The 65136-nt window shown below is 39.2% G+C and overlaps 2 protein-coding genes across 2 annotated transcripts; both read right to left on the bottom strand.

Moving 5' to 3' along the window:
• Positions 1-5697: 5697 nt before the first annotated feature.
• On the bottom strand, positions 5698-40770 carry srla (sarcalumenin a). The gene is made up of 8 exons (XM_084711317.1): positions 40642-40770; positions 22953-24212; positions 18385-18486; positions 15566-15661; positions 13863-13979; positions 12615-12848; positions 10181-10530; positions 5698-6749 (listed from the first exon to the last, which is right to left on the bottom strand). Exons 1-8 carry the CDS (start codon positions 40724-40726, stop codon positions 6249-6251), a joined length of 2745 nt encoding a protein of 914 aa, XP_084567443.1. The 5' UTR covers positions 40727-40770; the 3' UTR covers positions 5698-6248.
• A 4239-nt stretch (positions 40771-45009) lies between these two features.
• LOC146330958 (transcription factor AP-4-like) lies at positions 45010-61868 on the bottom strand. Its single transcript, XM_084711306.1, has 7 exons — positions 61469-61868; positions 55611-55776; positions 55340-55438; positions 54070-54240; positions 51585-51731; positions 51105-51275; positions 45010-45366 (listed from the first exon to the last, which is right to left on the bottom strand). The coding sequence occupies exons 1-7, from the start codon at positions 61699-61701 to the stop codon at positions 45211-45213; spliced, it is 1143 nt and encodes a 380-aa protein (XP_084567432.1). The 5' UTR covers positions 61702-61868; the 3' UTR covers positions 45010-45210.
• Between the last annotated feature and the right edge of the window lie 3268 nt (positions 61869-65136).

Genomic DNA, 65136 nt, shown 5'->3' with positions numbered 1-65136 from the left:
TGGGCGGGGTTTGGGGTGTGTATGGTGCGTGAAGAGGGCGGGGATTATTTGCATATTCATGAAATCCTTGAATAGTAAATGAAGGCAAGGTATAGAGCTGTATGTAAGCCATTTTATGGTACTTAAAAAACACCAGACACAATTTATTACTTCTTGCTGAGCATTTTATAGAGTTTAAAACATGTGTGGAGGTGGATTTTAAATGCGCTCCACACTTGAAAGTTTAGGTGGAATATTTTTTTGCCATGCTAGCATCAAGACTTTGGGTGTCCAGGTGACCAGGGGCGTCAAGCTCAATTTCATCCCAGGCTTCATCAGCATTATGGCTGTCCTCAAAAGGCCTGTTGTGAATGCAAAACTATATAAATGTACCTTCTTGTTCTCATATCGCACAACTCCTCTATATACAACTATTATACAAGTTATTTTAAAAAATGGAATTAACAAAGTTACATAAAATTGCTTGAGTTTGACTCATGTGGTCTAGATTGAAAAATCTCCACAACTACAAGATGGATTTCCATGAAATTTTGCACAGACATTCATGGTGCCAAGAGGATAAATCATAATTCCTTTGGTGATCCCTTAACTTTTCCTCTAGCACCACCTGCAGCTTTTTTTCACAAGTTTTGTAGACAACACAGGTTCTCCTTCATGCTTGGAAGGGGAGGGTGATGCAAAGTGTTTGCAATCTGCAAGCTCATCACAAGATGCCACTAAATCCTACACACTGGTCCTTTATTGTCAGTATGTCAGCGTTGTTGTCCTCAGCATGTTAGCATGGTGATCTTAGCATTTAGCTCAAAGCACAGCTATGCTTTCACTAAATGCACACACAGGCCCCTAAGAATGACTGTAGACCTGATGTTTCACATTGTCTGTTGCAGATTCTGGTGGTATGACTCAACTACAGACTGTAGACCCAATCAAAAATCTAAACTGAAAATGTAAAAAGGGCGATGATCCATCCAACCATCCATTATCTACACCCACGAGTGGAAAATTAATAAACAGAGACAGAATGTAAATATTTAGATATTTATTTTATGGTACCATACACTACAGACAGGGTTTCCATGTGACACTGACTATTGTAAGAGCCTTGAGAACAAAATGTTTTCATCAGAATTTAGCTGTTCCAGAACATATTCATAATGCATATTTTTAAAAGCAAAGTTAGTTTGAATCACTGTTTCATTATAGATGTTAATTATTATTTGTTTTTGTTTTTTAAAGCAGTGAGAGACTTGGCCATTATATTCTGTATAAAAGCTTGAAGATCAGACTGAATTCAATCACTGAACAAATCTTATATGTGGTGGGCAGTGATTTAGAGGTCTGGAACCAAACTAACTACAGCATATACCACTCAGCTGTCATCCCCATGTGATCACACATGGTTTTACATCATCTAGAAAAAGCTGTTTTAATTGCAAATGGCTGAAATAAAACAGGCACTGGAATTAATTGAGCACACTTCATTAAGGTTACATGCATCAACACATGAGCACAGTTGCATTTAAAAAAGATGTAATCAACACTGGGAGTGATATTCTGGTCAACAATAACATGATCTGTAATGGTGATGTGTCAAATGCTGTTATCTTTATGAATGTTTATGACATCTGTCATTACGTGTCATTAGGCCAATTATGTAATTTTTAATGAAAAGTTGACATTGTCTGAGCTGTATTTGTTATGACATAAACCAGTTAAAAACATGCCATAACAGGCCTAATTTAATGAACAAATAGACACTGTTATAAAAGCATTTTTACAGTGTAATTAGCACATAATGACATCCTTATGACAACTGTATTCATGACACAATTATAATGGTCTCATAACAGTCAATGTCAACACCAATCACATATGATGTAATGTAATGTTCACACATAAAGCTAAATATTTTCTTTTGATAATTTGCTTTGGCTTTTTTTTGAGAGGTTATGTTGTCTTAGTTAATGTCAAGTTGTCATAACAAAGACAATTCAAATCAGTTAACCTCACATTAAAAATGTCATAACTGACTGAATTAAACTAAATGACAAGAATCATAAAGATTCATAACAACTCATTTGTGTTTACAACAGGTGTCATGTTATGGTTATGATGGTGTCATGTCAGTTTTATGCACACCCCATTAAAGTGTGTGTTACCCAATATGATTTACATTTATTTGTCTCAGTTTGATTCTGTAATCATGTAACCAAGACAAATCCTATATATTCACTTTGTCTGATACCTCAAAGTAAACCTAAGTGAGTTTTTGTCACAGCTGAGTTGGCTCTGCCACATTGACATTGAGTAATGTTTATGTTGACAATATCAAGCTAATTTCAGACAGACCACAGCTGTCAAATACTCTACAATTTACTCAACAAACAAAAATAATTAACTGCTTTGAATGAACTTAAAAGGACAGATCACCCCCAAATTAAAATGACATATTTTCCTCTTACCTGTAGTGATATTAATCAATCCAGATAGTTGTGGTGTGAGCTGCAGAGTTTTGGAGATACTGCATCATTCATAGAGATGTCTGCCTTCTCTCTAATATAATGGGACAGAATGACACTGGGTTTGTGGTGCTCAAAGCACCAATAAGCAGATTTGAAAAACTCAACACCAGTCAAAATAATCCACAGACCTTGTTGTAAGCAGTTTTATCATTAACTACTTTCTTTCTATTAGAAAGAAAGTAGTTCTGGTGATTTCTACTGCAGAGAGAAAGTAGTTCCTACATGAAACTGCTCCCAACACGGTCTGTGGATTGTCTTGAGTAACTAGGTCATGTTTTCTAGAAAGAGACACTGGTTTTGAATTTTTCAAATGTATTTTTTGGTGCTTTGAGCACCACAAGCAGAGTGCAAACTAGTCCCATTATACTGGAGAGAAGGCATCTCTACAGCTGATATCTCTAAAACTCTGCAACTCACACCAAAAAAAATCTAGATGGATAAACAGCACTAAAAGCCAGAGGAACAATTTTTATTTCTGATTTGGGGGTGAACTATCCCTGTGATAATACAGAAACAATAAAAAGATTTAATTACGACAAACTACCTCCAGAGAAAAGTGTAGGATTATTTATATGCTATGTTATGCAATATGATACCTAAATGTGAACCACCAATTATATTCAAGATTGAATCTGTACTTTTTAACAGTAGTAGATTTTTTAAAGGATAAATGTAATATATGGCACTGGTTCCCAACATGGGGTCCCACAGGGGATCTCCAAGGCTTTGTCTGCTCTAAGGTTCACAAAATTAATTTTGCACATGAACTAAAATCACAATCAATTCAAAAGCATGTCTACAAAACAATTTAAAATGATAGATTTTGTCCTCACTCAAAAATAGCAGGTTTTCTTTCAATGAGGATCAGAGTGTATAAGCCAGCTCTGTTGGGTTGTTGAAATAAAAAAAATGCTAAGTTTATGAAAGAAAATAGTACCAAAGGTATAGGTTTAAAGAAAGATAAAGAATCATGCTCTTTTTTTGACAATAGAATCTTGGAATTAATCACTAATTCTTTTGGTGTGCTTGCATGTATGCAGCCTGTCTTCTTCATGTTTTCCATTTTTCTAGCACAGAAGGTTCCTGTTTTTTTCCTGTTCCATGTATGAAAAGTGAAATGTTAGCAGCTGATAGAAAGAAATAAGGCTTCTTTCTACCATGCACTCTTGTTATGTAGTCAGACTGATTAACACATTGAATGGAGGCGCCTCCTGGTGGTGGTTTGTAATCACTGCAGGGGATAATTAACCAACAGCTTAAAAAAACTGCATTTTTATAATGTTACTGTTAATGGTGGTTTCTGTTCGTTCTATACATGCTCACTCAGCTATTATTCATTTAATCATATTTCTATTTCATACAAAGTTATATGAACAAATGAGTATTTGAGTCTGAAGGTGCTGTCTGTGTGTTGAGAGGATGAGAGCTGGCGCTTTCAGCTTGAATGTGTCCCATATTTCCCTGCATTTTGCAGCTAAACAACCAAATGATATGAATTATGTATTGTTTCAGTGGAAGAGATTTCATCTGGTAATGTCTTTGCAGCCTCACAAAGGAAACAAAGCCAGACTTTCTTTTTGTTGTTTACTCAAAAGAAATCACTCAAAAGAATGACAATTACAAACAGACCTAAAAGAACAAGGAAAAGATTACATTTTTAAAGGAAATGCCCATGTGGTATGCAGCCGTGTTGAGGTAAAGCTAGCAACAGTTCAGAGGGCTGAAAAAGCCACGATGGCATTAAGCTTACATGAACAGAAAGCTACTATTAACACCGTGATTGTATTTAGTCAATTCAGTCCCAGTGCAGTGTTGACAAATGTTAAAATAAAACTTGAATACAGTACAGTATACAGTTGTGCACAAGGTTGAATTGCTTATAAAATAAAGCACTACAAGAGCACCCTTCTTTCTATTTTATTGACCCACCATTGAAAATATGCACTTGTTATATATAATGATGACATCTGTAAACACACAGCACAGCAGTCTGACTGAATATTCAGACTTTGCAAACAACACAGAAGACAAAAGAGTGGCGGCATTCACTGCATCACAGGAGTACAATCACTGCCAACATGTTTCTCTGAAGAAAAGAGGGTACCACTTTATAATAAGACTGCCCTTATGGATGATTTATAAATGGCTCATTATTAGGTTTTAAAGACTATAAATCACTGATATACAAGCTCAAAGGGGTAAAGCAGTGTTTCCCAACCCTAGTCCTCAGGGCACACTGCCCTGCATGTTTTAGATGTGTCCCTGCTCCAACACACCTGATTCAAGTGATCAGCTCATCATCAAGCCTCTGCAGAAGCCTGATAACAACGTGATCATTTGAATCAAGTGTGTTGGAACAGGGAAACATCTAAAACATGCAGGGCAGTGTGCCTTGAGGACCAGGGTTGGGAAAGACTGGGGTAAAGTATAATGCACATGTTTAATGCACAGATTATTAATGATTAAGAGTGTTAGAACCTAATTAATAACAGTTATAAACCATTTCTAAATCATTTATAGGGGTAGTCTTATTGTAATGTACTACCAAAAATAATGTACAAACTTGAAAACTGCAAGAAACAAGAGAATAATCTCAGATTTCATTAACATCAAGGCAAGAGATAGATGACTTTGAATTTTTTCTGATATAATATTTTGAAGGTCTGTTTCTCCTGCAGTCATTCATGACATCTTACAGACAATTTTGCAGTTGTTGACTTTGAGCATCTTTTTTTTTTTTATAAATGTTACTTTCTACCAAACTGTTGTCAAAAATGTTCACTTTTCATTGCTTGTTTTGACCTCTGATAACAGATGGGTGTCATGTATGTACCAGAGGGTTGTTATATAGTCATATAACTATAAGGGAAGAAATCTTTGTCTCTAGGTCTATGGATGTAATTCACTAATCTCAGTTTATCTGATATCATGCTGGAAAAAAGTTTCTGTTTCAGACTTTAATATTCTAAATAGTTTTGCTGGCCCTCAAAGCTCGCTAAAATGCTGTGGGCGGGGCTCATATTACAAAAAATATTATATCTCCTACACACTTTGCAACCACATTAAGTGGACATACGTAGATATGATGTTTGGGTGACTGTGGAAACATTGGTGCTATCTGGCCAGTAGGTGGCACTGTAACAGCATCATCTAACTATAACTGAGGGAATCTCTGATTATATGTGTGAATGTATGTGTGTATGACTGTCCTTCAAATATCTGGAGAATCGTACATCCGATCGACTTCACACTTGACGGGTGTATTGCTGAGGACCCAAGGGAGTGCATTATCGAGTATTAAAGTGATCAGACAAGTGGTTCTCAACAACACTGCAAGCAGGACTTCTGGGGGCCAAGCAATTGGTCTGCTCTGAATGGGTCCGCTCTCTGAACTGCTCACCTGAATGGGCACTGCACTGGTAGAGAAGAATTTAAAAAAAATTAGTTGCATATACTTTTCAGTCTTCTACAACTTATCTGAACTGCCCCAGTGTAATAAAAGCCATCCATTTGGTTCTGCATATAGGTAAAAACAAGCACTGATTAGTATTCTGACGCAGGTCTGCTTAGTACATCGCATTTTCTATTCTTTCTATTTCTTTCCTTCTGCTCAGTCTCCCCATAGCCAGTCCTGAAAATCACAGCAGTGGGGATTATTTCAAGAAACCCTCTGGCTGTTGCTGCTGTTGCCACCATCTGCCTCCTCTGTTCCTCCTCTCCTCCATCTCACTGTCTCCTCCAGCGATTCTTGGGTTTCTCTTCACACCTGGGGCCCTCACAGGTGCCAGGGAGTGGAGGCGGAGGTGCTGGGGCAGCCTTCGGTGGGGAAGGCATGTCCGCGGCCTTGTTGACACTGCTGAGCAGAGCCGGGAGCTCGTGTGAGATGGCTCTCTCTATCTTCTCCAGCAGGCAGCTGCCGGTCCAGCTGCAGTGGGAGGAGAGCTGCTTGAAGCTTGAAACTGGGTTCACGCCGAAGAAGTCCTGGTAGGCCTCCTTGTTGGGCAGGTCAAACTTGCTGACGTTGGTTTTGGCCAGAATGGATTTGAAGATGTAATACTTGTCCGGGTCGTTGACGATGTCTTGGAGGACCTCGTAGGGGTCGCTAAACCAGCCCAGCTTGTCATAGTAAGTCTGGAGGTAGCGGTCCACCAGCAGGGCGTGGATGCGCACACGGATGCCGTGCTGACGGATGAAAGCGATCTTGTTCTCTATCTGATTCTCAATCACCTGCAGGGGAGAACAAACGGAGGGAGAGAGAAAATACACAAACAGAGGAGGGAAACACAATTATGAGGCAGTTCACATCAAGTGCTACTACAAAGATAAATCACAGAGTAGATAGGTGCTAAAAATATTTTTGTGAGTTTTAGACACAATCTGGCTTCTCAATTTTCCATTTTTGTGTATCTGAAGTCAAGGAATCATATTATCAACAGGGGCATTACACTGGGGGGGAAAGTGAGACTCACTAGTCACTACCTACTCTACTCTCAAACATAAAAAACAACTGGAAAAATAACCATAAAATGCCTCCATACTGCTCATCTGGCATAATCCAAGTCTCCTAAAGTCCCGACATGCCGTTTGCACATCATCACACCACACACACACAGTTCAGACGGTGTGCATGTGCACATGAACGTGGCTCCAAGCTGAGGATCACAGCAGTTTTGCCCAACCCTGGTCCTAAGGGACCCCTGTCCTGCATGATCAGCTCATCATCAAGCCTCTGCAGAAGCCTGACAACAACCTGGGCCCCGTTTCCCAGAGCCTTCGTAGCGCTACGTGCGTCGTAAGTTGTATCTTAAGGTCTCCCTTAAGCTTACGGGCTGTTTCCCAGAGTCTCCTTAGCTAAGATATATCTTCTGAAGGTATATATTTTAAGAAGGGCGGTCTGAACCACTCGTAAGATGTCTCTTAGCGATGCGCTCCGTTCATCCTAACAGAGTTGTAGTTTTATTAGGCCAAAATTATGCTTTTTAAATGGACAGTTGCAGTATAATTCACATCTAGACTCCTTGCGCAAATTACATAATTAGTTTAAAATTAACCTCATGAAAAATAATAATGAATAATGAATATTATGAAAAAAATGTTTATTTATTCATGTATTTATTTATTCATTCATTTATTCATTTAATGGAGCTAACTAACTGACGATATGTTTTTTCTGACTAGGCTACAGCCTGTTCCCCACCACTTTATACTGGATATCTGACAGATACTTGACAAATTGATTCGTCTAATGAGGCCAGCTGGAAACTAATCAAGCGGGCATCACCAGCTATATAAGCGCCTCTGCTTGCTTCATTGTGGACTACATTATGGCTGTAATACAGCGTATCGTTGCGCTCAATCAAATGAACCAAAGGCATCGCCGTCCGCGTAGCCATTTGGTTCATATCAACCATTTTATAAGGACAAACTTCAGTCCGCTTGATGTCCTCTCAGACAGTGCAATCCTGTCCCAAGTACCGACTGCCACGTGAGGAGATCCTGAATCTGCTTGCACTTGTGTCCCCGTACATTTAGAGCTACCAAGTGCAACTTCGCTCTCAGCCCAGAGGTACAGCTTCTTTGCGTTTTTACGCAGTGGGTAGTTTCTTGGAGGTGGTGGGAGTCAGATTCGGGCTGAGCAAGGCATCGGTTTCATGAAGTGTGGAGGCTGTGACCAGGGTCCTTGTGCGTCATGCACAAGGGGACATCAAGATGCCTGCGAGGAGAGAGGACATCATAGAGCCACACCAGAGCTTCCACGTTATGGCTGGCATTCCCCAGGTGATTGGACTGTTGAATGGGACCCTTATCCTCATGTCCAACCCGTCCATGGACGGCCAGGCCTATATTTTCATCCTGCGTAAGGAATATTCCGCCATCAACACCCAAGTGGTGGTGGACCACAGAGGGCTCTTTGGGGATGTTGTTGCCAAGTGGCCCGGCAGCACGCACGACAGTTAAATCTGGGCCGACTCGGCTGTGGGACAAGATGCTGCTGTTTTTTCCTCGGGGATAGTGGCTACCCGCTCCGAAGCTACCTGTTGTCATCGTTGTCACACAGCGTTGCTGTTCGTGCACGAGCTCCCCACAATAAGCCCACTATCATAAAGTGTGGCACCCAAATTCATTTTTAAAAACAATTAGCCAATAAATAGGCCAAGATAGCCAAAACTTGCTGTGTGAGAGACCTTTACTTATATGGACATGAGTGAATCTCTTGAGCGCACTTGGTGCTCAGCTTTGTCTCTGGGAGACTGCAGAAGCGCCCTCAAGAGACCCCCCATATCCCTTTGTTCCCAATCTCTAAAGTTAAGTTTTAAATAAATGAAAAGTTGCAAAGATGTAATCACATATCAAGTGTTTCCCTTCATTTTAACAATGAAAAGCAACAACTTCAAAATGTTTAAACTACACAAGCAACCTCATTTCTCCCCACAACAAGCCCACCGTTATCAGTTTTACCACATATATATAGAGAGAGGACAACATGATGTAGAACATAAGTAGGACGGGGATTTTGCATGAAACGGTGGTTTTAAAACGCTGTTTTTTTTTTAAAAAATACCTGTGTATGTGTGGACTAGGTTTCAAATAGTTTAGCAGATGATCTCTGAGAGGCAGAGCATTTATGATATAATATTTGATGGAGGTAAAATTATTGTGGCAAGGCTTGTAATATTACAACATCATTTATTTACCTTTATAAGTGATCAATCGATGCGTGCAGCATCGATTAATACACTTTCAGCACCGTCGGCGAAGGAAAGCTCCAACTTACGATGTACCTTAACAGCTCCTCGTAAGAGCACCCGCTAAGGGACAGTTTGGGAAACACTCGTGGGAAAAGAAGTTCCTTTGCTAAGGTATATCTTAGAGACCTTCGTAGAGCGCTAAGATACATCGAAACTGGGAAACGCGGCCCTGATCATTTGAATCAGGTGTGTTGGAGCAGGGAAACATCTAAAACAGGACAGGGGTCCCTGAGGACCAGGGTTGGGCAACACTGATCTACAGTGAAGACTCAGGCTAAAAACATGGTGTAAATAACATTTTTAAAGTCAACTTTGCATTTTCGGGCTTTAAGAGGCCTGGATTACCACAGATGAGCAGCATGGACGCATTTAATGTTTTTATTCTGTTGTTTTTTTATATTTGAAAACTGGTCACCATTCTCTTCCACTGTTTGGCAGATTCTCAAACTAATCCCGACCTTTAGAGTAGATAATGACTGAATTTTCAGTTTTGGGTGAACTATCCCTTTAATGCCAGATGATCTACTATCATTTTCAGAGTATATGCCGAATAAACCAAGAACTGAGGAGGAGAATAACTCCAATTTTAAGCTCACGGTGATCAGTGAGGCAGAGTCTAATTAAAGGAGAAATCCGTAATATATTTACTGTATTAAATCATGAAATGATGATGACATGTCATCAGAGATCAAGGAAACGTTGAATTGAAATACTCGCTACTTTCTACAAAACAAGGAGTTCTGGAAAAAAGAGGGGTGTCTCATAATCAAGGTCATATGGTATAATATAAGCAGGTTAAGAGGTTAAGAGGGACAAAAGAGGAAAATTGGGGCCCACTGTTCACGTGGAGGGCCCAGAATTCTGTGGGACATCAATGACTGTCAAATCCACAGAGTGAAAAAGCCACACCTGGTTGAGGTCCTCCAGCAGAGAGGTCTCCTCCTTCATGAAGAGCTCTCGGCTGGTGTCCACAGTATATTCCTGCTGCCAGAAGGAGCTGACATACACCCGAGGAGGCTCTGTGACATTGATCAGGGGCGCCATGCTCCAGAACAGGGCCCCGTAGACCCTCATCAGGTCTTGGGTGGTGAGACTGTCGGCCTTGTTGAGGATGAGGCGAATCTGGGACTCGCGGCCCTTCATCTGCTTGAAGAGCATCTCCAGTTCCCCACCCACATCCAGCTTGGTGGGGTCGAACACCAGGAAGATCAGATCAGCTCGATCAATGAACCACTGGCACACCTCGTTGTAGGGGTAACCTGTGAGAGTGGAGGGAGGAGACACAATACATGAGAAGATCATCAGCTTTTTTTAAAAAAAAAATTTGTTAACAGAAAAGGTTGAACTAATGTTGTTAAAACTACAGTATGCAACATTTCTGCATTAAAATATCTAAAAACATCCTCTGTTAGACAGTCAGACCCAGAAATATTTGGACAGTGACACAGTCTTCATGATTTGGGCTCTGCATGCCACCACATTGGATTTGAAATGAAACAACTGAGATGCAACTGAAGTACAGACTTTCAGGTTTAATTCAAGGGGTTGAACAAAAATATCCTATAAAACATTTAGGAATTGCAACCATTTTTATACAAAGTTTCTTAATTTCAGGGGCTCAAAAGTAATTGGACAAATTTACATTACCATAAATAAAATGTTCATTTTTAATACTTTGTTGAGAATCCTTTGCAGGCAATGACTGCCTCAAGTCTGGCCCCATAGACATCACCAAACGCTGTGTTTCCTTATTTGTGATGCTTTTCCAAGCTTTTACTGCAGCTGTCTTCAGTTGTTGCTTGTTTGTGGGTCCTTCTGTCTTAAGTTTTGTCTTTAACCAGTGAAATGCATGCTTGATCGGGTTGAGATCTGGTGATTGACTCGGCCATGGCAGAATATTCCACTTCTTTGCCTTAAAAAACTCCTGGGTTGTTTTTGCAGTATGTTTTGGGTCACTGTCCATCTGTACTGTGAAGCACCGTCCAACCAACTTTGCTGCATTTGGCTGAATCTGAGCAGAAATTATATCCCTATAGACTTCAGAATTCATCTGGCTGCTTCTGTCTTCTGTCACATCATTAATAAACACTAATGACTCAATGCCACTGGAAGTCATGCATGCCCATACCATCACACTGCCTCCACCATGTTTTACAGAAGATATGGTGTGCTTTGGATCTTGAGCTGTTCCAACCCTTCTCCATACTTTCTTCTTCCCATCATTCTGGTACTGGTTGATCTTAGTTTCATCTGTCCAAAGAACACAGTTCCAGAACTGGGCTGGCTTCTTTAGAAATCTGGCATTTCTGTTTTTGAGGCTGATTAATGGTTTATGCCTTGTGCTGAACCCTCTGTATTTGCTCTCATGAAGTCTTCTCTTTATGGTAGACTTAGATACCGATACACCTACTTCCTGGAGAGTGTTCTCCACTTGGGTGGATATTGTGAAGGGTTTTTCTTCACCATTGGAAAGGATCCTGCAATCATCCACCACTATTGTCTTCTGTACATGTCCAGGCCATTTTGAGTTCCTAAGCTTACCAGTGCGCTCTCTCTTTTTTTTTTAGAATGTACCAAACTGTTGATTTGGCCACTCCTAACATTTCCACCATCTCTCTGATGGATTTCTTCTTTTTTTCAGCCTAAAGATGGTCTGTTTCACTTCCATTGAGAGCTCCTTTGATCGCATGTTGTGGGTTCACAGCAACACCTTCCAAATGCAAATGCCACACCTGGAATCAACTCCAGACCTTTTAACTGCTTAAGCGATGATGGATTAATGAGGGAATAGCCCATGCAGGACATGAAATAGCTTTTGAGTCAATTGTCCAATTACCTTTGGTCCCTTGAAAAAGAGGCAGCTACATATTAAAGAGCTGTAATTCCTGAACCCTTCGTCCAATTTGGATGTAAATGCCCTCAAATTACAGCTGAGAGTCTGCACTTTAGGCCCATATTGATTATATAACTGTAGCTTGAATATGTTTTGGTAAACAGCTAAAATAACAAAACTTGTGTCAGTGTCCAAATATATATGGGCCTAACAGTATATGTTGTTATCCAGAGGACCACTACCAAAACTTTTTGTAGCATACCTATTCAACATTTAGACCCAAAAATGTGCAAAAAAAAAAAAAAAAGAATAAATAAAAATAGGGCACAGGTTAAATATTCCAGAATTATCCTCAAAGGTAGGATGCACTAAACCTCTCATAGTTTAGTATATGCAGTGGTTCAGACCACTGAGCAAGATGGGAGTGGGCAAAAACAAACCTCCCCACCCCCTCCAGGATCTGCACCCAAGCAGCTTTGCAATGAAAGTATTTCCTTTCGCAATGGTCACCTCTCTCTTGCTGCTTGCGGTTTTCAATGATGCCGGGCGTGTCCACGAAGGTGACCCTCTCCAGCAGCTTGTGGGGCATCTCAATGCCCACCAGCCGCTCCAGGAAGCCCTGGCCGAACTTCTCCAGGGGCGAGAAGGACCGAGAGCTGTCTGCTGCCATAATGATGCCCTCTATGGTCCGAAACTTCTCACCGTGCATTATGACTGTGTACTCTGAGGTGGTGGGCTCAGCACCTGATGCACAGATGAGGAGGGATTGATTTAACACAATTTGTAGTGGTGGGTTTATTAGTTGGTTTAATTAATTTAGATGATAGGAAAAAGAAAAGCATCAGGGAAATAGAAATGCAAATTCCCTTTTAAATGTCTAATTAAACTTTGTATTCTTAATTCAATCTATGAATAGTTTCTTTATTTAATTGCATTGTCAAATACATTTTTAAATTCCATTATTCATTCATGAATTCATGAATGATTTTTTAAATGATATATGAAATATGCTCATTCATATTATTTACATAAAATATAATAAACAAATAAACTCTCATGTAGTGCCATAAATTAAGCTACCCAGCAGTCAAAATGGGCTCCACTTTTACTTGCTACATTAATATGATGCTTACACATGAATGCATCAATAACAATAAAACAATAATCAGTCCTTGCAGGCATTTTTTTTAATTGCAGGGACCTTCATAGCAGCTCTTCTAAAAAAAAAAAAAAAAAAAAAAAAAAAAAAGTGAGACATGCTGCAATCTTTTTAGCAAGAAAAACCTTTTTGTTTATTTTCTTGGGGGGGGATTTTTTATAATTCATTCAAAATCATTTACGCCAACTTGTTCCACAAAGTAAAAAGAGCAGAGCATTAATAATGGCAATAACAACGACAAAACTCTTTTCAGTGCAAAATAAAAAAATATAACTATACAAAAAACAACAACAAAAAAAAAAAACCTGAGTCAGTTCACCGATAAGCTGAGAGCTGCTTTGATTGGTGGGAAGCTACGATGATTGGTCAAATTTGTGGAAAAGTTGTGGTAACTGAACAAAATTGCAAGGTTGTGCAGAATTCACAGGGATTGGCTAAATTTGTGTTAACTGTTGTGATTATTCAGAAATAGAAAATTTCTATGACAATGAGTATGCTTTTGCTACTTTAGTTAATACTTTTGTAATTTTACTAAATATGATTTTTTTTTGCTCTTACTGAGAAGTTGTATCAGAAACTTTAGTTTTATCAGTGTGCACCTGTGTAGAGTCCCTGTGAGGTGCCGTGAAGACCCAGCAGGTAGTTGATCATGGAGGACTTGCCAACACTCCATGGTCCCAGGAACAAAACCATGGGCTTGGAGGTGATCTCACCATCTGCACAGTTTGTGACAAAGACAGACACAGAAAGAGAAGGTTTACGAAAAAAACAACACTATAAATCTGCTTTAGGAAAACAAATGTGCAAAACTACAGAACCTTTTACACTATGGATTATGGAAGCGGCGGAGACTGTCTGCTATCTCACCCTCTTACTTTTATCCCGCAAGTTAGCATTGTTGTAAATGACCCAAAAAGAACATATTTGGAGTCTTAAAGTTATTTAAAATTTGCTTCTGTAATAACAAAGTGGGAAAATCATATCATAGACAATTTCTATCTTAACTTAAGACTTAAGGAAGTGTCTGTAATGTGGCTCCAGAAGAACTAAAAGTTCCTGACAGTGTGCATGTCTTTCCATTCTGCACCACAAGGAGTCCCAGAGTCACATAGCACAGTCTGAGGTCTTCATTCTGCTCCTTAGCACATAAATAATACTCCCTGCCCTCAAGCGCGATGGAACAAAGTTGTAGGGAGTCTGGCCCACGCAACGTTCCCTTTAATTTTCAGCAGACAGAGTCCTTATTGTGCCTCTCAGTGTGCCTGGTTTGAATAATGCCAGGTTCTGGCTCTATTTCCTCTTAATTATGACTTTGTTTGTACTTTGTTGTTTTTGTGTGCGACTCCAGTTTATTAAGCTGTGTACTGCATGTGCTGGATGCTGTGGTGACCTGATAAATGCGGGTAAGAGCTGTGAAGGGACGTGTTTTTGCTTGATTTTCTGTTGAGTATTAAAGGAACAATTCACCCCCAAATCAAAAATACGTATTTTTCCTCTTACCAGTAGTGCTATTTATCCATCTACATTGTTTTATGTGAGCTGCAGAGTTTTTGAGATATCGACTGTAGCGATGTCTCCCTTCTCTCCAATATAAAGGAACTAGATGTCACTCAGCTACATTTTAAAAGTGTCTCCTTCCAGAAATAATGACCCAGTTACTCAAGATAATCCGCACACCTTGTTAAGAACTATTCTGTCTGTCTACCAGATTACACCTGCCAAACTTATCGCAGAAGGGTACGTCTACTCATGGAGGAGAGGCTTGTGCTTGTGACAGCACAGGCTGTAAACATTAATGGTGTCCTCCTTGGCTAAGCTGTTAAATTAGCATCACTAAGTAAGTTATTCAGAAAATGCACTGTATATTTTGTTTGCTGTTTGTTATATGACTCAATACAGACAAGTGAAGGCGAGAGCTGTGTGTGGTTGTCTTCCTTCATCCTTCGTCCTTACTATGCTCCTTTATTTGAGGCCATGAGACTCACAACCAAGTCTGTGGATTATCAAGAGTAACCAGGTCATGATTTCTGGGTACCTGCGGGTATTCGACCTGGTGCAGTACTCTACCATCTAACTCCACTTACACCAAACAATCTAGATGGATAAATAGCCCCAGAGGCACATATAAAATTTTGATCTGGGGGTGAGCTGTCCCTTTAAAGAAATAAATACACATAAAACTGTTGCTGATGTGGGCTTGTAAAGGCTTTTGAAACGTGATATTTGCCTACACAAACTACTGTTAATGCTTGTGCGCATGCTGCTAAATCCAGGTGTAATCTCCAATAGGATGCTGATTTACCTGTGACCTCATGCTGCCTGAGCTCGTTGTACTTGAAGGCCTGCTCCATTGGCTTGATGGCTGTGTGGTAGATGTTCAACAGCTTCTTCATAGCAGCTAGTCAGAGAGAAAGAGAAATAATTGGGATGTAATGGTGAATAGACAATCTGGACAAGAGTATTATTAATGTTCTTGCTACCATTACTGATTACGACAATTGCTTTGGCAGTGCATGATGAATCGCCCTCATAAATTTTATTGAATCGAGCCGAGGTGATTAAGAGACCGGCACCACTGCAGCACTTTGGCCTCTCTGAAAATCTTACAAACCTGCTTTGAGAGAACAGTGGTGCTTTCATGCTGAGGACAGGGTTACACTTTGGCTCTGATTAATCACCTGCTTCGAGACTTGTCTGCACGTTCACACACATACACAAAAGCACATGCGCATACAGTACACACACACACACACACACGCACACACACATCAGCCGCAGGACCTAGACATCATGAAGCAATTTTCAGAATAGTTTCAGCAAAAAAAAAACCCAGAAAGTGTCTCAAACTTCCTTTCATTCACATGCAAACACGTCTGTTTTTCTTTGCCATTCACAAAGTAGCTGTAAACATTCTGCCGCATTCTCATTTCAGTCGGCTTGAGGCATTCCTGCCGCAAAGGTCTGAAAGACATTTGAAACAGTGGGCAGCACAGCAATGTGCAAATATCATAGAACATACAATTTTTCATCAGTAGGATGTGGCTTTTATTGTGCTGTGTGAGTGTATGTATGCATGCATGCATTTGACTGTACATGTCAGTCGTTCCGAGCCTTTTTTTCCTGAGGGGCCCCTTTTCTATCATCGAGCAAACTGACTAAGTCACATATTTTATATATATTCAGTACAATAACAGTGTAAAACAAATGTTAATTTGCACAAATAGTGACTGCAGTAACTGAGCAATTTAGTAGCAGTTTATTTTTTCAGAGATCAGTTTTCTTGATATTTTTGAGGACCTTTTATACAATTCTCTGTCTGTATTATATGCTTTTTAATTTTCAATATTCCATACATACTTAATGAACCTTTTTTTGACACTCTCTGACACCACTGCTCTATCATCTCTTTGGTTGTGTTAACTGTGTACTTTTCTAATGCAGGACAAAGCTGTTGAAGCAGAAGCAGAGAGTGAGGGCTCTGTGAAATATAGGCTTTCGGGTCATAATAGTGCCCTTTTTAAAAAGCTTGTATCTTCAAAGAGCAAAATGTAGCAATTGTGAGTGTAAAAATCAGTAGAGCAGTCTAAATAGCAAGTTGGAGCCATAAGTAAGTTGAAATCCTGTTTATTAGACAATTTATGGTTGAGGCTGGTCATTTCCCTTGCTCCCTCTTCCCCAGGCTTGGGGAAGCTCTGATTGACAGCAGTAGCACTGGAGGACCACAAGATGCACGCAACATTGTAAGGCTGGGGATACAGTTGCTTTTGACTGTGCGTTCGCCTAAGCACCCCTACACATCCACACACATTATGGCTGCCTTGCATATCTTGCACCCCTTTGGAGCAATGATTGTGCACGTCCTCAGAAATCTTGTCCTCCACTGTAAGTTGATCAGTTGTTCACAACTGTCAGTTGTCTGTCAATGTTAAATGAAGTCTGTTATCCTGAAAATGAAAGTCCACTGCTCTGAAAATACATAATCTGGACTTTTTAGTTAAATGACTGCCTGACTCATTGTCTGCCAGACTCCATTAACATTTTGCTCAGTTTAACCTTTATAAACATCTTCTCCTTTTACAAGATTATTAATGATTTCTTACAACTCATATAAATATTTTACAGATTTTTCCTCTAAATAATATTTCCAAAATTTAAAAATAAGTTTCATTTAGTTTTCTTCACAAACTGCATATTTAAAAAAAAAAGTAAAAAATCGAGAATGCCTCGTAACCTCCCATGATGCTTTGAAGACCCCTTGTGGGTGTCTGGACCCCAGATTGGAAACCAGTGCTATACGTGATGGTGGGAGTGAGACTAGTCAGTAACACTTGATTTCAATGGGTGTGCATAAGACTGTCATGACACTGTCATAACCATGTCATGACACCTGTGATGAACATGAAGAAGTCTTTTTGAATGTTTATGACTTTTGTCACTAACTGTTATTTGGTCAATAATGTCATTTTTTCTTTGTCATAACAACTTGAAATAATGAAACTTTTAACAAACTTGACATTATATTAAACAAATATGACATTACATTGTCATATGTGGTTGGTTTCGACAAGCTCAGTGGAGTAATTCATAACACTGTTATAAAAGCATTTGACAGTGTAATAAAACTTGATGACATCTTTATGACAAATCCAAACTGTACGACTTGAGGAAAATATTCATGACACACTTATAATGGTTTCATGACAGGCAGTGTCAAAGCCAACCACGTTTGACAGTAAAATGTAATGAACACGAAGCTAAACAGTTTCTTTAAGTTTGCTAATATGAAGCTGTCATAACAAAGGCATTGACAAGTTATGTGGTCATAGTTAATGTCAAGCAGTCATGAAGACATTTGTGTCTCAGCTTATGCCAAGTTGTCATAACAAAGACGATGTCAACTTTGTATTAAAAAGACCAAATAACACTCAATGACAACAGTCATAAACATTCCTAATGACATGGTTATGATAGTGTCATGACAGTCTTATGCACACTGCTTTAAATAAAGTCCTACCATCTAGTCTTTCACACACTTCATGCCCCTTTGTTGAATTTGAAGTAGAGACTTTCTGAGCCATGTACTGTTCGTGGTCAGTCACTCTGAGATATGTCCTTCCTCACCTGAGAACTCGGCAGAGGGTTCAGCAGCAGCCAATCGCAGTGTGTCCTCAATGTGGGAGCGATCCCTCAGTGCCGGGCCTGCTGACACATCTTCCTCATGTTCTGATTGGAGGATCAGACTGTTAGCCAACTGTTCAGGTCAAAAGCCCTGACATGCATTTAGAATCAGTGGTAGAATGTAACTAAGTACATTTACTTAAGTACTTAAGTAAAAATACAACATACTTATACTTTGCTATAGTACTGCTATTTTACACAGCTTTATAGTTGTACTCTGCTACAACACAGAGGCAGATATTGTACTTTTTAATCCACTACATTTGTCTGACAGCTTTATCTACTAGCTGCTTTTCAGATTACAATTTTTCATACCCTTCCTGTCCAGTGAAAACCATTTATCTCAAGATGTGCTGATTTTCAATGTTTGTGATAAAGAAATGAATGAATTTAGTTTTACTTTAGTCAAGTAAACTATTTAAAACTGTCTTGGATCAGCTGAAAAAATGCATCATCACAAAGATGAAAAAGAGTCCTGCTTTTCTGAGCTCCTGGTTCTCACAGGACAGCAACACTACAAACACGATAATGTTGATAATCATGATGATGTATCCAACAGTACATAAAGTAGTTAAAATTAGCTCAACCTTAAAGCGACAGTTAAGACTCAAATCAAAAAACAAATATTTTTCCCCTGGCCTCTGTTCTATGTATGCATCTATGTTTTTGTGTGTAAGTAAGAGTCTTGGAGATTGTGGCTGTAGAGATGTCTTCCTTCTCTCCAATATAATGGAACTAAATCAAAGTACCAAAGAAAATATGCATTCACAAAATTTAAAAACTCTTTCCTCTTTCCAAAAATCATGTGGTAGTTACTCAAGATAATCCACACACCTTGTTGTGAGCAGTTTCATGTAGGAACTAGATGGATAAATAGCACCACAGGCTGGGAGAAAAAAATATGTATTTTTGATTCTGGGGTGAACTGTCCCTTTAAAAATCTACAATAAAGTCAAATACAACATACACATTAATGCACCAGTAACATTAATTTAAAATCATTGTTTAGCACTGGTTATGGAGCATTTTACTTCACAGTGAGTACTTTTGCTGAAAAATACTGTGTTGTCTTAGTATTTTTACCTAAACAAAGGATTTGAATACTTCTTCTGCCACTGAAAAGTGGTAATGCTTGAGGCCTGGAAGTCAATTTTGCAGTTTTCTATAATTAATGACAATTCAATATCTGTAAAATGAACTTCATCCTCTTATCCACTAAAGCTGTCAAAGACAGTTAGTAAAAACTCAGCTAAATGGTTTCCAGAGTTGTGAGTGACCAGACCATCTAAGCTGAGTACGGGCCCAACTGTTATATCATGCTGTTGTCCATCCATCTGTCTATTCCTTTCCTCTGCTATTTTGGTTTGTTTATTTCTGTACCAGAGGTTGTTGCTAATTCCCCTTTAGCTACACACAGTGTCATATTCTGGGGGTTAGGCATGTCCAGGAGAGACAGAGAAGAACAGAAGGAACGACAGAAGGAATGACCTTTGCTGTCATTTTTTTTGAGTCATTAAAGATAAGTGTCCAGTGAGTGAGACAAGAATTGTACTTAAAAATAGAATTTTGGTACCACTTTATAATAAGGCACACTTTTTATATCCAGCTTTATAAGTGGTTAGTAAATGACGTATGATTATTTACAGCCCAGTGCACAGTAACAATAAACCAGGCTTTTTGTTTTAACTTCAAAAAGTTAAGTGTCTGGGCTGCCTTAAAATTTTAAGCTGACTGAATTTGAAAAAACAAGTGGAGGTAATTTTGGAATGGTTAAAAAAACAAACAACCAAACAAACAAAAAAATGTTTTAAGTCAAACTTATATTCATTCAGCTATACATGAGAAGACATGCTCAATTGGCTTAAGTTAGTAAATTTAACCAACTTATTTTAAAGTGTATTAGTGACACGGTAAGATTCCATCATATATGTTTTCTTCAAGCTTTTACTTGCTACATTAAGTCAGTAAGGAAAAAATAAGTTGATTTCACTAAATTCCTGTATTTCTAACAGTGTAATCAGCCATTTGTACAAAAAATTCTTGTGTTGACAGATTGTGAAAAATCCCCTTGGCTGGTGTTGATCCTCCTCTGAATAAGTTATTAATAGATTCATTTCAGTCTGGATGCCCTGCAGCTCATCTCCAGAAGTTAAGTGGTCAAATATTTCATTAGCGAGGTCGTGAAAATAAATTAAAGGGCTAGCTTAGAACACAAAACAAATTATGCTAGATGAGGATAAACACCAGCAACAGGAGGTTTGCACAATGTGGCAACCCTAAACCTGTCCTTATTAATGTCCCCTCATACATCTATGAATGATTTATCAACCAACCTTTCTCTTGTTGTTGATAGTTTCTCATTTTTGTGCCCTGCTCATTCTCTCCTTCCTGTCTTAAGAGTTATTATCGTTGCTCATTTTAAAAGAAAAATTGCATTAGTGTGTTTTACTTGCCTCTTTAGAGATAAGACTTCTTATTTCTGGCTCTGTTTTTCCATATCCTCTAAATAATTCATGACGGAAAAGTTCTTAAAGGTTGTTTTATCATCAGAAACTGAAACTCTGTTGTTATGTGATGTTGTCCTGACCCAACCCTCCACATTTAACTGGGTTTAGGACTGGCAATGTACTAGCTTGTGCATTACCAGTGGCTGAGGGGATTGAACTGCCTGCGATCTGCAGATGACCCACTCTCTACCAGCTGAGCCACAGCTGGGATCATCCTTGTTTTATATCTTATTGGATGTAATCAATGTACACTTGGTTTGTAACTTTGCTGCCTTCTTGACCAGGTCACCACTGAAAAAAAATTCTCAACTGTTTTTTTTAAAGGATTACATAAAAGTTAAATGAAAAAAAACAAAAAAATAAAAAATAAAACTTTAAATGTCAGATTACTCTTGTACAGCAGAATTTTTCTGGACTCTGCTGAAATCATTACTGTTTATATTTGACATATTTTCCACAACCCAATAGAAAAAATATGTGTAAAACAACCTCCAATGGCACTGCTCTGGTGTAATTAATGAAATAATGAAGTGGGATCAGAGTAAGAGATGAAGACTCTGCCATTTTCTTTTATAGCAGCTGTCAACACTCGGACACCAGATAATGGCATGCTTCCTTAATTACAGAAGCAGCAACTGGATGGAGACAGATCGACTGTAAAAGGAACCCTCCTGCTCTACGTGTTGCTGCTTGGACTTTCTGACAGAATCAAGGCAAGAAATCAGCCTCTGGGGTCAATTAAAAGATTTAAGTTACCTTCTGGTGCAGTTTTGCTTTTGACGTGCCAGAAGATTAACTTAGATGCTTCATAAAAGATGGACTTAAAGGGATAGTTCAGACTTTTTGTGGTTGTATGAGGATATTTATCCATCAGTGTATTATCCACAGCCAATGCTGGTCGGCACGCCCCCAGTTTGGAGAAGCAGGGGGAGGACTGTGACCAAAGTCACACAATAATGAGCTAACTGATTGAGGTAGTGAGTAAACCAGGAACTCCTGTGTTTTGCCACGTAAAATTACTGGTGTCAGTGAAAATGCTTGAACTGATATTGATTTTTTTGTACCACTTTACAATAAGACTACCTTTATAAATGATTTATAAATGGTTTAATTAGAACACTAATTATGCTGCAACACTTTTAAAGCCAAAAAGTCAACAAATGGTAGCATTTTCTGCTGGCTAACTAAAAAAAAAATCTTTACATTGCATGCTAGTTGGCTAAGAAGTCATACTCATGATGGCTCAGCAGAGAAGGTCTATTTTCCCTTCTTTTGAAAAGAACTTGTTGGCTGAATAATTAAAACAATATGGCTAAACAACAACAGACAAGAGCACAGTGAGGGAAAAAAGAGACTGGCTGGCTGCAAAAGCAGCAGAAAAAATTATTGGAACCTTTCCTATTTTAAATTTGATGCAACATGTAAATCCAAGTTAAAACGTGACTTCAAATTCAAATTCAAATTCAAATTTAAACATTAATCCTTGTTGGTGCTGCCCAGCCTTAGACGAATCTGGTCATTTATGTTGATTTGATGCCAAATGAAACATTTTGACTCTTTACACGTGCTGATGGTGGTTAAATGTCAATAACTCATTAACAAACATGTGATGAAGCTGGTAGGTATGAATGCTGCTGATGGAGTAAAGATGGACCAAAGTAAACAATTGAGATCTGAGCCTCAACAGTACAGATAAATGTGGGATTGCTATTTGGCAAGCAACAGGCCACTGTTGCCCTTTTACAGCCTAATTAATAACTAATTATGAAGCATTTCTAAATCATTTATAAAGTTAGTTTTACGATTAGTGTTACGATTTTTAGGTGGGTCTCTTTTTAGGTCATGAAAATACATTTTGTTGCTGACCCTGGGGGTGTGTGAACCTCCATCAGCTGTAGCTAATACACTGACTATGGAGAAGTACCTCATACAAGTACACTTCAAATTATCTGAACCATCCCTTCAAGGCATTCTGTAAACACAGATGGTGTTATCTGTTTGTACCTTTGGTTGGAGACTGTGCAGGCTCCTCTGCAGTCACCTCCTCCACTGTCATCTCCTCGACAACAACATGCGCCTCCTCCACCACAGGAACCTCCTCCACCACAGGAGCCTCCACCACAGGAGCCTCCTCCACCACAGGAAGCTCCTCCACCACAGGAGCCTCCTCCACCACAGGAGCCTCCTCCACCACAGGAAGCTCCTCCACCACAGGAGCCTCCTCTACTACAGGAGCCTCCTCCACCACAGGAAGCTCCTCCACCACAGGAGCCTCCTCCACCACAGGAGGCTCCTCCACCACAGGAGACTCCTCTACTACAGGAACTTCCTCCACCACAGGTGCCTCCTCCACTGTGGTTTCCACTGGTTCCTCTGCCACAGCTACATCTTCTACAGGTTCTGCTGTGACCTCCTCCACCACGGACTCTGGCTCCACCTCAGGGATGACCTCTGGTTCTGGTTCAGGCTCTGGAACCTCCTCTGGCTCTGAGATGACTTCGGGCTCCGGCTCTACAGTCACCTCTGGTTCTGGTTCGGGCTCTGCAATCACCTCTGCTTCAGTCTCAGGTTCTGCTGTGACTTCTGGTTCTGTTTCCTTGGGTTCAGAGTTTGTTTGATGTTCTGTTTCTGGCTCAGATTCAGCGACTGAGACGGTAGCTTCCTCCTCTACAGCCTCCACAGTTTCCTCCTCAGCTGCTGCCTCTGTATCCTCTGTTTCTTCAGCTTCAGCTGTAGCTTCTTCCTCTTCTGCCTCTTCTTCCTGAGGTTCGGTCACTTCCTCTTCCTCATGGGATAACTCCTCCTCTGCTTCCTCAGCCCCTTCCTCAGTTTTCTCCTCCTCTTCAAATGATTCGACCTCCTCGGCTACTTCCTCCGCTGACTCCTCTTCAGGCTCCTCCTCAGGCGCAACCTCCTCCTCTGCTTCTACCTCTTCCTGGGAGACTGCCTCCTCCGGCTCTTTTTCTCCATCACTTGCTACCTCCTCAGTGGAAGCGTCCTCATTCTCAGGGGCTGCTTCTTCCTCCTCCTCATCCTCATGCTCCAAGGTGGGAGCTGGTTCTTCTTCAGTCTCTAAAGCTGATGGGGGTTTGGGACAGGGCTGGCACATGGCCCTCTCCGGAGCCGGCGTGTCGTTAGAGGAGCTCTGGCTGGGGTGCTCCTCTGTTGTGTCACATCCGCAGGAGAAGAGGTCTCGCTCTGGCTGCTGGAGCTGCAGACGCACCAGAGGCTCCTCATCGTGGATGGAGGGCCCTGCCAGGAGATCTAAGAGAAAAAAAATATATAAGTTCAGGTGTAAAGGGATACATACACTGCTTTTTCAAGAAAGTAAAAAGCCTTGTTTCTGGGAAATAAGTCTTACTTTTGTCTAAAAAGAGAAATTATTGTTTCAGGCATGTTTTGCATTAGAAACCTAATCTTATTTTAACATTTTTATTTATTTTAATCTGATCATTTTATTCATTTTAATCTTATTTTCTTAATAAGATACTTTAATACAGTGGTTCCAAAGCTTTTTCTGGCACACCCCCCTTCCAGAAGCTGAAAAACACTTGTTTATCACTCATTAATAATACTTTGGGCTGGAACTGACAAAAAAGGATTCAAAAGTTGAATCTGAGTGAAATAAATGTTAGCAGGATATAATCAGCAAACTTGTTTATTTCCCCTGCATAGATCACATTCATTCAACTTTGTTTCACTCTTTATTTCTTTGCCGGTCTTCACCAGCATTATCTTTGCACCCCCCAGTTTGGGAACCACTGTCTTAATAGATACAGCTAATATTGAGCTAAATTTAATCAATAACAAGCTAAAACAATGTTTTTTTTATAATGTCCGAACAGAGGAAGAAGAGGAGATCATTTCCCCATCTTCTCAATTAAGATCAATAAGAATCTTATGAAATAACTCCAATTAAAGTTTGAATGAATCTATTTTTGTTCATTGTCAATGAGTGTGAGTACATCAGACTCTGTGAAGAACAAAACCTGCTGCTTCATATTTCAGATTATTAAGAGAGACATGATCTGGTCTACACAACACACAAAAATACAAATGGCTGTGCTGAACACAAATTGCATGGCTCGTTAACACATTGTAGTCTAATATGATCCATTTGAAAAATGTATGACAGATACCAGAGCGTGTAGTAGATTCTGAGGACTTATTCACAGTGCAGCCATGCATTTGATTAAGTGATGCAGACAGATCCCGCAAGCATCATCGTTGTCAGATATGTTCAATTTAAGATTATATCATATGGCCATTGGACACAATAAGGTACAGAAGAAGCTGCCAGCCCTCCTTTTCTGCTTTTAGGCACAAACGAAAAACACAATGACATGTGCGCTGTCTGTTCTTTTCTCCAAAATCCAAAATGTTTCCAAACTGCTGATTTGGTCCAGAGGGGAGTAAATATCCACATTGTGTTTTGCTTGGCGCTTAGACAGAAACAGTGAGGGAATTTCAAAATAAAGGCATATCTTTTTAAAAGTATTTTTGATGCCTTTATTTGATAGGACAGCTGAAGAGGGGGGAAAGAGAGTTAAGTGGTGAGGTGGTGAGCAGAGGACCACAGGCTGGAATCAAACTCATGGCTTTGACATCATTTGAGAGAAATAAACTCACTTCAACTATTGACAAACAGAAGCAAAAATAAAGAGTGAGAATGGGACAGTGGGAGAACGTTCACATGTTGCTCACTATAACAACATGCAAGGTGAGGTTACAGCCAACTGTGATAGATCATGTTGCTCATAAGCATGAGGACTATTGATGTGCTGATTGACAGTGACATGGACCAATCACTTACAGGAGCAATGTGTAACAACTTCACATACAAAAATGAGTACAGCAGTATATCATAGGTTGAAATCCTATTTAATATACAACCTATAGTTAAATCAAGTTGTGTCGCCCTGTCCCCTCTTCCCCTGGAAGCTCAGGCAGGCTACAGGGACACAGCTGCAGCACAACAAGATGTGTACAACATTGTAAACTGTCAATAACAAGTGAGGATGAGTCATACACTTTCAGTTGATCAGCTGTTTTTAACTGTTAATTGTCAGTCGGTGTAAAGTTCAGCCTGTTATCCTGAAATCAAAAGCCCACTGCTCTGAAAATACACACTCTGAAGCTGGAACTCAGCGACTGTCTGTCTCACTGCCTGCCAAACTCTGTTAACATATTGCTCAATTTAACTGTTACAAACATCTAATCCTTCTACAACATTATGATATGACAAGACAATTATTGTTTAAAGCTCATAAACAGACAGCTCCTCATTCAGCAAACATTCTGTATGAATTTGAACTCTAATAAATGTGGAATGGGCAAACAAAAACAGTTATTCTGGCACAGAATAGAAATTTTAAAGGTTGACGCTGCAGCTGTAGCCTTGCTGTAGCTTTGCTGTAGCCTTGCTATAGCCTTGCTGTCAGAGAGTTTTTCAACTTGCATGTTTCCTTGATCTGTGATGACATAAAATACAGTAAATATATTACATATTTCTCCTTTACACAGTGAATGGGTACCCGGCATTCAGCTTGGACTGATAGGGTTAAAGTCAGGAGGTTGTTTAGCTCAGAAGAAGTATTTTAATTTTAATAATTAAAGCAAATACAAGAGCGTTGACACTTGAAGTGACTGAAATGTTTTCTTCAAAACAAATCCATAAAATGCATTTCTGACCAATCAGACTGCAGGGTGTGAACTAGCAGGACATCTGCAGACCAGTCACCTTTGTTTGTTACGTCAGTGCTCGACCAGCACTCAGTCACTGCACAAGAACAGAGCCGATCAGATATTCAGCACCTCGCAGATCGGAGACTCAGATTTCAGCTCCTTGAATGGTGACAGTAAAGCATGGACTATTTGAGGCTGACATGCAGTGGACAGTTGTGTAGAATGTCTAAAAGAAGACAGCTGAGTGGACGCTGTGAGCTGGAATGTATTTATTATCATTGTGCAAAGTTACTGCTGCTGCCATGTTTTAATCTAATTCATGGGAATTCCCACAAACATTTCTGCAATCTAACCGCATAAACAGTCACATAACTGCTTTTTTTTTTTTACTGGCCAAAACACTCAAAAAACTGGCAAATGAGTGAATTTGGGTTAGATATTTTTGCAAACATGTAATCTTAGTCTCCTCTGTTTTCTCTATGTTAAAGCAATTTCAAAATAAAATCTCCTCAAAATAAAGAAAACATACTTGAATTTATCTGTTTTAAGTTGTTTCAAGCTGTACAGACACAACAAACCCCAAACTAAATTTAAATCTGTAAGCTTGACCAACATGAAGGCCGATACAGATGTGTTTGTCCGACAAATTAATCTGTACAAATATCTTGGTTTACATTCAGAATACTTCTTGTCCATTGTCAGGGTTATCTGTAAAATGATCATTTCAAATACGGATCATCGGAATTTTCTTTGCTCTATCTGTACACTTTGTTCAGACTCTGATGTAATAAAACCTTTGCATTGATGCTGAAAATCTGTGTAGGCTTATTTTTTTTTACACAGAAGATTGATCAGGAATAAATAAGGGAATTGATAAAGACTTGGATTGATAAACAGAATCAATAATGGCATTGGAACCAACAAATCTTATCAGTTCCCATCACTGGGCACTTATTATCTATCTATGCATAAATATCTCTGCATTTATCACAAACATGAGTGGCAAAAATACACACATTTAATTTAACTTCTTTACTCATGTAAAAGTGAAAAAGTACAGGCTCTGAAATGTACTTGCAGTATAAAACTAAAAAGTAAGGACATTTCAACCTTGTTGCATCATTTTCAACTTATTACATCTTTTACAATGTTTTTGTTGTTACATTGTTTGCATCTACTTCATTTTGCTACTTTTTTAAAATATTGTTTTGGTCTTGTTGCCTTTTACGTAATTTTCATTTTGTGACATATGTTACGTCATTTTCGTCTTGCTAAGTCTTTCATCTAGGTTTGTCCTTTGTTTGTGTCTTGTTTCATCTTTTACATAATTTTCATCTTGTCACATCTTTTGTCATTTTTGTCATTAGGTTTTTCACGTTTTTTTTTTTTTGTCTTGCCATATCTGTTTTTCCTTTTGCGTCTTTTATGACCTTTTCATCTTGTTAAATGTTTTTGTCATTTTTGTTTTACTACATCTCTCACGTAGTTTTGCCTTGTTAAGTATTTTTTATCTTGTTAAGTCATTATGTCGTTTTCGTCATGTTACATCTTCTATGTTGTTTTCATTGTTATGTCTTTCACATAATTTGTGTCTTAAAAATATATTTTTCATCATTTTCGTCTTGTTACGTGTTTTATGTTGTGTTCAGTTTGCTGTATGTCTTTCATGCAGTTTTGTCTTATTAACTCTTCATTGTGTGCGTGATATTCACTGATGGATACACCAAGGAATCATCTCTTCTATGTGTTATTGTCCCATTAATTAAGATTGAGATCAGTCTTGATGTTAGGAAGGCGGCACCCAATGATGCAAAATAAAAATTACAAATAACTCCCCTCAAATGCATTAAAACTAAAGTAACAACCCCTTTTTGAAAATGAAAGGAGTAGAAAGTACAGATATTTGTGTTAACATGTAGGGAGTAAAAGTAAAAAGTTTCAAAAATAAATACTACAGGATATCTGAATAACCTTCTTAAGTACAGTAACTAAATATTTGTATTTAGTTACTTCCCATCTCTGGTCATAAAGTTTCCTTCTTTCTCTCAGATCAGTAAAACACAGAAGAAGACATTTACAATCTGCTCATGCACACAGTCCAGACCACATCCAGGTAAACAGACATCCTTCAGCATCATGCAGCACATTACGGTTACTATGGCAGCAAAACAATCACAGCTAAAACATGGGACTCCCTCTCTATTACAACACACGCACATGCATTGTACATTAGATACTCTTCACACCCATAGTGTACAAGAGCACAAGGCCATGACCTCTATTTAATTATAACTGCCTCTGAGGTCTTCAGACTGAGGAACGTGTAGTGGTAAACAGTGTGATATGAGGCAGTTAAATGCGCATCTACAGTTCATGTTACAGTATGGGCTCAGTGTGTAGGATGAAGACTAATGGCTGTAGGCAGCTGTCATAGGTTGTACACGTTTCTAAGGCTCCTGGATCAACGCCTATCATGAGCAAACAGGCTAATGCTAAGGAAGAAGCTAATACACGTGACAGTAGCTTAAAGCGATAGTTCACCCAAAAATTAAAATTTCACTCAATATCTACTCATCCTTGTGCTGATGTGAGGATGGGTGAAGATCTGTTCACAAAACACTCCTGGAGCTTCAGCGGAAAACAGCATTGCAGCCAAATCCGGTAGAATTGAAGTGAATGGTGGCCAGTTTTAAAATGTAAAAAAAGAACATAAAAAAAACCCTACAAAATGTCTCCATACTGCTCATGTGGTTTAATCCAAGTGTCCGTAAGCTGCAACATTAAAATCTGACCCAAAAAGACGCCATTTAGACCTTTTTTTTAGCCTAAATGTCAACTGTAGCCTCTCAGACCACGTGCACACACCTGAAGCAGGTACACAGGCTCTCGCCCAAGTGGCACAGCTGCAGCAAAGAAATTATGTTTCTCTTCTATGTCGAAGTACTTGGACATTTTCTTCTTTGTTGAAAGTTGCAAAGTCAACTGTGCGCATAACAAGTCATTATTTCTGAGCAGATCTCTCTCTGTTGTCTGAGTCCCTTCCAGGTAGCATGTAAACACAGATGTGAAGGTATCACGAGATTGCGTATATTTCGTGTCGCGCTGCTTGAGCGAGAGCTTATGTACCCTCTTCAGGCGTGTCAGGTCTGAAGCTACAGTTGACATTTAGGCTGTAAATGGTGTAAATGGCGTCTTTTGGGGTCAAATTTTAATGTTGCGGCTTACGGACACTTAGATTACACCACACAAACAGTATGGAGACATTTTGTGTTTCTTTGTATTCTTTTTTTACATTTTAAAACTGGCCACCATTCTCTTCAATTGTACTGGATTTGGCTGCAACGCTGTTTTCCACTGAAGCTTCAGGAGTGTTTTATGAACTGGAGATCTTCACCCATCCTCACATTAGCACAAAGGTGAGTAGATACTGAGTGAAATTTCATTTTTGGGTGAACTATCGCTTTAAATAGTCTTATACTGTTATACCTGTAATACCTGAACATTATCATGCGATTGCAGTTGTGTGTCTGGACTTTCAAAGTCCAATATCCACCCTCTTTTAGCTCAGTTTTTGGTCTCCACCAGCTCCTGATGAAAATATCTGGCTCTTTAGTTGCTACAGTAAATTCTCCACCATGCTCACCAGCTATTCTGTAACTGTCTGTCTGCTGTTTAATGCTGACCAGGTAGTGCATACCGATTCTTTTAGAGCTTTTTCTTTGAGTTTCTGCACCCAAAAATGACACGAGAGCTGTGAGTAAGAATCAGAATAGTAAAGTTGCAGAGCTGAAACTCACTATGAAGTAGTACAACCGAGGAAAGCTGCAGATTCACAGAGTAATTTTCTGTACGTTCAACGCTACAAGCCCCTCTTTCACATTGTTTTCAAATTGTCATTTGATACATTGTTATCATGACAAATATCACTTTAAGTACTTTTTCATGATTTTATCATGCTTAATGTGATGTAGGAGTTAATTTGTGAAGTGCTGAGTGACATCTCATTTCATTTAAAATATTGATTTTTATTTATAGATATTATTATATGATTGATGTAGTTTGTATACCAATAGGTTAACCATACTAGCGGACAAAAAATTCAAGCCACGGCAACAGTTCAAAAGTAGCTCAGGAAAACCGCAGACCTGGCAACCCTGCAGCATGGTCCACCATTAATTATCGGTTCTAGACAACAAACAATACTTTGTATCAAATTAGACAAAGACTAGAATTAATATGTTCTTTATCAGACAGCATTAGACCCTTAGTAGACTTTCCAAGAGGGTTATTAGGATCAAATCACAACAGAACTGCACCATAAACCAAAGGGAAATCACCTGTTACTTGAGACACACCTCCTTTGGCTCCAGTACAATTGGCAGAATAGCCAAGAACGATGCCTCATGTCTGATCATATCATCATTATCTGCCTACAGTAAGTCTGTGCAGTCATTCATAGACAAAATATTGCTCTGTTTCTATCATTTTGGCCTTTACTTTGTAGTGCTCGTCTTGCTATTTTAAATGATGCCAGCTGGACTCCATGTACTCTCCTTTTTCTGTACCACCCTATTTCAAGGCCCTCAATCACACATCAGTTTTGCTCTCATGATGTCGCTTGTCACTTCTTGTATGTGGAAGCATTGTTAGCTTATCACCTCCTGAGGGGATTGTCAGCTTGAGTGACCAGAGAACGCTGAATTTATAATCACAAAGCACTCTGTCTGCAAACTGTGAAGATTTATGAAGAGGTTTTGCTCCATAATGTTTTTTTTGTTTTTGTTTTTTTTGCATTATTATGATAGTTTTGCTTGTGGTTTTACCAAAAGTGACAGTTGTCTCATTCCAATCCTAAGTGCAGGCCAATGTAAGAATCTGGTCATGGCAGGTCACTGTTTATTGTAATATGAACCAAGTCAAAGCCAATGGATTTCCAGTTCTTGGCCAGGTCATCGCTGATCACAATGGTGATGCATTCCAACTGGCTAAAGAGTCCAAACTCCAAATCAAAATCATCCAAGAGATGAGGAATAAAATCCAGCTCACAAATCATCCCTAGAGAAGTTATAGTGATCTTTTCTGTTATTTCAGCAGCTTCGGGGAGGGGACGATGCGAGGAAGAGAATATTAACCTCACTGTCACTGGCAGAGGTCGGGGCATGAGCCCATCCAGCCTCTGGCATTCAATGAGGAGTGCGCCTGGTAATGCTGTTGTGATCGAGACACGAGTGAGGTTTGGGTGTTGTCCAGAGACATAGTGCTACAGCAACGTCTGCGTTGTAACATGAACGGAAGCAACAGCCAAGGTCCTGAAGTCCATTGCTGAAGGTTTGTTGCCAAAGTTAAGTGACATTACATGACAAGGTCAACAAGGCCCTAATGACCATTCACTGGTTTGTTGATTTTTATATTCATTAAGGTAAATGTAGTGTCATTTTGATCCATTGATTGCCTGGTGTAAGGAGGGAAGGTAAGGAAGATAAATAATGACTTCTGCAATCACACATGCTGAATTTATTCTAGTGGCTTTTCTCCAGTCTGCATGCTTCGAGATAGTTATGAAGACAAAGATGAGAGATCATTTTCTGCTGTGGCAGTGGCCAGTGATCGCTAAATCAAATTACAGTTAACATAGTTAGGAATATGAGAACGATGTGACAGTGGAAGGAAAATATGAGAGACACAATACAAATGAAAATAAAATAGTTGGATCTTTGAGACCTATTTTGTTAAGATAAAGATTGTAAAGAGGGAAAGTTTTAGCAGACAAATGCTCAAGGCAAAACATGACTGAACAATTTCACAAACCCAAGAAAGCAGTTTCCCAAGGAGGTTTTCTGTTTTTAATCATGATAGCAACATGGCTCCAGGGATGGCATTGTGGCACTGCTGGTTGGTTGGTCCATCACTTTGGTTGAGACCAAAATATCTCAGTAACCACTGGATTGTTTGCCGTGAAATTTCAAACAGATGTTCAACTGAGGATAAACCATGATGACTTTGGTGATCCTCTGGTTTTCCTTTAGCGCCACCATAAGGTTGGGCTGGAATGAGCGTGGACCCTCTCGCCAAAGGCCCCATTACCGCGCACTCTCTCTCTCCTGTTAAAAGTCATTGTAGCTCACCCATTATTCTGATGGCTTCGTTTCTCTCTCTCCTTACAATCAGTTTAAAGAGTAATCCAGCCAGATCAAATGAAAATGCATTAAAAGGAATAAAATGACAATTTTCTTAATGAACTGATGTACTGATCTACATGATCCATAGTGAGAACATAGATAAGGAGATATCCTGTGCCATTTGAAATAAATATAAACTGCAGACTGAAACTGTTCAAAGGATTTTAAAAGTGTCATAATCAACTGGAAGTGCTAGTCGCCATCCACAGTATGATACCAGTGATTTTTGTTAAAGTGAGATTACCAGTTGGAAACTGTGTTAACTTTTGTAATTAAAAGGCTCAACCGAAGTTACCATGGCCCGCCCAAAATTAAAATCCTGGCACCGTGCTGCCATCCATCCATCCATCCATCCATCCATCCATCCATCCATCCATCCATCCAGTTGTTAACCTTTGTAATTAAAAGGCTCAACCGAAGTTACCATGGCCCGCCCAAAATTAAAATCCTGGCACCGTGCTGCCATCCATCCATCCATCCATCCATCCATCCATCCATCCATCCATCCATCCATCCATCCATCTGTCCATCTTCATTAATCAATTCACCCACCAAGTTCGGTCTTATACAGCCATGTGGAGTATCTACAGTCTGATAGCCGTGTTGGATCGAAGCCAAACTGACGGTGGTGACCCATCTGCAGCTTTTTACTGTGTGCTTCGGTGGGGGGGCTGAACTGGTGTGTTTGGGTCTAGTTGTGGCGATGTTAACAGGGGCAGGAGATTGGTAAGCGCTGTGGTTGGGGCTGGGAGAGATGCTCCCATTTTGGCTAACACTGGCCACTGAGCTACCTGTGCTTCCCACCTCGCCATGTATGGTTCGTTTAAAAAATGCTGATATTTTTGCAAACAGTTGGGGAACCTCTGGTCGTCCATTTACAATCTTTGTTTGTTTGTTGGTGTTTTTTTTACAGTAACGGTGGGAAACTCTCTCTCCTCCGCTCTCTGAGTGTGGGTGGGTGTGTCTCTACCGGTGCATCGGTGAGAGAGGAGCGAGGGGGGAAACCCGCCCGTCGCAGAGGAGAGGAGAAATGCATTGTAATGAATGTAATGAAACGATAGCAACGCATCCAACTCTGAAATTGCACAAATTAGAGTTAGCTTTTTTATTTGATAAAAAGAACACATGTTATAGGCCCTTTTAAAATATAAATTAAATAATGGAATTTCAAAAAATATACAACTTGAATTTCTGTGTGGGCGTCCCGTTGGCAGGGTGGGGGCGTCTGTTGGGAGGGCGGGGCACCCTGCCAAATACACTATCGGGGAAACACTGAAACATATAGCAGACTCTGTGGAAGAAGACCCACGCTCTCTGTAGATATAAAAGACACATTCTAAAGTATATTTAATTTCTGCCAGATTCTGCCAATAAATCCCCCAAAATCTCACACTGGACCTTTAACCTTTTGTCTAGTGCTGTGATCAGGTCAGATAATTAATTTGTCTACTACTTTGGTTTATGATCAGATAACTGCAAAATTAATGACATTCCCATCAGCCTCCGCTGTACTTTGTGTTAGATGCTAGTTAGCATGTGTTAGCATTTCAACATGCTAAACTAACATAAAGGTCTTTAACTTTATTGTCACATATACAATTACACAGATTACAATGTATAGTGAGATTTTTCCTCTCATTTAATCCATCCTAGTATTAGAAGCAGTGGGCACCCAGGGACCTTTAGTTCTTAATCAATGCCTTGGTCATGGGTACTAACAGGAGATCTGACCTTGCACACATGTTTTGAACATGGTAATAGGTTATTTGATTCTATAAAAAAAACATGCTTCATTGCATGATTGACAGCGGAGCCCTGCTCACAATTGAGTCACAAGATGGATAAGTGAGAACTTGATACTGATGACTATGAAACAGAATCTGATGTCACCAGCATGCGATGACAGCACTCATATCCGGGATATTTTGATCAGTCAATGATCTAGCAGATATGAAACAACGTTAGCTTTCTTTTTTTTTTTTTTTAGAGTTTTGTTTCTTTCTTCTTAATGAATACAATCTTAATCTTGACTCCTCTGTTTGCTCTGTTTTGGTCTCAACCAGCTGCTATGAAAAATATCTGGGTGATAATACCCTGTTGGTTTGTTACAATGTATGTGTTCTTTAACATTATACATTGTCACCTAATCCATTGAAAATGTAAAAATATTCATTTGTACAGTTTTAAAATTTGATCTTTGATTTATTTGTAATGCCACTGTTTAAGTTGGCTCAAACATGAAGATTTTTTTAAGAAGGTAGTCTGTGTAATTAATTATGAGTAACTAATTTGGTCATGAAAACACTTTAGCAGGAGTTAGTCGTGTTGTGTGTTGATGCTTTCATCTACCACCATCAAAGTTTACTGTAATTCGCCTCTGGAGGTCCCTCACCCTGCTGCAGTGAAGCCTGGGCAGAGCACAGTGTCATGGGGATAGAGTGGGACAGGTGCCTGTGTGCTGGATGGTACATCTTTGAGACAGAAATAGCCCCACAATGAGTCAGAGGGTGAAAAGAAGGAGGGATAATTCCACTCCTATTTTCAGCAGGCGTGGCGCTGCTCTCTTCCCTATGATTGTCATGAGGCCAGCCTGCAAACTCTGCTGCACTATTGCTCAGATTCCCTGCAACACTGTGTGGCTGTGCGTGACTCAGTAGCTCTTTAAAGACCAGGAACAATAAATGCGTCAGCGCTAGTGTAACGGATGTATGGATAGGTTTTCTGGCATTTATTATCTCCTGCAGAAGACATAAAACACTCTTTTAAGTCTTCTGGACTCTCCCATCTGCTATTCTGCCCCCTCAGCAATGCAAAATGGCACTGTGAGGGGTATAAGGGAGGGGCTATGGAAGCCCAGGAGGTACGGAAGAGGCAGAGTGCAGGGAGGCAATTTTCAAGGAAAAAATAATAAAATGACAGTAAATAAAATAATTCATAGAGATAAAATTCACAAACACTCAAAATAATGAAATTAATTGACAGATTTCAGATTCACAATTTTAACTCTGTTACACCAGTACTGATGACATGCAACCTGCTTATTGTGTAACTTGAACTTAACAGCCTCAGTGACAATGATTGATGATATTTTCTTTTTGGGTTTAGACATCAGTGCCTAAAACAAAAGTGCAGTGGAGGTATATGCAGCCAGCATTTGTTTTTAATTTTAGTTCAGCTCATAAAAAAAATAAGCATCTGTCTCAGCATCCATGCTAATTAATTAAAGCTATTTAGCCCAAGGTATGTGGTGTTCTTTTTTAATGTCTTTATCCACACTACTCTACTTATCAAAGGTGTCTTTGCACTCAAGTCTTAAATGAAGACTGACAAGACCAAGTCAAGTCCTAAACTTTGAGGTTTAAGTCCTAAACAAATCATAATATAACAGTAAGGTTCCAGCCTCAGTGATTTACATATTTACTGAGTTGTTAAGCTGATGATAGCTAAGCATTAGCTTGCTAACTATATTAAAATCAGCCTCACTATGCTGTTCTTTGTGAAACTTCACATGTAAAATGAAGTTAAAAGTTGTTGCTTCTCTATGTGTAATCATTTTTTGGTAATATGTTATTTGTAATATAGTATCAGTGAGTGAGCTAGAATAATTAGATACGTTAGCACACATAGCATTAAACCTGATAACAAGTAAGGAAGCCTACAAACAGATTCAGCATATAATATCCTATCCTACCCATAGTAGCAACCATGTTGTTTCCACATAAAAGCTCATGAACACACCAAAGTTGGAATAATGACTTCCCATCTTGGAAATTGTGACCGTCTGAGGAGCATGTGAATACATTTAAAAGTCTCTACTTATTATAGTGAGACTTATATCTGTATGACAAGCTGCACATCTTTTAATTTCCTTTTATCCTTGAGTTAGTTACTTCACTTTGCACACTTGGCTGGGTACATATTATTGTTTACTGTTGGTTTTATGTGTAGTGTTTTTGAGACCTCAGACCCTTAGCTGGCTAGCTAACATCACTATTCTTATTTAACAGAAACAAAATAAAAACTTCCCAAATAAAACTCCCTCTAAACATCTTAGCTTGTATTTCCACCATTCCAGCAATCACTGTGATCAAATCATCACACTGTCGATTTGCTGTGAATCAAAAGTGTTAAAGTGTTAAATATTGGTTGATTCAGGAAGTGAAAGCACATGAACTGATTCGTGGCACATTTTTGAAAAACACGTTTTAATCTTTTGGCTTGGGAGAAGGTATCAAGTGCTTTCAAGCTAAAAAGTCCAAGTGAAGTCATGAATCTTTTTTTTGCAGACTCATGCACACAGACACACAGACACAGACACAGACACACACACACACACACACACACACACACACACACACACACACTTGCTAATAAACCTGAAAAACTCACCTAGTTACCTCATCTTTGTTTATACTGTTCAAAATCTCACACTTTATGTGACATGCTCAAACAAATCTAAATGGGACCTGCGAAGGGGAGGGTGTTACCACTTTATTTCGATCACTACATCTAGAAGTACTTTTTTCCATTTACCTCGACTTTTAATTGTCTGCTTATGTAACCTCACACAGTCCAGCTGTTTGGCTACTGAACTCTGGTCTTACATGCCCTCTGCTGTGCTCCCTCATGCCTGTTTTAGCTGGGACATCCCCTTGACATGGACCCTGCTGACAGATTAGCAGTTCTGCAGAGCAGCAGTGATGAAGCTTTTTTTAATGCTGCACTGACTCTAGCTGTAGACATGGAGTGTACAGGGACTCATGTTTGACTTTATGATTGTCTTGTCATTTCAAGGATGTGTAAGTCTTTGTGTGTGTGTAGCCCATATGTAGATGTATGTAGATGTGCGTGCATTCCTGAGAATCTGAAAGAGATTTGCATCAGTGTATGGCATTGATGACCACAGTATCTGGTGACTTTGTCTGACTGATGCCTGACACCTGACTACGGCAACTTGTAGAGGCCAAAATGAACCAGTGCAAGGACAGACAAGGGTATTTTCTGCCTCAGCGTTGATGTTGCTACAAGGAGTTTTTCACTAGTTGGGTGCAGTATTGGGTAGTTACAGTAGGTACGCGTTCCTAACAATATCCAGGGATTACTGAATAACCTTTTGCAATAATTTTGATTTAAAAAAATTAAATATATCCACTGCTGTTGGTCAGTGTCTATGATAGTTAGTGAGATTCAGTATTGTGACAAAGCACCTTTGCTAATTTTTGAGTTTTGAAAGATGCTCTCCCCCTCATTATACCTTACACTGGTTTGTTTTTTTGCTGCTAAAATATTTAATATTTAATAATAATGAATTAATAATAATTAAGCAGCTAGTAGCAAGCCTAGCGAGTTCCCCATCAGGGGAAAGTGGGAAATATATACAAATCAATTATTTTGCAATAGAGAGGCAAAGTCATGTCCCTTCCAGGACCTAGCTTCAAAAAAAAAAACAACAACAACAACAAAAAAAAAAAATGAACGGTAGTTATGTCATGAATTACACACATGCTGTTTGCCAATTTAAAAGATAATTTTACAAAGTCTCATTTTGTGTTAGGTTGGTCGTAGCTTAGATTTTTGTGAAACTGCTCAGTCAACTGCGTCTCTTGTCTTGCACAATATATGTCACTTGTAACGTTATCTAACTTTAAGTGCTTTGTCCAGCAACCCCTGGTCTGCAAAGAGAAAGAACGAACAAGACCCGCTGTTGTGTGACTAACTCCCGGTACAAAAAACACAGAGGCATCGTAGCTTCAGGAGCTAACGTTAGCTTTGGAGGGAAACAGTCATGATGTCACCCATGCAACTACTGTAGTCTTTCTAATTACGTATCCTCAGAGTCTTCCTCTTCCTCAGGAAGGGGTGTGACTTCAGCTCTTTATTTACTCCATGTACACAGTAATCTCAGTCAGCACTCCTCTGGCAGTAGCACAGCGTCTCTCTGTCTACCCTCGCACTGTGAGCCTCATGCAGGAAACAGCTTTTATTATGTTGTAGCATGAAAAACACTGGCTATTTGTATATAGTTATTCTTTATGCCTGATCAGGTCGGATTTCTCCTTGAAATCCAATTTAAAAAAGCTAATTTTTACATTTTCCCAGGCCAAGTTACAGTAGGCAGTACGTTAATCAGTTAAAAAAGGCCTGATAATAAACCATTTTATTTTTGACAGTAATGCTTTTGTCAACAGGGGGCGCCAAAATCAATAAAGTAAGAACATTCTTTGTAATAGCTTAACAAAGTCACCCAACAGTCTGTAAAACGTAGAAACAACAGCAACCACAGTGATGTATAAAACTCAATAGCTTTACTATGTATTGCAAGTGGCAAAGCTGTAATTTCCATAAATTTGCTCAGTTCATTTGACATGGGATTAAAGGTAAGCCCATGAAATATCAAGCGCCAAAATCCTCACTGGTAGAGTTACACACATGCGTTCAGCTGCTGTGAAAAGACAGTCAACCTGAAATAGATCAAGAGGGAAAACGAACAGTTCCAGCCAGCTTTTTGCTTTGGCTGCAGCAGCGAGTGTGAGTCTTTGTAGTGAGTCCAAGTCACTCTGTCACTGTGTTGCTCTTCAGGGCAGAGAGAATAAGAGCAGCAGACAGGACAGTTTCCATCAGCTGTCCTCTTGTACAACCACACAGACCCCACACTGCACAACATACATAGATACAATTATACCTTTTCTGTCCAGTGAGCTGCGATTACATGTACTGAGGTTTGTGTAAATAAGAGCAGTAAAAACTAGTCAATTAATTGATAAATTGCAGGGGTGGTTCTAAAGTCTACAATGATAACAAGTCACTTTCTCACAATGATATGACTAATATGGCTGGCACCATGTTACTGAAACAAATACCTATCATGGTATTTTCTGTTAAATCTAATAAAGTATATAGAGTATAATCAGTGTATTGTCAAACACTTTGTCATAATAAGTAAAGAATTAAGGTTTTAATGGACAAACTTTCCTATTTAACCTCTCGCTACAGAGTGATGAGGTCTCCATAAATCTAGATCTTGTCTGAGAATCACCATTTTAAGTTTTCATCAGTGTCAAAGTAATTCATTGATATTAGTCTGTACATCCGTGGCGACATTGCAAACAGCTACTGCTAATAGCTAGTTTGGCTCCATTCAATTGTGTTAATTTACAAAAATATATTTTTTTAAATTTATGTCATCTTTTGTGCGATACTACTTTGAGTACTATTATTACCTGGGTCAAAGTGCCCCTCTGCCAAACAACTGGCCCCCACAGAAAAACTTCAGACACTGATTAGTTGTCAACTATTAAATTAAGGCCAATATTTTTGATAAATGTTTTCTGGTTTCCTTATCCCAGTTAACTGAATGTCTTTAGGTTGCGGACATTTGAGGGTGCCATTTTTGGGCAGGAAACAACATTTTTCAAAATTTTCTGACATTTTATGAGCCAAACAGCTAATCAACTAATCAACAGATTAATCAATAATTAAATAATGGTTAGTGTAGCTGTCTATCAGCATTTGAGATGTATTTCAACCCAATTCTTGGTACATTAGGCCATAGAATACAGAAAAGAGGTCCTGGGGGCTGTGTGAAAATCACAAAACTCAACATTTATTTAACATTTTCTACATTAACGACCTGTAAAAAATCATTGCCCATAGTCAACTCTCTGAAAGACACACAGCTGTCTCATATGCTCAAAGACACAGACTGAATACATATGCAGCTATCTGAAAGCAGTGGATCAGCATTTCCATTTCACAAGACAACACAACACGCAAAACAGCACTAAAACCCTGAAATATTTCCTCCAAACCCCCTCTGTCCTCCACCATACCTGCAGTAGACAGGGCCAGCAGAGACAGCAAGCAGCACGCGGACAGCAGGAACTTCATTTTGGCTGCCAGGGGCCTTCCCCTCATTCTGCCTGGCTATATATACCACCCCGGCTGAAGGTCAGAGGGCATGCCAGTGGAGGTGGTACTTGCAGCTGCACCCATATCAGCCATTGTGTGTCCGAGCAGCTGCCTGGACCAATCAGGAATGTTGAGAGCAGAGTGAAGCAGGAAGACACTGTTGTAGTTTTGTAGTTTTAATCATTTAATTGTAACGTGGGCAATGGTTAGATATGTACATAAATGTAAACAAATGGTTTTAAAATCCACTATTACTTGTATGCCATGTATCATATTGTCACAGGGATGGGAGGCTTTCTTAAAAAAATGTATTCCAACACAATTCCTAATTACCTGTTAAAAATCTCATCAGTACCTTATCCAAGAATCACAGTATTAAAGTAATGTAACTTGATTACTTTCTGTTACATCTGGATTAGCCCTAATGTTAGTGGTGTGTATGTGTAGCTAGAGTTGGCGGTTGGTCTGTGAAGCTAATATTAGTAGTTTTTCTGTGTAGCTAACATTAAAAGATGGTCTATGTAGCTAATTTTTGCATTTGATCTGTGGCACTAACATTAGCGGTTGATCTGTGAGCATTTGGTCTGTGTAACGAACGTTAGCATTTGGTCTTACCTGTAAATATTTCTTTAAATTAGATGTTGAGACAAGATAAGGGCAAATTTCCTGTCACGAGAAAGGGCTACAAAGCCTGACTATTTCACCCATCTAAAACAGTGAATTAAGAAATGTACAGCACTTGGCTTGTGGTGCTCACAGCAGATCAGAAAAGCAGATCACATCAGAAAAACACCAGTGTCTCCTCCCAAAAATCATGACCTGGTTACTCAAGATATTCCTCAGACCTTGTTGTGAGCAGTTTCATGTTGGAACTAATTTCTTTCTAGCAGATATAAAGTAGTTTCAGTAGATTCTACCATAGGAATTCTGAACATGATTCTTTAGAAAACAGAATATACATTTTTCCGCACTCCTCTTTTCATTTTATCTCTTCATACTTATCCAGACTTGGAAAGTCAAATTCCATACTGTGTCTGTAAAATGTTTAAATTCTTATCATCAGTACCATCCAGTAGTGTTTTCATTACTTTCAGATGATATTAAGTTTTTTTTCCTGTAAAAATACACATTTCTCACAGCTGGAGATCTCTAGTAACCATGTTCCTAAACAAGGATTAAATGGAGGCCTGTGTGCCACCTGTGTTTATCAGAAATGTGACGAGCTGCAGAGCGGTCTCTCTGCTGTTGCCAAATGAGGAGTTGCTCAATGTCACCACCTGGTGGACATACAGCCTCACATCGAGCATAATTGAAGGAACCAAGGAAACAGGGTGTAATAAAAAAAGTACAAATTTTATTTTTTTTTTCTGTCTTTACAAAGGCCTGTATACCCAAGTTTTTTTTATAAACAAAATATAACAGCTTCTCATCGACCTGGACTGATGGAAAAAAAAAAAAAAAATCACAAAAATATAAAAAATGCTTGTCACCAAAAATGGAAAACAGGACAAGAAAACAGAAGAGCATAATAATAAACAGCTGTCAAGTCACAGCAAAGAGTTTACAAAAAAATAAATGGCAAAAAAAAAAAATCTTTCTCATTGTTGATTCAGGCAGTACAGAACAGCAAGTGCTTCATATCAAATATCTCAAATTCCACCATAAGACAGCAGTGCTGCAACACAATGTACAGAAATATGTGGGGAGAAGTGTTCAGCTGACCGATGACCACTTGTCAGCAAAACACCAAACCCTTAAACCAAGTTTCACAAGCAAAATATGACAACCACCCCCACCCCACCCCACCATCCCCTCCCCTCCCCTCCCCTCCCCCATGTTTGGCATGAAATATACTAGTCTAACCAGATATAAAATTGATGTCAGTGGGTGAATAGTGTCCACGCATCTCACACAAGACAGTTTCACACTGAATGCATCAGTCATGTGTTAATGTAATAAAAAAAAGGAAACCCGCAAAAAGAGGAGAAAAGAAAATGTCAAAACAAAAGCCCGCTAACATGCATTCAATTGGCAACTGAACATATAAGAGATCAAAAGACAGAAACAAATCCAAATAAAAGGAATGTTTACAGCATCAAGTCAGCGTGTCAAATAGAGTATGACAGGAGGGAGGCTCGATGCAGGGATTTCCAGTCAAATTCCCGAGAGAAGTATAACCAATTAAACATGAGGTGGACAGACTTGGTGCGTTTCAGAGAGGTGGAGGTTTCGGGAGAAATCTGCAACTCAGTTCAGTGCTTATTTTTGTTAGAGTTATGTACTTTTTGTGGCACCTGATGGACTGAAAACGCACATCGATCTGTAAGTACATGTTTAGTTTTCCAATTAAGCTTTTCTTGCTAGTTTCTTTTCATTTTTATTTTACTATTTATGTGAAAATATCACAAAATGAGTAACACAACACGTCTCCTCCCTGCTCTCTAAGCAATTCCAAGATGTGGAAATGAAGCATATCATTTCGCAAACGAGTCCAGACACATGCAATAAACGTGATAAAGTGTCAAATTACACACGATGGGTTTGGGCCTCAGCTCACTGCTGGTCAGCACAGGACCTGGTTGACAAAGAGCACCTTACAAGTAGAGACTACATTCTTTGTTTCATACATATACTGTAGGTGTAACGTACACACCTACCAACGGTGCATAGATAACTTCACCTCATGTATAAATGACACCGACAAAATGGACTGAAGATGGAATTGCATAAATACCAAAAAACTCTAGTGCATAGTCAGTGAAATCAACAAACCAAGACTAGAAGATAGACTGGAAGTCTTTGGAGGAGAACCGGAAGCCTTCATGTAAACGCAGCATTTGAATTGTGGACATCTGTTCCAGATGATCACATCAGCCAAACTTTCCAATAATTCATATGTGAGGACTAAGTTGGATCCAGTCAAACTGTCAGAGATTGAATTTGTTTGCATTCCAGCAGTGAAACAACATGTGGTTCTATTGTTAAAAACTTTTTTTTTTTTTTAAGTTAGGGTTGAAACAACCTCTGGCACCAGTAGAAATGAGTGGGGTCTAATGTGATTGGCTCAAAATTTTAAAAAGTACAGTTCAGCCCCAAATCAAAAACACATATTTGTCCTCTTGCCTGTAGTGCTATTTATCCATCCATACTGCTGTGTGTTTCGTAGTTTTGGAGATTCAATCCATAGAGATTTCTGTTTTCTCTCCAATAAAAAATGTTTTTTTTTACACTTTGAGCACCACAAGCTGAGTGCCATTTAGTCCCATTATATTGAAGTGAACAGACATCTCTACAGCTGATATCTCTGAAACTGTGCAACTAACACCAAATCTAGAAGAAAAAAAACCCCAAAACACTACATGATACACAGCACTACAGGCCAGGGGAAAATAAGTGGTTCAGATTTTAGCGTGAACTGTATCTTTAAGTTTGACTTAATAAAAAAAAAAAAAAAAAAAAAAAAAAAAAAAAAATTACCTCAAGGCCCCCGGTTCCCTTGAAAACCTGACAAACCTCCAATTTTAAGTTGTTAATCTCAACAAAACAAAATCTTCACCTTCAACATTCAGTAACCCTGACAGTAAAAAAAATGTTAACAAAAACATGAAAAACATTAAAACCAAAAAGACAATCCATATAAATTGTTCATCAGCTTATTTTTAAGGGGTTATTTTGATATCAAGAACGACCTTTTTTTTTCAAGTAAATCAGACAGAATTTCATTCAACACCTACCCTCCAATTAGCTTTGCAATTACAATTTTCCCAAACATTTTAAATTTAGAAATGCCTTTTGTTGTAGTTTAAGTTGGGCCACTGGCACCATAATTTCACCAGAAAAACATGAAGAAAAACAAAAATTGAGTAGGACTGGGGAAGAAATAGCTGCAACTCAATATCCCTTCTCAGAATCAAGAGCTGCGTTCTTATTGTGTTGTTACATTCAACTCTCCATTGTACTGACTCTTATCAATTTGTGGCACATGTAATACTGTCAGCGTGACGACAGGTAACTGTGATACTGTGACTGTATGTAGCACACATAAACACACATGGAGGACGGACTGATGCTGATAGCTTTTTACACAAGGAGACCCTCAAGTTTTCAAGTAGCCACAGACCGGCTCTGACACGGAGGAAAAAAAATCAGCTTCTAGAAAGCCCACAGGGCCTCCTCTGCACGCTGACCATCCTATGTTTTCAATCTTCAGAGATTTTACAGTACAGGACTGACACAGAGCTTAACCACTGGATTTAAGAGTTTGGATAATGCCAAAGAAAGATTTCTTCTTCTTTTTTTTTTTAAAGTAGTCAAGCTGCTGGAGGGAATCTTACAGTGAGTAGGTATTTTAAGTGTTTGTTTGTGATTGATTGTGTGTGTGTGTGTGTGTGTGTGTGTGTGTGTGTGTGTGTGTGTGTGTGTGTGTGTGTGTGTGAGTGAGAGAGAGAGAGAGAGAGAGAGATAGAGACAGACAGAGTTCATGCAGCGGATCAGTTCATTGAGCAGTCCTCTCCCTCTGTGTCGGTGTCTGTGTCCGAGCAGGCGGTGTCCATGGCAATGTGGGCGGGGCTGACGATGACGGCTCGCCTCTGCTCTTCCTCGGCGCTCGCTCTCCTCTCCTGAGTGCGTTCGATGTGCTGGATGGCCTGAGAGCAGAGGATGAAAGAGCACTGAAGGCTGCAGGAAGTGTTCACTTCGCTGAGAGAAAACTAGCATCTTCACTATGAAAAGGATTGGGGCCACATGTGAAAAATTTATTTGAGTTGAAAGTCTGCATCCTGAGATTAAAGTCAGAAGTATGATAGTTAAGTCTGAAATTCATTTAACTTTTCATGTGGTCCCAATCCTCTTGCGTAGTTAAAGGAGACCCATTATGCTCATTTCCAGCTCTCTATCTTCATTCTGGGGTTCCTCTAGAGCAGGGGTCCCCAAATGGCGGACCGCGGTCCGAGTCCGGACCCACACGCTGTCCTATACGGACCTGGACCTATAACCAATAAATTATTAAGAGATTTAAATTTTGACGGGACGCTTCTATTTTAACTGGCGCAACTTTTCTCGTCTTTCCGCCGCTGGTTTATCTGATCAGGAAACACACAGACCAACTGCAGAGAAGCTGCGTGTGGAGGAGACTGTTGTTAATGACGGAGTTTATTACAACAGAAACTAACGTGATGGTTAATGACATCGACACCAACCAGATGCACTTATAAAATTAAACAACTGTATAAAGAGGCCTGTAAGTAAAACAGGAGAGTCTGTGTTTCTCTGTGAGAAACTTTCAGATCTTCTCACAGCAGAGTGAACAGGTGAGGGAGGAGAGGAGGACAGACTGATCACTAATCAATCACTGATACCGTCGTCCTCTCGGACTGATTAAAAAATAAAAATGCCAAAATTGGTGACAAACCAAACCTGGGTGTCCACACAAATAAAGTCTTTGTGTAAAACACTGCAGAGTTTAACATCGTGCTGTTTACAGACAGTCTGCTGTCTGTAGTTTGACAGAGACAGAGAGGGTCGTGTCTAGAAGGGAACCCTAGACCCGCGAAAGATCGCGCGAGTTTGATTATTTTAGTTGAAATGACGAACACAAATCTTGCGAGAGTTGTGCAAATAAAGCGTTACCTTCTAGAGACTGAAAAAGGTGCGCAGCTCCAAAAATAGAAAATCATGTCGTGGTGTTGATGTTTTTAATGTGGCGGGCTGCCATAAATAAAACACTATTCACTGATCCACAGAGAGTCACTGAAACACTGATCACTGACCTGCTGTGATGGAAAAATACTCACATTCTTTACTTAGGTAATTTTACATTGTGGTATTAGTGTTTTTACTTAATTACAATTTAAAAATTGTGCATGTTATTGTTTCCTTTTTTGAAAAATCAACATTTTTATTGCTGTTGTTGTACTTAAATGGTATTCTTATCGCTATTTTTTTATTACTAAATACAGACGTGCAAACTCATAAGAGGAGAAAAAGGTGACATGTTGGTAAACTAGTCCCCTGTCCTCTGGAGGTCTGTCCTGCTCAGAAGAAACATGTTGTGATTTAAACATGTGAACAAAACGTTCTGGTGACTGTTTCAGTTAAAAGAGTTAGTTCACTCTTCTGTTTGTGGTTTCTGCAGACATTACTACCTTTACTTTTACCTTTGTGCTAAAATAAAGTAAATACAGTAAAAGTAAATCTACATTAAAAGTAAAGTTACTTTGCTGAGTATTTTTACTTTAGCAATTTATAGTTGTTCATTTAATAGACCTGTCTTATCTTTTCTTTTGTATATTACCATTGTTCTTAAATAAAGCAAAAGTAATGTAATAGAAAAAAAATGCAGAACAATATTTCTTATTTGATTACTCGATTAATTGGCAGAATAATCGGTAGATTATACTTAAATTTTACTGGTTCGGCCCACTCGAGAAAGTTAGACATTATGATGTTCCGGACCTTTGCTTTAGGAAATTTTCTCTAACTGGACCTCTTTGAATTTTAATTGAATACCCCTGCTCTAGAGTTCAAAATCACACCAGCTGCCGATTCCCACTGATTATTGCATGTAAACACAACTTAATTCACTGACTTTGGTGAAAATGGATCATATTTTATGGATGAAATATTTTCAGTTTTTTGCTCTGATGTCCTCCAGCTGCTCTGTCTCAACTTTTGGCTATTTAAGCTAGTTTGGTGCTACATGTTGTTAGCAGCTAGTTGGCTAGTTTGCTCACTGATACAGTGCCTTGCAGAAGTATTCAACCCCCTTTGGCTTTTTGCATATTTAATTACATTACAACCTGTAAATTAAATGTTTATAATCTGAATTTTACGTAATGGACCTGTACAAAATAGTCTGTTGGTGAAGTGAAATTAGAAAAACATATTATTATTATTATTATTATTGTTTTTTTAATGAAAAACTGAAAATTGGTGTGTGCACAGGTATTCACCCCCCTTGCTATGAAGGCCCTAAAATTTCTGGTGCCACCAGTTACCTTCAGAAGTCTCATAATTAGTGAAATAAAGTCCACCTGTGTGCAATCTAAGTGTCACATGATCGGCTACAACACCACTAAGCAAGAGGCACCACTAAAAAAAAAAAAAACACCATGAAGACAAAAGAGCTCTCCAAACAAGTCAGGGACAAAGTTGTTGAGAAGTACAAGTCAGGATTGGGTCATAAAAAAATATCAAAATCTTTGATGATCCCCCGGAGCACCATCAAATCCATCATCATCAAATGAAAAGAACATGGTACCACAACAAACCTGCCAAGAGAGGGCTGGCCACCAAAAGTCACGGACTGGGCAAGGAGGGCATTAGCCAGAGAGGCAACACAGAGACCAAAGGTAACCCTAAAACGTTATGTCTGGCGCAAACCTTACACATCCTATCACCCCAAGAACACCATCCCCACAGTGACACATGGTGGTGGCAGCATCATGCTGTGGGAATGTTTTTCAGCAGCAGGGACTGGGAGACTGGTCAGAATTGAGGGAAAGATGGATGGTACTTAATACAGGGATGTTCTTGAGCAAAACCAGTTTCAGTCTGTCAGTGATTTGAGACCGGGACGGAGGTTCACCTTCCAGCAGGACAATGACCCTAAGCATACTGCTAAAGCAACACTCGAGTGGTTTAAGGGGAAACATTTAAATGTGTTGGAATGGCCTAGTCAAAGACCAGACCTTTGTCCAATTGAGAATCTGTGATCAGACTTGAAGATTGTTGTTCACCAGCGGAACCCATCCAACTTGAAGGAGTTGGAGCAGTTTTGCCTTGAGAAATGGGCAAAAATCCATGTGGCTCTATAAAGTACTGACTTTAGGGGGGTGAATAGTTATGCACATTGAAGTTTTCTGTTATTTTGTCCTATTTGTTGTTTGCTTCTCAATAAAAAAAATAAATTACATCTTCAAAGTTGTAGGCATGTTCTGTAAATGTAATGACGCAAACCCTCAAACAATCCATTTTAAATCCAGGTTGTGAGTAGGGCTGGGCGGTATGACCCAAAATTCATATCACGGTATAAACTGATTTAAAAAACAACAACAACAAAAAAAGCAAAGATATAATGTAATTTTTTGAGCATTTATTGTGCAGAAGAACAACAGAAGTAAGGATAGTGCCTCAGAAGACAAAAATTCAAAAAATTCTTAAAAAAATAAAGTGGATATTGTAAACAGTACTTCAAGTAAGAGAGGTTTTCTATAAGGCAAATGGCAAAAACAGTGAAAAGGTTCTGTAATCCTGTAAAAATCTGGAAAAAATACCTAAGTAAAGAATGTGAGTATTTTTTCCATCACAGCAGGTCAGTGATCAGTGTTTCAGTGACTCTCTGTGGATCAGTGAATAGTGTTTTATTTATGGCGGCCCGCCACATTAAAAACATCGACACCATGACATGATTTTCTATTTTTGGAGGTGCACACATTTTTCGGTCTCTAGAAGGTAACGCTTTATTTGCACAACTCTCGCAAGATTTGTGTTCGTCATTTCAACTAAAATAATCAAACTCGCGCGATCTTTCGCGGGTCTAGGGTTCCCTTCTAGACACGACCCTCTCTGTCTCTGTCAAACTACAGACAGCAGACTGTCTGTAAACAGCACGATGTTAAACTCTGCAGTGTTTTACACAAAGACTTTATTTGTGTGGACACCCAAGTTTGGTTTGTCACCAATTTTGTCATTTTTATTTTTTAATCAGTCCGAGAGGACGACGTTATCAGTGATTGATTAGTGATCAGTCTGCCCTCCTCTCCTTCCTCACCTGTTCAATCTGCTGTGAGAAGGTCTGAAAGTTTCTCACAGAGAAACACAGACTCTCCTGTTTTACGTACAGGCCTCCTTATACAGTTGTTTAATTTTATAAGTGCATCTGGTTGGTGTCGATGTCATTAACCATCATGTTAGTTTCTGTTGTAATAAACTCCGTCATCAACAACAGTCTCCTCCACACGCAGCTTCTCTGCAGTTGGTCTGTGCGTCTCCTGATCAGATAAACCAGCGGCGGAAAGACTAGAAAAGTTGTGCCAGTTAAAATAGAAGCGTCCCGTTAAGATTTAAAATCTATTAATAATTTATTGGTTATAGGTCCGTATAGGACGGCGTCTGGGTCCGGACTCGGACACACATCTTGCAGATGACATTTTTCTGCTCAACATCCGACTTTTTAAACCCGAACCACGTCCAAATCATGGATGTAGCACCATTTTTTTTTTTTTTTTTTACCAGCCCCTCCTTCTCCGCCGTTACTGTGCTTGCGGCCATTTTCACACCGAGGCAGGTGCGATGTCATCGTCGGTATGACGGCAGAGCACAAATCTCTACCGTGGCCAATTTTATATCGTTTCTACCGTCATACCGTGTATACCGCACAGCCCTAGTTGTGAGGCAACAAAACACAAAAAATGTCAAGGGGGGGTGGATACTTTCACAAGGCACTGTAGGTCTGGCTATGCAAGAGCACGCAGTACTTCTGAACACCGTCTTAGCATGGAAAATAGTGATATGGCATTAATTACCGTTTATCAGACCACAGATGAGACAAGAATTAGGTTGTAAAATGATAAACACAGCTGGAGCAGAGTGTTTATGGGGGCTGATTACTGTAAAACACAAACACACAACTTTGTAACTTAATTGATTTTGGTGAAAATTGATCATATTTTATGGATGACATGTTTTATGTTTTTTTCTCTGATGTCCTCCATCTGCTCTGCCTCAACTTTCAGTTACGAAAGCCTTATTTGTTGTAGCCACTAACTGCTAGTTAGCTCCATACAGCTGACTCTGACTGGACTGGGAGCTCAAAACACCAGCAGAGCACATGTCTAACTTGCTGTAGCAGTTAGCTAGTTAGTAACAGGTAGAAATACTTGCAGGCCTATACCTGTCCAACAGAAACTCTGTAAATCACAGAGAATTAAGCAGCCACAGGACACCAGAGGGAAAAACAGAAAATATGAAACTCCTTCACATCTGATTAAGCCCTTTCTGTGAGACATACTGAACATAAATATGATCCTGAGCGGAGTGGTTGAATGACGACAGTCTGAGACGGCGTGCCACGTTCTGCACGCTGTGGTGTGCCTGAAGCGGATGGCCATATAAAGAAATACATGAAGGGCCAACATCATCAGCTGGTCATGTGAAGTCATAGAAAGTAGAAAAAAAATCCACCGGAAACGGTACATTCAGAGCAGTCTGAAACCTGCTCACAGGGATTACTTCTACAAACATTCCCATCATTATTTGACACTTTGGCCATGTTTATTATGAACATCCAAAATTCTAACTTTATATATATATGACAGAAAAAAGGATAAACGCATAATAGGTCCCCTTTAAGGCTATAATAAAGGAGTCTGAAACAAACTCCTACCTGCACAATAGTGTCCAGGTTCTGTCTGGATGTGGACACGGTGCTGGTGTGGACAGACGGACTCATGGTCACCACAGTGACGTGATGGTGTGGGTGCTGGGTTAGTGTTGGTGCTGGCACTATGACCGTGGGGTGGTGGGTTGGGGCGGGGGGAGTGGAAGGAGCCAGCACCTAAAGGGCAGAAACAAAAATGTGAAAAGAATTAAAATGTGTTTTTTTTAATTACATCTGAGAGTGTAGGTGTTTACATTCAACTGTTACTGTTGAGACCAGTGACTTCAAGAGCCAGAATACCTTCAGAGGCCATTTCACTGAGCTGCTGTGTCTTAAAGGGATAGTCAGATTATTTGAAGTGGGGTTGTTGTATGAGGTACTTATCGATAGTCACACTTCAAATAATCGGAACAATCCCTTTAAAGTTTGGAAATTGCTACACAGATGCTTACTACTTTAAAAGTGTGTGTGTTAAAGGTTTCTGACCTGTGGGCTGTGTGTTTGTCTGTCAGCAGCGTGGATCTGCTGTAGCCGTAACAGCGTCTGGTTCTGGAGGATGGCCTGCTCCTCCTCCACCTGCTGTGTGATCACCTTCAGGCGCTCGGGGTGCAGCTGGGTGTCCAGAGATCGCACCTGCATGCAAACGCACACAGATTAAAGGGCAGCTCAAATTATTGCATAAATACAGCAATTCAAACACAATTTACATCACAAAAAATACAAGAATTATTTCTACAGAAATTATAGAAAAGTTAGTTAATGTGTGCAATTCACAGCAAATGCTAGAACACACTGTGTTCAATTAAGTCAATAAACAAAAATACTGAATAATTTCCCAGCTCTATTTGGACTCTTTTTGATAATTATCTCAACTGTGCATCTCCCTCATTGTTTACTTTCCTCCTTTCACGGCCTGTTGAAGCTTGTTTGTCTTCACCGCCTGCTCAGTCCCCTTTGTCTGAACCTGCTGTTCAGGCAGATCCAGGATGTGAGCTTATCAGCAGCACACTGGTGTGACTGGTAAATCTGTCAACATCACCAGCTGCCACCTTGTTAAGGTGACTTATAATCAGGTAGAGAACCCAAAGACTGATTACCAGTCAAAATGGTTTCTAAGTCTGAATGATTGATCTGTGTGTTTTGGTAGTTTATATCCACTGTGATCTGAAGTGTGGATAACTTCTCTTAAAGCATTTTATACAAAAAATAGTGTGGACATGTACATGTGATGAAACCTCATTGACTCCTTTCCCGTTGCCAGTAAACAAGTTTGCCTTTCTGTTTTTTGTCTTTTGTAGTTTCTCACTGAATCTCTGTATCTTATTATTTCAATACATAAAGAGCAGCAGGAGCAGTATTGCGTTCACTTTACCGCACCGTTGTGACAAAAAGAGAGCTTAGCCAGAAGGTAAAGCTCTCCATCTACCGGTCGATCTTCATTCCTACTCTCATCTGCGGTCATGAAGGGTGGGTCATGACCGAAAGAATGAGATTGCGGATACAAGCGGCAGAAATGGATTTTCTCAGGAGGGTGGCCGGCATCTCCCTTAGGGATAGGGTGAGAAGCTCAGACATCTGTGAGGAACTCGGAGTAGAGCCGCTGCTCCTTTGCATAGGATATCACCTGGTCGCCTCCCTAGGGAGGTGTTCCAGGCACGTCCAGCTGGGAGGAGGCCATGGGGCAGACCGAGGACTAGGTGGAGGGATTATATCTCCACCCTGGTATGGGTAAGCCTTGGGATCCCCCAGTCAGCGCTGGCTAATGTAGCCACGGAAAGGGATGTCTGGGGTCCCCTGCAGGAAGTGTTACCTTCGCCAACCAATTTTGGATAAGCGGTTGAAGACGGATGGATGGATGGATAAATTCTTCATATTTATATAGCATATAGGTGCTAGTGGGCTGCCAGAGGCAGGCGAAGTGTTGGAGAGCTAGCCCAGCTTTTACTGAAATCATTTAAGCTATTGACTGTAAATTGAGATCGTAATACTCTCTGTTTGACTGTGTTTATACAAACAACTGTTACAGTCACTACTATTGCTATAACATCGCACTGAAACCAGGTTGACTGTGTGTTCACAGTAATACAGGGCAAGCTAGCTTGGTTAGTCAATTAGTAGTGAGGCTAATGAAAAAAGATTTTACCGAAATTACAGCAGTACAATGAACATATTTAACATTGAGTAGATAACTGAGAGAAAGTGCTTCATGAACCCCAGAGCTATAACACAATTTACACTGCAAGTGATTTCCGAACCTATCTTTGTATACAGTCTATGTGACAGCTCATAGCTTGTTATGAGAAGATAAGAGATTGAAATGGAAACAACCCTGTAGTTTCAAAATAAACGTCTCTCAACATAAATGTCTGAATGTGAAGAATTCACAGCATGAATAAAATATTAATGTTTATATAATGTTTCTAATGGTAGGATAAATACTGCATTTATTTTTTTAATAAAAAACCTTAGAAATTCCAGTATTGTGACAACACCACTCTGTGGTTTGAAGTTTAGTTTCTCTACTGTGTTGTGGTTTGTACTGTAAGGTATCTGCTGTCTTCTACTGCTTCATGTTCACTTTCAGCTGGATTTATGTTAACTTACAACTGAACCATCATTTCCTGTTTTTGCTTCTTCATTGAGACACACATTAAAGTTGCAGTATTTACAGACTGAGACAACAAGCCTTCCATACCTCTGCCAGTATGACGTGAAAATTAGCATGAAATGTTTCTATTGCTGGTGATCAAAGCTGGAGCCGATAAATACCAGTGACTACTGCAGTCATTTGACCTGGGAATGAACGCTGTTTGTGCCCCTTTCCCATTGAACACAAAACTCAGATGTTATTGTTATTTTTTCTTCAGCGTCGTCTTTGTAAATGAGCTTGTATTCTAATTTAGTAGAGAACAGGGCGAAGAATACGAGTCATGAGGAACCTTTGCGCCTCAGACTTCTCCTTTTGTCTCACCTGCTCCTCCATCTGCATACGAGCTGAGCGCTCCTTGTCCAGTTGCTGTCGGAGCTCTAACATCTCCCTCCTCAGCTCCTCCACTTTCTCCTCCTCCAGCGTGTCTGGAGACCCAATCCCTTCGTCCTTCTCTTCTGCTCGCCTCCTCTTGGGTGATGAGCCACTGAACTCCTACAGTGACATGGAGGCCATACATGGTTAAGTTTATTAACAGACAATGTGAACATCTATATATTGAAATTAAGTATGCGGGGGACAGGTGCTCCAAAACCAGTCAGTTTGTGCATAATATCAAGAGTTTCCTCTAAATTTAAAGAACAGCTGGTTGGGGTGGCTGGTAACTGGTAAATGCACTTTTTTGTATGGCTGTGCACAGATTGAGGAAGTACTGTACAAAATTAAAGTTCAGCTGAAAAGATACTTGCACATTGTGTCCTACTTGACATTTATTTAAGTAGCCTCACCAAACACACACACACACACACACACAAATGCCCTGATGCTGTTTGATCATCAGCTGATAGCAACACTGCCCACATGCACCACATTTTAAACTTATCTTCAATATACAGCAGACAGTTCTGACCTAGCAATCTGATTGGTAAGCCAAAAGAGAGCAAAAAGTTTTATGACTGGAGGGCACATGTTTTTGAAAGGCTAAACACCAACAAATACGGACTGAAGCAGAATATTTCATGAGATAATAGCATGTTCTGAAGTTTGGAAAAATATTAATACGTCTATCTATTTCAGTATATTTAAACTTTTGGACTTTAACGCTCTGGAGTTAATGGAAATATTTGGGTCAAAGAGACTCTGTTCAGCTTTGATGTCACTGGATGATCTGACCTCCATCAGCTGTGGTGGTGAGTCTGTGCCAGGCACTACTTGCTTAAAGATTTTTGTAAAGTTTGCAGATGTAGTAACTGAATCTGTCCACAGAAAAACGTTCTTTCTGTAGATATCTTGGTTACAACATCCATTTTAGATTGGGAAATCACATGACCTCCAGAAAACATTAATATTAGGCTCAAAGTCACTGCTGATTCAACAGGTACAAGAAATCATCTCTGTTGCTATATTGTTATTAAGGGTCGGTCTTCTTGCTGGAGTAGTACATTACAAAGGAGCTCTACTGACGTGACTTGCTGTTTCTCAGTTATTAGTCAGACCCCAAGTGTTTCCAGGGAAACAGAGATAACACTAGCAAAATATACAAGAGCTACATAAAAATGAGTTAGACATGAAAAACAATGGTGCAGGCTGTTACCTGGATGAAGCGTTTAAGCTGGTTGTTCTGTGCCAGGAGCTGCGTCTTCTCCTGCTCCAAGGCAAAGATGTAGTCCGCTGTCTGCTGCAAAATGGCCGCCTGGCAGTGACAAACCAGGGGGAAAAAAAGTGAATATGAGAACAGTGAACGTCACTGTCACTGAAGCAGAAACTCCAATCAAGACCAAGGAATCAAAAGTTTAAATTTTTGCCATATAATCCAACAACTGTGTGCGATACTTTCTATGAGTCTGTTTGTGTGTTTACTGCACCTTGCTGAGTTTCTCTCCATCTGTGTGTGGCAGGAGTGTTTTGAGGGACTGGAAGCCTGCGTTGATGCTCTGCATGCGCCGGCGTTCATTGCTGTTGGCGATCTCGCGGCGGATTCGTCTCTCCTGGTCCTGGGCCGTCTCTGGACTGAGTGGGATGTTGGCCAGGCTGACGGACAAAGAAGAGAGACGGTCATTATTCTGTCCATAAAGACTTTGTGTCGAGTCAATGGGAAAAGTTCCTCTCTGATGCACATCTGATGCTTCTTCATTTTCAGGTTTAAAAAGATGGAATTTTCTCCCTACAATTTAGGTTAAAATGGAAAAAAGATGAATTTCAGCTAACAACACAAACCTCTGAAACAAATCTGCTATTCTTCAGCTAGTAAGTAAACATTAAAATTTGCAGTGAGCTTATCTCTTCTCTGACTCCTTCAACCTTTAACCTGTAACTTAACTAGGCTGTAGTCCTGACCTCTCTGCATTCCTCAGTCAAGCTGCTGGAAGTCTTTGAGTTTGGCTGAACTCACTGCCCCCTCACACACCTCCACCACATGAGGTTGGATGTGATGGTGGCGAAACCTCATCTGTCACATTTACTCGGGGGGAGAAATACATGGAGCGTTAAGCCTTAAGATGACCAAAATGGCAAGGTAGTGACAAACCTGGAGAACCAGATCTGAGATGTTTATGAAAATGAAATAAGGGTCAGACCGAGGACACAGCTCACATTGCTCTAAATGGTTCTTTTCTCCAAAAGATGAGCGTGTGGGTGTGCAGCCATACTGTCATATTGTTCAGGAGCTAAATTTAAATGGATTTGGATTTATAACTGAACTGTGTGTTTACAAGTCAGCTTAACTAAAAAGCAGAGAAAACACGCCTGGAAAAAGAACAGAAACACACCAGTCATTAATAGAGCTGTGTACTGGCAAGAATGTGGCGATACAATACTTATCACGATACAGAGCTTCAATTCAGTATGCTGTGATGTGTTGTGATTCTGTAAGCAAGGTGATAGATCACAATTTTTTCATCCAATTTTAGGAAAAATGTCATAATTAAAAGAACACACGCAGTGCTAGCAGCAGAAGCAGCAGCTCTGCTTGCAGGTTTATGTCTGTGTATGTGCTTAATGTGGTCACATGTTTATCCAGTCGAGTGAATATATATCTGCTTATTCTGTCACAGTCTACATTCATCTGTCCGACTTTGCTGATGTAATCATCTGGTGTTACCACGGCGATCGGTTCATACACGCTGGGCGAAGGGGGCTGCCATCTGACAGTGCTGCATCCCCGACCAGTGGCGTGTGGCTGCATAAAGTCTTAGAGGCAACAGATAACTGGCATCATGCATGAATGAGAGATTGATAAATATTTATTTATTTATTTATTTTTTTACAAAATTAAACTACTAGTATTTCTGGTGCCCGACTAGTGTGAGTGGGGACATTTAATCGAATAGTCGTCCCTGCCATATGGTAACCATACTTTGAAGGGGTCATGGTTTTACCTGTGCCTGGACATGAAAAAAAACCCCGATACAGTCCTTATGATAGTAAAATGGGCTATTTAAAGCCAATCAACTGTAGTAATTCTTTTCTCAGAAGAAAATGTGCAAACAACGGAAGCGCATTGCATTCACTGGATAAAAAGAATAGACACCTTATCTTGTAATTACAAGATCCTGATCTTGTACTTACGAGATAAGGTAAAGAAAAAGGAAAAGTCAGTGGCAATGATGGCGCTATCACAGTTAATCTGCTATTACTACCTTCTCGGTTTGAGACACTGGGAATTACTGATGTTTCTTAAAAATGAGGATGGTATTAATATTAGTATGTTAAGACTGTGCAGGTATCTCAAGTCATTAGGATTGTTCAGGCAGAAAGCCCAGTCTGACGTGCTGGATGTTGCTCTCTTTCTGCAGGAGCAGTTGAACCAACACGGGATGCTTCATGGATACAACTTCATATATTTGAAATGCATCCGATCTGGTTTGGTAGTGACTCAGAGAACTGTACGGCACCTTAACAATAAAAACTCAATCATGCATGTCAGCCATGTCAGCTTTTCTGTTGCCACGGTAACGACGTCACATGGCAAAACGCAACAAAGCCACAGTCATAAATAAACCAAGTTTTTAATTTACTCATAGACATATATATGAATTTAACTTCATCTTCGTGGATGTGCAGCGGATCTGAGTGAAGCAGTGGCCAATGTGGCACCTTTCCTTTACGAGATCAGGATCTCGTAATTACGAGATAAGGTGTCTATTTTTTCTTTTTATCCAGTGAATGCAATGCGCTTCCGTAGCAAACACTGTTGCATGAAAAAAAAACAAAAAAAACATCAAATACCGTGAAACCAATGAAAAAAAACCCCAACAAAACGTGATATGAAAATTTTGTCATTCCACCCAGCCCTAGAATTTATACAGTATCACTACACATAATACTGCTATACTCAAGTGTATGGCTGCAACTAAATAAGCTTTTATTGCCAATTATAATCTGTCAATTTTTCTCAATCAGTCAATTAGTTGCTGGCTTCAAAATATCTCAATAATTTTAGGCTATTCTGTGATATACAATATGTATCTTGATATACACATTCTCTAAAATAACACAAATTCTCAAATTCTGGCTAGTGTATTATAAAGTAGGGCTGGATGATACGGACATCAATCTGGATCGATACATCAATTCATTGTTCAGTGATCCAATATTATCAATGCAAAGTGAAAATACTGATTTATATTGTCATCTTTAAGATATGACTTTATTTTGAAATTCTCATGACATGTCACAAATGTCTGGAAGACTTCAGTCAAAACTATCAAATCAGTTGCCATTTTTTGAGTTGACAAATGTATGATATTCAGTTTACTGTCATAAAGGAGCACAGAAACCAGAAATATTCATATTTAAGAAGCTGGTGAGAATTTGAACTCTTTTTATTAAGCAAATCCATTAATAGATTATCAAAATAGTTGGTTGACAACTAATCGAATAATTGCTGCAGCTAAGGAAGTTAATGATTGATCAATTAATTGTCGTTAAAAATTAAACAAGAAATTCCTTAACCTATAATGTATGTTTTGTGCACCATTTCTGTGGCACTCACAGGTAGGGGTGTCCAGATCCGATATTGATATCGGTACAATATCAGCCAGAAAATGAGTATCGGATTTTATCGGACTGCATCTAAAATCTCAGATATAAGCGCTCCGATAAGCAGTCCATTTTCTGCTCCAGCACTTCTATCCATAGGTGACTCTGGTTGCTGACTATTGTTCTCTGTTTGAGTAACATCATTTGATCAAGCCTTTTCTAATATTCCACACTACAAAATAAGTAATAAAAGTATGTATAATTTGTGTATGTTCGGTATCGGCCAATACTCAAGGCTGCAATATTGGTATCATATCGGAAGTGAAAAAGTTGTATCATCCCTACTCACAGGTTTCAGCCAGATAATGGCAGTCGTTTTGAGCAAGAGCTTTCTTGTTTTATGACTGATCACTGAAATCATTTGTGTCAGTTGAAATACTGTTTTACAGAAGTAATGTGCTGCTAGAATTGTTTAAATTAAACTTAAATTGAGAGAAACAATCGTATTTTGTAACTTATTCATTCATTGATTATTAACATTTTCAACTATCAGTTAAGGAAAATGCACAAAATTTGTGAACACAATTGCAGCTTTCTTAATCTACTGGTTAAATGTACAAGCGGTCTGGAGCATATTTCAACATTTAGAGCTTAATTTGGTCATTTCCCCTGGCAAAAGTTATTTGTTGAACACATGCTCACTTTAGGTGAAATATTCAAGGGAGTTTTAAGGCATTTAATGGAGGTTTTTTGTGTTTGAGAGGTGTTAAATGTACAAACCATGTGAGACAAATGTGGGACATGATTACCTACAGAACAGAAGATTAAGAGAATCTTTTATTTATCCCACAATGGGGAAATTTACAGGATTACAGCAGCAAAAAGGGATAGCACAATAGCAGAAGCATCAAAAAAGCAAGATAGAATAAAAAAAAGAAAACAAGCAAGATATAATCAAGAGAAAATAGATATGAACAAGAAAAACAGATAAGAGAAAACAAAACAAGAAACAGACTTAACAGCTGAACTTGCACCACTGTGCATTATCAAATTAAGTTTTGTAAATATCAAAGATCTACTTCAGGTCATCATTATCAAACAAAATAAACTATGTAGCATATACAGGGTGTCTGTAAAGTCTCTTTACAATTTAACATTTATGACAAAAGCAAATGAATAGACAAATCTGTAGAAATTATTACAAAATGAAAAGTAGATATTGAGTTTTCAGTTTTAGTTTGTTTTTTTTAACCTCATTTAATACACCATTAGTGCACAAAGCACATCAAGACGGTACTTGATTTCTTCATGTTTGCTGTAGCATAGCCTCATCAATAGTGGCAATGGCATTAGTGATCTTTTGCTTCATGTGTGAAGCATGAATGTGATTAAAAACTTTGATAACCACTGAGTACATAGAACAAATCTGATTAACATATCTCATCAATTGCTTTTGTAATAATTGTTTTAAATTGTAAAGAGACTTTGTGGAAAAAATTAACCTAAAACTTAACATTTTAAGCAATAAAAACTAAGTGAAATGAGCAACCTCACTCTGGGCACTTACTGAAACGAAATTAAATTGAAAAACAAAGAAGTAAAAACGAAATACAAATAGAAACTAATGAAAATTCAACACTAAAACAACTTTTCTTTTGCATACTACCATGCTCACATTTCTCCATCAGAATCCGAGGCATAAATATTTACCACTGCTTGCTGAGATAAATATATCAGACCTCGGATCAAAACAAGGAAAAACGACAACACCTATCCCACACAGGTGAAACATGTCGGGCCTTTTAAATGTTAGAGATGAAATCAGCTGTTGTGAGCTGGGGTTGCCAGGAGATGCGGACCTCCAACATGGCCGCCGGAGGGCGCGTCTGACAGTCTGAACGGTAGCAGCAGTGAAATGTGACTCCGCCAGCAGCAGCAGCAGGCCCCCTGACATCATGGAGAACAATGCTTTCTGCCTTAAGCGCTCAACTAATGCTAACTCGTTGATATGCTAATAACAAACGCAGAGCTGTGTCCGCCGTCACAGCTGTAAGACGACGTGTTTAGGTCAAGCTAGTACACACGAGTACAAACAAGTCAACAAGCACAAAATTTGGCCAAAGAACGACTCCGCTGTGATAGCTAAGCACTTAGCCAAGCTAAGCTAATTTTAGCACACGACACAACCATGGCTGCTGCGCGGAGTGTTATTTAACTACGCATTCAACACAGCCGAACCCTCATTTTACACCACAGTATTCAACAGACCCGCAAATAAATTACACATTCGGGGAAAACGGCGAAGGATGTAATAAACTGTCGTTATAAACGTGATTTTGTGTGGAGCAGCGAGACGGCGGGGAACACGTTAACTACCACGTGGTTGGTGTTCAACTGGACCCAAATGTATCGATTTCATCTCGCTGCTTTACATATTTCTGAGCTGAATGGCTGCAAACATACTTTGTATGTTATTACATGTAATTCGTCCAGAAGAAGTATATTAACAGAAGTTAAATGAGGCTCTTATTTCCTCGTCGCCAGCAGCAGCAGCTGGTCAACGAGCTGCTAATTTCTACAACCATGCTGCTGCTGCCAAGATATCGCAGCGAAGCTAACGGGCTAGCATGCTAACTGAAGTCAGACTGCATCACACACACACACATACACACACTACAGCCACGCGAGGGATGATTTGAACGTGCAGTTTTCGTATTAACAAATTAAATAGGTAGCCACACACCTGCAGAGACCTCCAATAACATCTTTCTCCGTCTTCTTGAACTGCTGTAAGGACGGTATCTTCTCTGTCGGCATCATGAAATATTCCATGCTTTCAAAGCCACCTTCTGTAGTCCCGTGTTTTCTGTTTTTTTTTCTTCCTCCACCGCTGTCCTTGTTAAAATAAAACGCTATTGGTGTATGGTTTTTTTTTAGCACAGAGCTGTTGCTGTATTCGTCAATAGCACATATCATAAATACAGCTTCAAAACCAGCTGATGTGAAGAATAGAGTAGAAAAATAAAAGTAAGTTCAGGCTGTGTTGCTTCCCACAGCTGATGGGGTTCCCTCCAATGTGTGTGTGTGGCTTCTTGCCTCCGCCTACTACGTGCCAGTGTGTGTGTGTGTGCTGCCTCCGCCTACTACGTGCATGTGTGTGTGTGTGTGTGTGTGTGCAGCTGATCTGTGTGAGGCGGGAAACAGCTGGTTGGAATCAGAGCCCGTTTTCCGGAGAGCAGAACAAACAGACCTGCAGGACAGTCACTGTGTAACTGCAGCTGCAGATCATATCCTCATACAGAAAGAGTGGGGTAGACACGAACAGAATCACTCAGGACGGTGTAAAGGCACAACTATCAGCCAGGAGGAACAAAGTTGAAATATCAATTTAATTGAAAATGCGTTTGTTAACGCTATATGCGGTCTTTTCCGCAACTACTGGCATTTTAAAGCCCCAGCAGTAAAATTTTGGATTTGTGTTAAAATTTGTCATATAAACTCAGTATTATTAAATATCTTGACATTAACACAAGAGCTGCATAATGTGATTTCAAGCTATTACAAGGAACTTTTCTATTCTGTTGATTTTGGAGGCCCCTGTGGACAGAATTGGGAGTGTTTCCTCTGCCATAACCAGTGGTGGACAGTAGTGAAGTACATTTACTTGAGTACTGTACTTAAGTATATTTTTTGAGTATTTGTACTTTACTTGAGTATTTGTTTTTCTGGAAACTTATTACTTTCACTCCACTACATTTCAAAGACAAATATTGTACTTTTGACTCCACTACATTTCTAGGAAGGTTGTTGTTACTTTTTGACTAAGCTTTTAAGTTAATTGGTCACATGCTGTGTTCCTCACAAAAGAAAACCAATCACAGTAGCTCCTCTGGATTGATGTAAAAGTGGAAATACATCATACAGGCGCTTTGTAACAAGAACAAGCAAGCTCTCCCTTTTTCATTCAAACAAAAAGCAATAATGTTGACGGCAGGAGAAAGACAAAATTAAATCTCAAAATGTTATTAGAATTATTCATTATTCCAGGTAGCTTTTAAAGATGGATTGTTTTTATTGGGGTGAAAAATACCACATAATTCATGTATATACTGCCTCTGAAGACAGAACGAAATCTCAGTTATTTAACTTGGAGAACTACTTACAGTCGGCTTCAATCTAATGTTATGATGTGATTTTAATACAGTTACATCAGAAAATGACAACAGCTGTCCTTTTTGGTTTTGAATGTATTTCTATGCTAAATTTTTTAGAGGTGTTTCTATAGACTTTGTGTAGCAGAGTGGTTCTACAAGCATCAGTGCATCATTAGGTGGTTTCAGAGAGTTACAAGCTTCTGTAAATGCATCATGAAAAGAATACAGCATGTATTGATATTAGAAAATGTACTTGTAATTTGTACTTTTGAATACTTAAGTATTTTTAAAAACATGTACTTTTGAATACTTAAGTATTTTTAAAAACAAGAACTCTAGTACTTTGAGCAACTTTCACTTGTAGTTGAGTAATATTTGACCAGGAGTATCTATACTTTGACTCAAGTACTGGGGTTGAGTACTTCGTCCACCACTGGCCATAACCACAAAATATATTGTCAAAAATACATTTATCTGGATTAAAATGTCCTGCTTCTTTTTAAGTGGCTAACATCATGCTCAGTGTAACTTTGCCTGACTATAATAACATAATAAATTAATGAAGAATAAATTTTTTAAATTTTGGCAAGTCAAAAATGCCCTCAGAGATATAACAATTGTGATTATGTGCCCGTGCAACAAGATGTCCCACTCTCCCCTAGCCTAATAGTACAGCCGTTACATTATATAACTCCACACAAATTGCACACTCTTCCAGCTGTTCTGGTCTCATCAGTATATCATTTATAACATATCAAAAATATAAAGAAATCCAAGGAAAGTCCTGAAATGCCTGGACTATAAAGGCTAGACTTGGATTATTAGCAAATCTTGTCCACATTATTGGTGAATATCTTCCCTGGGGCCACAGAGTGGATTACTTTGGCCCTGGTTTCTATAAATTCTGGTTATTATTTATCAGATTACCATTGTAAATGATTCCATCTGTCACCTTTCAATTGTAAGAAATATAATTCAAAAAGAAATAAACATTTGTTTGACTAGAATATAAAACTGAGAAGCATAAAAACAAACATGTACAATATGCTCCCAATGATATGATACTAGAATATATCAAGCACTACCCGCACCAACAGTTATCCTAAATTGCTCACACAATATTATCGTATTACGAGTTCATAAACTCCATTTGAAGGCACGGAAAATAAAATAATTTTTAAACCAATACAATAATTTTAAAATTAATATTTTGTGTCAAGTTTTTGATTTTTTAAAGTAAGCAGTCAAGCAACAATCTGGATAATGCACAATGAGCAAGGCATTATTGTTAAATAAATCCCAACAGGGTGATGCAGGACCCAAACACAATAAATTAAAAATTAAAATATCTTTGGATAAGGCCAGTGTTCAAAACAAGCAAGGGATCACTTTGGAGTTTGGCAACTTGTGATATATTTGTAATCGAACAAATATTTCACAATTAGCTGAAAATAAATAATATAAAAACAGATCATGAAAATGATCTTTAATTACACCCTTGCATATACAACATTTTCTGCCATTACAATTTGAAATGCTTATTTTGTGCAGTCATCACAAAAGTTGCAAACTGAAAAATAACAGGTTGCATAACAGTTGTCTATACGGGGAGACAATGATGTAATAGGAAATGTACATATAACATACAGTCCAGCATTGTGCAGCAGGTGGCAGTAATGCACCATGATGTTGGCTTCCATTTACCTTTAGACAGAAACACAGGATGCTGCGTTTATGTAAATATTACTGTCAGAGTGCTGAAGAGATGTCAACATGTAGGAAGTAGGAAGTGTAGGAGTAGATTCATAAAAACCTGATGGAACTTGGAAATGGAACATTTGGGATACAATGGAATCATAAAGAGAATGAAAATAAAATTGTTTCAGTTGTTAACCCTGAATGGACAAAAAAATAATATCACATCCTGTTCCAAGCTGTTTTTAAGTTTTTACACATATTTGCGATTAACACACTTCCACAGAGGCTATAGTTCAAGAGCCCAGAAAAAAGTTGAGTCGTCACAAAGAATCTGAATTCAAGAGTGACTTGGAAAATTGAAGCAGGCAGAGTGAAAGTAAATGATCCTAAATATGACATTGTGGTTGTCAACTCCAATGTTCATACAGTAACTGCTGAAAGGCACTGCTAAGAAACTGTATACAAGCTCAATCAACTTCATCTAAACAAACTGAGTCAAGACATGTTTTTCTTTGTCCATATGTTCACCACAAACAAAATATGTCTAAACAAATACTGT

This window comes from Lutjanus erythropterus, chromosome 3, assembly GCF_056507025.1.
Source record: "Lutjanus erythropterus isolate fLutEry1 chromosome 3, fLutEry1.hap2, whole genome shotgun sequence".
In the NCBI taxonomy this organism is placed as follows: domain Eukaryota; kingdom Metazoa; phylum Chordata; class Actinopteri; order Lutjaniformes; family Lutjanidae; genus Lutjanus; species Lutjanus erythropterus.
Note: the sequence above shows the minus strand (reverse complement) of the source record. Positions and strands in the feature narration are given on the sequence as shown.

Bases quoted from the DNA above. Each gene is read 5' to 3' on its own strand.
- srla (XM_084711317.1), bottom strand. From the start codon at position 40,726: ATGAGGGGAAGGCCCCTGGCAGCCAAAATGAAGTTCCTGCTGTCCGCG. The intron at 15,662-18,384 runs GTGAGGAAGGAC...CTCTCTGACTAG, and splicing joins ACCCTCTGCCGAGTTCTCAG to CTGCTATGAAGAAGCTGTTG. The intron at 12,849-13,862 runs GTGCACACTGAT...TCTGTGCATCAG, and splicing joins CTCACAGGGACTCTACACAG to GTGCTGAGCCCACCACCTCA.
- LOC146330958 (XM_084711306.1), bottom strand. From the start codon at position 61,701: ATGATATGTGCTATTGACGAATACAGCAACAGCTCTGTGCTAAAAAAA. The intron at 55,777-61,468 runs GTGTGTGGCTAC...TTTGTCCGTCAG, and splicing joins GTTATTGGAGGTCTCTGCAG to CCTGGCCAACATCCCACTCA. The intron at 51,276-51,584 runs GTCAGAAACCTT...TCTGCCCTTTAG, and splicing joins GACAAACACACAGCCCACAG to GTGCTGGCTCCTTCCACTCC.